Below are 72,089 nucleotides of genomic sequence, written 5' to 3'. Positions count from 1 at the left end.
ATCAGAATTTGCTCCTCCCCAATGAATTCCAGGCTTTCCTAGGAAGAACGATTTCCACACTCTCCATTATTCTGTGTTCTTAAGGATTCTCTTTAAAAGCTATTTTCAGGCCTGAATGCACAGTAGATAATTCCAAGATCTCAAAAAATTGGCAACTGTAAAAAATATTCTGGTTGTTTCTATTGTGTTGATATTTCAATTAATAAAAACACGCCAAACAGTTGAAGTAGGACGTTCTTTTTTTTCTGTTTCACATTGAGATGTACTCAAATAAATTTTTTAAAAGTTGAAGAAAAAAATGTTGTATACAAAGAAGATAATGGTTCTCTTTTGTTCCTTGACTTTTTAAGATACTGCATCAAATGATCTCTCATGATTAATCACTGAAAATATTTGTGACACTGGAGTTTCTTCTATGCATCTTATTATCAGTGAGTATTTAGATTTCTACTAAATCATCAAGGGAAAGATTTGGGGAAAAAAAAAGCAGGAGTCACGCCTAACATTAAGACTGTTAAAATGTTTTCGTTGTGAATTTTTGCCCTCAACAATAATCAATAATAATTATGAACAAACCCAGGAACCTGTGTTAGCCTACATGACAGCCTTTTCATGATATTTGGGGTGCTAAGCCACATTTACTTTATTCCTTTTGACTTCCAGATTGCAGTCAGCTCTTTCTGGTAAGGTATTACAATCAAATACCAATTTCTTCTGCTTCCACGTTCGGAGTCTAAAGCATCCTCTGGTATGGCGGTCAACAACCCATAGACAAGGTCTGTCAGATGAAATGGTAAGCTAGGGTCAATATTCACTTCCAGATCTCTCTTTCTACTACGTGTTTTGAAATCTTATATCCCGTCTCTCGCACAGGGGATTGTGCCTACTCCCCAATGGAGAAAAGTATTGGGCTAATTTATATGTTGAAATTCCATAAAGATAGATACTTGATTGATAGAAATGTCTAAAGTAAAATCTACATTTTATTTCATGTTGTAAGCACTCAACTGTGGCGGGGATGGCCAGTGGCCTCTTTGGTCAATAATTTGCAAAGATGGTTCCAGTGATTCCTTCCCAAAATTTCCCATTTTCTTAAATTTAGGTTTAACTTGTGATTTGCACTGCCCAGCAGAACGTGGCAAGAATGATATGTGACTTTGGAACCCAGACCTCAACAGACCTGGTGGTTTTCTCTCTTGCTTTCTTGGCATCCGGCAACCATGCAGTGAAGGAGCCCAATCAACTGCCCTGAGAAAGAGTTCTTGGCTTGGCCAAGAACTGGAGTCAATTGCCAAGCGCATGAGTGAGCCTGTCTCGGACTGTCCGTGCTCATGTGCCTTTTGTTCCTCTCCTTCTGGCCAGCAGTGTTTATTATAATTGACCTGTCACTGTCTCACTACGTATATGAGCTGCATGAATCGCAACCAGTTTGTCTTTTTAGTTCACAAGTCTTTGGATTAAGAGCAACCAAACCTGAAGAGCTATCCCCAGGAGCTTCATGTGAATCCAGATTTGGGGCAGTTAGCAAAATTGTGGACTTCATGCCTGATGCCATAATGATACGAGATTATGAGGAGTGGGGTCTTGAGAAAGGGTTTTGTATGTGGAAGACATATGACATATTGTGACTAGAGAAAAGAGTGTGGTAGATAGTCTAATGGCCAAAAAGCCTTCCCATCATCATCTACACACCCATTTCAGTGGAAATAGAGACATTTTCTCCACTCCTTGAAAGGCTGTATCCCTACCTGTTTCCCTCCCCCTCACCTCCTCTCTGTCCCTCTTTTTCTCTTCCGGGGTCATTCATGTTGAGGGAAGTGAACTGTCATGTTGTGAGAATCTTACAAGGCATGATGAGAATTGAGGCCCCAAGTCCATCTGAAGCCTGACAATGAACCACATTAGGGAGCTTGGAAGCAGATTCTTCAGCCTCATTTGAGTCTTCGATTGAATACAGCCTCAAAAGACAGCTTGACTGCAAGGTCATCAGGGACCTTGAACCAGAGGCACCTAATTAAGCACCAGTTTGGTTTCCTGGCCCACAGATACTGTGTGTTAATGTTTGTTGTTTTAGGCTGCTAAATTTGGGCATAATTTGTTATGCAGCAATAGATAACTAATACATAGATATTATAATTTGTATACCCATTCATTCGGCAGATACTAAATTGAGCATTTGTTATGAGCTACTATGAAGAAAAATATAGATTCTTCTCTTTTTCATAACCTGTCCTCCAATCGAAGAATGGACATTTTTGGCATGAAAAACATCTTCACTAGGATTACGTTGGAAGGCAAGAAAGTGGATTTCCTCTTGAGTGGAGGGGGCCAGCAATTATAAGAACTCTTACTAATTTCTCTGTTTAGTAACTCTATGATGGCTAGTTTAATAGAGTAGCTTGTGGTATTACCTATACATTTGTGCTGAATGAATTTTAATGAAACTCTCAGAGCTTGGCAGGAATAGATTGGCACAGAGAGCCAGACTGACTGTGGCTGGAGAAACACATACACACTTCAACAACTACAATCAACTGGAATAAATAAGACAGATGCATATATAACCATAAAATAAAATGCACTAGGGAGACTGTAGGAGAGAGAGAGATCCTTCTGCCAGGGGATATAAGTACCATTTTTTAAAAGAATTTTACTATTAATGGTATTGGGTTGCATGTTACTTACTCTCAGTGCTAAGCAGGGAGTAATAATGAAGCAGTGAACTTTGACTGCACATATGTGTGATCAGCTGTGTAGAGAGATGACTTTCCTCCTCTTGCACCTTAATGAGATTTTTGGCAATGGTGGCTCCGCATGCAATTTGATTTTCGCTAAAGATTAAAATTTGATTTTTCAAATAAAATCGCTTTTAAAAATCATTATAGGATATAGAATCAAAACGAAAAAGGCATTGTTCACACAGAAGGTTGTCTGCAATTAAAGACAGTAGGAATTGCCAAAACTCTTGGACAAAATCATAGAATGTTCAAAGCTAGGAGAAGTTAATATCATCTGTTCCTGAGTATTGAAAGCTTAAAGGAGGTAACATCTGTCAGTATCTTCTGGCTTGACTTTAAAAAAAAATTTTTTTTTACATTTATTTATTTTTGATAGAGAGAGAGCACAAGTGGGCGAGGGGCAGAGAGAGAAGGAGACGCCAAATCCAAAGCAGGCTCCAGGCTCCGAGCTGTCAGCACAGAGCCCGACATGGGGCTCAAACTCACGAACTGCAAGATCATGACCTGAGCCGAAGTTGGGCGCTTAGACTGAGCCACCCACGTGCCCCTTCTGGCTTGACTTTTAAGAGACCTTGCATGACTTCTAAAAACAAGTACTTTGGTTGAGAACAGAATATTTAAGACTATAATATAATTTACCAAATAGAAGTACAGACTATATACTTCACTATTTTTCATCTATCTTGAAATTATATTATTAATCTTAAAAAAGCTAAAAACATGAAAATAATGAGCATAGGTTGGGGGGAAAGTGTTATTTTGAAGCATGCATAATGATAAAAACCAAAATGATTCACTAAATATTAATACATTGAATATGAGCTCTGTTCAGACTCAAATTTTCTAATACAGAAGAACTAGGGTATGTTCTATTTTTAAAAAGGGTGTGTTCTATTAATAAAAAGAATAAATATTTACTTTTATGGTTCGTATATTAAAAAGTGAATATATAATACAATTTTTCCAGAAACATTGCTATTAAATTAATTATCTATTTTGCAACTGAAGATAAATATCCTTGAATATGCAATCTAGCACAAGTGAAGAAATTTTTTTTTAAAAGTGCAGAAAATTTTCTGACCAAATACAGGTGGCCAGAAATATTCCAAGGATATTGATGTTTTGTCACAGTTTTGCTTGGATGTTCCAGAACTGTTTCATATGAATATACTTTATTTTAAGTGAATTATCTTTCAGTATCTGCAATGTATGAGGTAGAGATACGTATTAGTAATCAAATCTATGTACTTTTGATTTCTTTTATGGAAGACTATTATAAAGGTGAATTATTAAAATGAATATAGTTAAGTACTCTTGATTCATCTTATGTAGGGACGAGTTTTATTAATCTTTATTTTCTAAGGGTATTAGGCAAATCCTTAAAACCCAAGTTAAAAAAATCCTGGCTTCCAGAGAATCTGAGAAAACCCATTATAAGAGTAGAGAGCATTTATAAGGCCAACCACTAATAGTCAGCTAATGACCTAGGACTTAAGATTGAATTCAGCATCACTGAATTCAATATAATTATAGTCTATCCTTCATCACCCACACAAATGAAGAAGAACCAAAATCTGGATAACCCAAAAACTTACACAGGTATATCATAGGATACTTAGGCTATTTTTTTTTCTCATTGTTTCTGCATTTCATCCCCTGTTATACTTGAAGCATTTGCAGTGATGTGTTTCTACTAAATACTAAGGTTTGATGGCGAGAAAAATTAGTTTTTCCCACACAAGCAGGAGGTTCTTCCATTTAGAGGGAACACAGAAACAAAAATAAGACAAAATGATTATAAAATTTGACTTACCAACTAACATTTGAAATCCACTTTACATAGTAAGGTATTTTTCTAACAAGCAACGTGAGAGTTGTATTTCTAAGAATAAAATCTTATTTGATTTTTTATTTTTTTTTAATTTTATTTATTTATTTTGGGAGAGGGAGAGAGATTGCAGGCAGGGGAGAGACAGAGAGAGAGAGAATCCCAAGCCGGTTCTGAACTATCAGCACAGAGCCCAATGGGGGACTCAACCTCATGAACTGCGAGATCATGACCTGAGCTGAAATCAAGAGTTGGATGCTTAACCAACTGAGCCACCCAGGCACCCCTAAAATCTTATTTTAGACGTCTTAAGTCCCATGTGTGTGAACTGTTTTGTCAAACAATACTTTTATTTAGATTCAGTTCAGGTTTGCTCATGTTTAAAATTTTGGCCGTTCTTAATGAAACGGAGAAATAAACTATGAACGTTGGAGTGTTTCTTCATATTTGAAAACTGTTTCAGTCCATAAACAATACGTAGTGTGGGACTCTAGGTTGCTATTCCAAATTAAATTTTTTTTTCCAAAACAGCCTATTTCCATTTCCGAAGTAATGATTCTTCATTTAAGACCTCTCTACCCTGTCACAGAACAATTAAAGGTAGCATTTAAAAAAAGCCTTAACGTGTCCTCATGTCTACGCTTCCCCCATACGTAAGAAATGTCTATTAAAAATGTCATTATGAGCATCTTCACAAGCCTGTCTGTGTTTCTGGTCGTATCCAAGGGAGCCATGGTCGGAGCTGGGGTCCGATATGAAGGACCCCGCTAAGGCAAGTTAAAATGACCATTATATAAGCTCCTCTAAAGTTACTATTTTTACATAAAAGACATGAAAGTCGCAGGCATCTGTAATGTTATATTATTCTTAGCACATGGAAGTGACTTTATGGTTTTGAAAGAATTACATTCCCTTCATTTCTTTAGCACCTCTTTCATCGTCCCTTAAGATGTTCTCTGCCTGACCTTCCCCACAAAGGAAAAGTCAACCCAGTGTCTCTGGAAAATTAGGGTAAGGTCATAAAGGACACTCTAAAGCCTTTCTTAGACAAAGCCCTTTTCATAGCTGCCGATAAGCCAGAGCCCATTGGAAACGGGCCGAGCACAGGACCACGCAAATCCGTATTGCTTGAAGGGAAGTATTTGAGATGCCCTTTGCCCTTTGCCTTATCAATGAACCCTCTGAAGGTTTGGAGAGTATTAGTGCAGACATGTCAACTATGAATATGCCTTTCCAGGTTCCGTCTTTGCCTCTTGTATTTTCTGGACTTACCTAAATTTTCAAGTCACGTGAAATCATTATTGAAAATTCTGTTGAATACCTCGGATTCTGTGACACTGTGTAATGATCAAACAGCTTCCTGGAACATCTCTGGCAGTTAGGTTGCAAAAAGGGCTGATAATTTTCCCCCTCCATTCCTAAATTATAAAGATCTTAGGACTTCAGACCCTGCTAAATCAGCTTCTTAACAACTAGAGCTATTACAATCATAATTTCTACCCATCTGAATATCCGTGGAAAATAACTGTTTATAACACATTTCTATACGATAGCAAGTTTTTCTTAAAGCCAAGTCTCAGAGATGAAATCATGTTTAACCTTATATGTTAGGAAACCACATTCTAGAGACCGTAGGATTCTAGAAAAATATGTATACTAAAGCTATTAGTAAATACTTGCCAGTCCAGGTATTACATTTTACTTCGGAGCTCATCTTCTGTATTTTCCTTACACATTAAGGTGAGACTGGGATCTGGAGACTTCCTACCTCTAGCAACTGTAGCACTTTGGATGTGGTACTGCTTGTCTATATGATTGAATGTTCTCATCTGTGCAATGGGGATAACAATAGCGTCCATTTTATGGGGGTTGAGACAAGATTACGCCCTTTTGTACATATGTCCTCAACGAAAGTCAGCCCGTTCTCCAAGTGTCTTCTCCAAGTGTTTCTAGTCAATTCAGATACACATCCAGTCTCCTATTAGATTCCACTCCTTTGAAGTTCATTTTGGTTCTCTCACTAAAAGCATATTTAGATCTTTCATTTATTAAGATTTAAATGATTTACAGCTTGCTTAAATTATTTCCCTTTCCAAAGATATTCACATTTAAATAAACTTACATTAAAGACCTTGAGTTTATGTTAAAAACCTACATTTTGGACTTAGACAGATTTCGCTCCTACGATGTACTAATTGTGTGGTCTCGGGTGAGTTATGTCACTTAGGTTTTCTCTGAAGCTTAGATTTTTAATCTGTTAAATGAAGATAATATTTGCCTTCTGACAAGATCAACAGGAAACTTCTAAATAGAGATGTATTCGTCAGTACACTTTCAGTTGCAAGAGACAAAACTGAACTCCAACTGGCTCAGGCAAAGAAAGGGATCTATCAACAGACTTTGCTGAAAAATCCAAGAAAGAACTGGCTTCTCAAATAATGTTTTCTGAGATTAGCTTTTCCCTGCTTTTAAACTCTGCTTTCTTCTAAGTTAGCTTCATTCTTGGGTGACCTCTCCTCTGAAGATGTCCCTCATCAGCAATAGGCATGTATCATCACAAATTCAAGATTAATGGGGGCAGGTTTCTTCTCTTCCCAAAGATTTGAAAAAGAACTTGGACTACATCTCGTGGCCCTGGTTTAGTCCACATGTCCATCCCTGACCAAATAACTTCAGACAGTGGAGACCAAATGACCTGCTTAACCAGGTCTGGCTTCTGTGCACATCCTAGCCTGGGCTCGCAGCAGAGGATATGAGGTCAACTGAATTGAGCCACAGGTGATTTTTCTCTGAAGAATGAGTAATGTGTACTGATTGGGCAAACACCATGGATGCCTCTACAAAATCTGTTTCCTTCCAAGAGGAGCATATTGGGACAAACTACCAAATTAACTTCCAAGGACGTAGGGCTTTTACAATCCCTTTAATATCTGACATGAAGTAAGTCAAATCAGAAATGAGAGAATCTCATTCGATTTCGTCAATAATTGAGCTAATTGTAATTATTTCATATACATAAACACGCAGCATGTATAGTGAAATATACTGTATATATGATATCTGTTAACATACATGGTATATAATGAATATATGTGTGCTGCACGTGCCATGTATTATATACTTTTTTTTAACTTTTTTTTTTTTTTAAAGAAAGATGTCACCTTCATACATTGGTATTTGAGACCAGGAATCATGGATGGTTGAAATGCAGAGAAAGGCTGACAGGCTAATTTTACATCTGGCACCACGGGTTTATTGAATCCAATGCAAAACTCATATGAATGTGGTTAATACTGGGTATTGCATTCGGTAATGCATTTTGTTCGTTTTATGCCCCCTTTAAATGCATATCTGTGCGTGTCACTTTCAAACTAGCACCGTGGGCTTTATAAACATTATAGCACCACTGTACAAAGCTGCCAAATGAGTATTTTGAAATTTAACTACAATACAGCTGGCCACAGATCTAGAAGTGGGAAAAAAAAAGAAAGACAGAAAGAAAGAAAAGAAAAGAAAAAGGAACAATAGGTCTGGGATCTTTATTAGTGGGGCCAGGTAGAAACATCTGTTCAGAGGGGCTGGCCTGATTATCATCAGTTGTTTGCTGAGTCTCTCCTTTTGTCTAGTACCACAGAACACATTAAAATCCACAACTTTTCTCTTGGGCATCCTGTGGAAACACATTTTGTGTCTAAAGAAGGCCAGAAGGTTCTTATTAGCAATCATCCTTCAACTACCTAAGGAGAAAACAAAACAAAACAAAAACCCTGCCTTTCCCAGGGAGGACCCTGGATGTGGCCCAAATGGTCAGCACCTAATGGGCGTTACTAAGAATTCTATAGCCCAGGGGGGCAGGAAGCCAGCATTTCCTAATGAAAAGGCAGTTGAGACACATGCATTTGCAAGGAATAGATCTGTAGGGGAGTGCTCTAAAGCCATTCTTCATAGTATTAATAGTATTTCTCTTCTAACTCTATTTTTTAAGTTTATTTTATTTATTTATTTTTTAGAGAGAGCAAGCAGGGCAGGGGCGAAGAGGGAAAGGGAGGGAAAGAATCCCAAGGAGGCCCCACACTGTCAGCATGGAGGCCCACACTGGGCTGGAAGCCAAGAACGGTGCGATCATAAGCTGAGTTGAAATCAAGAGTTGGACATTTAACCAACTGAACTACCCAAGCGCCCCTCTCACTCCTCTTTTAAAAAATACTCTTTGAGGGGCGCCTTGGTGGCTCAGTCATGTGAGTGTCTAACTCTTGGTTTTAGCTCAGGTCATGATCTTATCATCGTGGGATTGAGCCTTGCATCAGGCTCTGCACTGAGCGTGAAGCCTGCTTGAGATTCTCGCTCTCTCTGTCCTCTCTCTCTCTCTGTCTCCCTCTGCCCTTCTCTCCTGTTTGTGCTCTCTCTCTCTCTCTAAAAAAATAAAAAAGAAGAAGAAGAACTTAAAAAAATACTCTTTGACCTCTGAAATTTGACAGTGGTTTTGTTGTTGGAATGCAGAGACTTTTTTAAGGGATATCAGTCTATCTAGCTATATTTCCCAGAAAGGAGGAAACTGCTAGCTGCCCCATTGCAACCTAGATTCTGAGAAATGTCCATGGCTCCACAGATTGTCACCTGAGGTCCGTAATGAGCAGGCTGAGAATTATTTGCTTGGCTGTTCACCTTGTAACACCAGGCACCCCCAAAGTCCCTGGCAGAAACCCATCACACTGTCACTGACTTCTTTCTCCTTCGGTGGTAGTTTGGGCACACAGACGCCTTTGATAATGTGATGTGTCTTTTCAAAGGGAAAGGAAAAACAGAAGAAGGCACAGAGCTCATGGGGAAAGTGCCTTCTTTGTGGAAGTCAAGAGAATGGCTGAGACCAAACTTCAGTGAAACCAGCCTCCGGGCCTGGCCAGAGATCACCCTGATAGCTGGCAGGAAGTTCTCTGCAACCAAAATTTTCTCAGGATCTGGCTTTGAGGCAAAGTTGAGGCATTAACTTACCCCCCAAACAGATAAGCTTTTCATTATAGGGCTTCCTTGGAAAGCAAGTTTGACAAGTTTGATATTTATACCAGGACCGTGAAGTTTACTGGCAAGTTCAAAGGCATAATCCATTACCTCAAGCAGCTGCAAGTGGAAAGATGTTTAGCTATATTTTTTACGTGAGTGATGGAAGTGTTCAAGAAGGCATGATTTTTCCAAGGAAAAGGCCAAGGTTAGGTAGGCAGTATTTGGGTTATAACAACTACTATTATCTTGTGCAAAATTGCAAACTAAGGAAACATGTGCTTTGGTTCTCTGCCTATTTTGTGCTGTATTTCTCCCACTCAGCTGCATGTCTACTGACAAACTCATAAACCTGGACCCACAAACATATATGTAGAAGTCTACACACACACACACACACACACACACACACACACAAAAGAAAGCAATCATGTTCATTTCCAAAGCACCATTTTATTCTGCCTCTTCCTTTTGCTGTAAAAATATTGAAGAGAAGGATAAGATGTATCAGTCATCTCTACCCAAGATATCAATGTCTTATATCCTTACTGAGATTATTTGTATTGTAAGCCTTAAAAGAATATGAAGGATTGAACTTCATGTGGTTTATGTTATAATAAGGAAGAAAGAATAAATGATAGCAGAAGTGAGGGCCCTACATAGGAATCATAGCTAGCTTGGACACTGGTTAATTGTTGACTTTGAACAAACGATTTACTCTCTCGTCATGTGAGGAAATTGACATAGGGCTTGCCATTTTTTCTAAACATATACCGTGGAAGACAGAAGAGAATGAACGTATTGTCTAAGGCATTGAGGAGGCAGAGCTCTAAGACCCCAATGCAAACAAGATTTTTTCTTTCGAATCTTATTTTTATTACAGAATCCGGTCAAATACCATATCCCTACTCCTTAATGTTTGGGGGTTAACATAAAAATGTATATTCCTTCATCAATTTTCAGGCAAATCTGGTGATGCCTAAGGTCACACCGTACTTACGTCCTTTGTACTTACAGACCCCCATGGCGCACCACCAGTTAGTCTTGGAGATATGATCCAGTTTGAGAAGTGATGGGTTGTTCTTGGATTTAGTGTTCTCGGAAGTCTCACAAGGCTGCGGTTATCGGTGATGGGTAGTTAAAATAGCACATGAACAGTTTGCAGACACAATTGGCCTAATTTGGGGAGGGAGCAGGTTAGTATGCAGCTGGAGATCCTGAGGTCTTGGCCATCCCAAGGCTCCACTCTGAGTTCAAGAAGACTCTGTTGTGGCTACTCAGAGGGCCCTAGAATCTGAAGAGCCTGGACAAAGGGTGAATCCATAGTATGTTTGGATTTGTGGCTTATTTTGGAAATGCACAGATTCTACAGCAAAGAGATTCCCTTGGTGCCATGATATCCTGCCCTAGGGAATCCCACACCACCTTGTACCTACAGTAAGTGTGGAGCCACTCCAGAACTGAGCGCTACTTGGGTCTGAAGCAAATTTATCAGGGCACTGCGGTGGCTCAGTCGATTACACATCTGACTTTGGCTCAGGTCATGATCTCATGATCTGTGGATTTGAGCCCCACATCAGGCTCTCTGCTGACAGCTCAGAGCCTGGAGCCTGCTTTGGATTCTGTGTCTCCCTCTCCCCTCTGCCCCTCCCCTGCTCACACTCTGTCTCTGTCTCTGTCTCTGTCTCTGTCTCTGTCTCTCTCAAAAAATAAATAAAACATTTTTAAAAATAAAAAAAAATAAAGCAGATTTACCATGGGCCCTGTTGTGGGGGGTATCTGGATACCCAAATGGGCCTGAATTTCAGACACACAGAGCCATACCCAGCCTCTGTCTAAAACATGGGTCTGGAATTCATGCCAGTGTATGAAGACTGACCCAGAACCCTGCTTTAATTGAGGGCAGGCAATTTCACCAGAATAAGAGACCAACAACAAGCTGGAAAGCACTCCTTGGGGCAACATTTTATCAATTCATCACATTGACTATTGATGGGCCCTAAAAATGAATTAATTGTCCCATATGTCTCTGTTGCATGTTTAAGAGGCAGAAAGCCTCAACCTAAAAGTCTGCTTTCTATTCTTTTTTAGGAAATGAGATCTTGATGAATAGAAGCTTTGCTAATGTTCTATTTACATTGATACTCATTTTTGAAAAAAAAAAAGAAAGCCTGTGTGCCCTGTTGGGACTTTATCTCAAATTCACGTTAACTCTACGTGTTATGCAGCCTCCTGTATAATATCTTAGGAACTCCTGACGGGACTGTCCGACTCTATAAAGCACACAGAAATCAGCTTTTGGAGACAGCCAGAAATGGTTCACCCAGTAATCAATTCTGTAGGGACATAGAAAAGTAGTAAATAAAAACCTTACCTCAAGAGAAGCACATGATTAAGGAGATTAGGTTTCAAACATACAGTTTCTGGACTTTTGTCTGAGGAGGGAGAAATAAACTTCAGGTGATGTATTTTCAAGATGTTGTGGTTTTTATTTAACTCTGTAAGATAAATCACAAAGCAGTAGGTAGAACCGAAAATGCTTCTGGTCCTTGGAATCTCTATTACATGAGACCATTGAACCTAGGTTAATATCATAAATTGAGACAGGTCGGGGCATAGAGATAGTTTGGAGGCTGTTTAATATGTCATTAGTTTTCTAAAGTGATAGATATTTCAAATATTGTCTGGAAACCCATGCAAAAAAAATTCTGGTGTGTATTTATTAAAATGGAGATTTGGGGGCCTTATCTTTGACCAAGTGAATTTCCAGAAAGGCTGGAATTAAAACTTTTATCATATCTCCAGCCAACTTTTTCAACCCTAAATTTTGAGAACCGCTTCATTAGGGAATGAAAGTTTTCTAGATTCACGTAGAATGATGATACTTGACTGCTTTCTTCAGAAGGACATTAGTTAGACGTCTTCCCAGTTGAATGCTAAATCAAGAATGGACCAAAAGGATGGGCTTGGTTAGGATGACAACAGGATGGAGGCAGAATACATTAAACAGATTTTTAAAATCTGACTCAATCAACTATGTGGTTTCCAAAGCAGTCTTCCAAAGAAATTTTACCCTATAAATGAATGCTTGTGGAAACCAAGGTAAAATAAAGACTCAAAAGTGCAAGAAACAGGATTGTGCTTTGGGAATCTGTATCCTGGCTACATGCCAAATTAACCAGGTAATTGCTGTATCCTGAGTTTCTAAATGGAAAATTGTTCTTTGTGCTTCGGATGGTTTAGTGCTATGTTTAATTGACCTTCTTTAATTAGGTTGGCTTGGTGATTCTTTCATTAAAAATCCCAATATTGTGATTACTTCTTTTTACTCTTTTACAGGAAACCGAACCTGAAGCTGGCTACAGCAGTTTGTTTAGAGTCGGCAAATAAAGAAATGGGGGAACTGGTTTATAGAATAAGTGTTAGTTTTTCAAACACGGCGGAGCAAAAGATCATTTTGGAAATGGAAAAGAAAATAGGTTTGCATGATAGAGAGTATTAGAAGCCCTAGGGTATTCCCAGCCCCGGGGTTAATTTCTCTGTGACAAATCACATATCATTTCTGTGTGTCAATTTCTTTCATATGTCATGAAAACGACTGTATCTATGACAAGGTTGACCTATCAGCATTCGGCGGGCAAGACCCCTTAGGAGACTACAGGAGACCAGTCAACTGAGGAGCTACTGCCGAGACAAATTATTCTAGGTAGGCATGTTGATTTAGAAGCAGCATACTGATGGCTGATTAGGAATTGGTTTCAGGATTCAAGAGCAAAACGAGATGCCTGGGTGGTTCATTCGGTTAAACTTCCGACTTCGGCTCAGGTCACGATCTCACACTTTGTGAGTCCCAGCCCCACGTCAGGCTCTGTGCTGACAGCTCAGAGCCTGAAGCCTGCTTCGGATTCTGTGTCTCCCTCTCTCTCTGCCCCTCCCCTGCTCACACTCTGTCTCTCCCTCTCAAAAATAAATAGTAAAAACAAATTAAAAAAAAAAAAGATGCAAAGAGCAATGCTGACATGGAATTGAAATAGGGCTGCAGTTTAGAGACCCAGGGCTGAGTTGGTAAGATTTTCTTGCCATGGTCCTAGGCTACCTATGCTTAAACACGGAGACCAACATTCTCAGTGTAGCTTAGCCCTTGAGCCAATCGGCGGCTAACTTGAGATGTATTAAGAAGCAGTTTCCCATAACCTGACGCCATTGACCTACAGCTTCTCCTGTGAACACTCTGTCTTTGGGCATGATTTCCGTCAGCTTCAGTTGTGCTTCTGCACTGTTCTGAATGCCAAATAACCTTTGGTTGTTGTTAGCCCTTACCAGTAATCCCCCTCCTAGGATCTGTGTCTGGTATGATGGATCGCAGACCCCCTATCAAGGCCCTATTTCAGCCCAAATGGACCTCTTTGTAATGACAAAAGGACTCTTTCCTGTCCAAAGATTCCTGCTGCTGAGTCCCTGCCCATGTGGTCAGATCAAGCCTGTCTGGTCAGACTGGGTTGGGTAAAGCCTCAGATTTTGGACACAGTGATTGAGATCCTTGTTTCTTCTGCTCAGGGGCAATTTCTACTATATGGCTAGTTCTCTTGGCCCTGGCCCTGCCGTATTTACCTGCTCCGTTCCAGTTTGCCACCATGCTGGAGCTGTTCTCATGGCTGGAGCTTTTATGAACCATAACATTCAGACCCTGGGGCAGGGGAAGAGGCAGGATTTCATCAAGGTTGTGAGTCATTGGTTGTTTTGTTTCCACAATGCTGCCATGCCACACCTGATCAATCCAGTTGCATTTACCCCTTTAAAGGTCATGCACTGAGCCCCGAAGTCTGAATTTATTCTGGTCAGACGAGAAGAAAATTAAAGGTTTGCAAACACTTTATTGCCAAAATACGAAAAAGTCCTAAAAATAAATTTAACATTTATTGAATACCTACCACATGGAAAGCACTGGTGTATAAATAGTGTACGTGCATTTAATTTAAAAACATGTTTTTTTGATGTTTATTTTTTGAGAGGGAGAGAGACAGCATGTGAGTGGGGGAGGGGCAGAGAGAGGAAGACACAGAATCCGAAGCAGGGTCCAAGTTCTGAGCTGTCAGCGTAGAGCCCGACGCGGGGCTCAACCCCACGGACCGCGGGATCATGACCTGAGCCCAAGTCAGACGCTTAACCCACTGAGCCATCGAGGCACCCCATGCATTTCATTTCTATTGAGAGAAGATACCATATCTGCCCTAGTGAGATTCATATTCTAGCTGGGGGGGGGGGGGGGGGGGGGAGGGTCACAGACATTTATTTTGACAATATTTTTGGATTGTTGTGAACATCTAGAACAAAAAAGTTTCCTTGTTTATGAAAATACAGTGTATTGCATTTCATTTAAAAGCTGATTGACTCAACAAAGTTCATATTTACAAAAGCAGGCTATTCTACCTGTAACTCTGCTACCTGAAGTTATTAATAATGATCACCCTTCAAGACTCTTGAAATAGAAACAATGCCGGGCAGGTCCACAAATTTCAATCCATTTATTTAACCCACATGGGCATCGATACTCGTTTTCCCCTATGACAGATGTCATGGAAAAACAGACATGTAAAATCATCAAGAAATTTATAATCCAACTGGGAAGATGAGGCATACACATAACGTTAGTATACGAAAAAAAAGACATGAGTATCATAATAAGTTAAGAGTTAATAGTAAGTATGAGTTAATTACAGTGAGATTTCAAAAGCAGAGATAATTATGGGGTATTGTTGAAGAACTTCTGCAGGCGTCACTGCAAACTGCTTTCACTCAATGATCAGGGCAACGGCCGTCTCAGGTCTTAGCAATTTCCCTTTGGAAATCTTGGACATTTCCTAGAATCTCAAAACATGCCCTACGCTGGATGGTGAAGAGCCATCGTGGAAAAAGCTACTCTATGCTACGCATCTGCTTCTAGAGCAAAGCATTCAGGATTTTAGCCCAGGTAGGTGTGGGGGGTCCACAAGTAAAAGAATCCCGTTCTTCACCGAAAAGGACATTCATTTTTCTTCTGTCTTGCTCATAGGAAAGTTCAGGTTCTTGAACGGATTTTTGCCTTTATGAGCATGTCCATGGGGTTACGGTCAATACAAGAAGGAAAAGTCAGGCCGTAGTTTAGATCTCTAGATCCAAAGTACCTCAGTTAATTTATTGGCATATTTACAGGTATCTCCTTTCAGTCTGATGAAAAGCGCGGAGAACAGCTGGTGCCTAGGCGATCGGGGAGTGTTCGGTGTCCCTCCCAGAAGCTGATCAGAAGCTCAGGGGGTATATGTAAAGAGCAAATGTGAGACTGTTCCTTGTTCAGTGCTACAGAAGATGCATTGCTATGTCCTTCTGGAGTGGGAGAAGGAATTAGGCGGAGGAGAGCTCTGATAAACCAGTTCTGTAAGAGGTGTCAGAAGGGCATTTATTGAAGAATTGCCAGAGGACAGGAAACGTCTTTGACTTTGACGAAGTTGGGAAATGATCAGAAATAAGGTATCAGGGTCCTACTTCAATTCATGCCTTTACTCTGGCCTCTCTCGATGACTTACAATAAACTACCCCATCTTGGTCAAGGAGCATGAGTCCAGTCAACCAGGTAGCTCTATTTACTAGAACCAACTGCTTGCTAGAGTTAATTCATAGCATGGCTTGCTAGCTAGAGGTCCTTACCAGGCAGTGAGCTCTGAGCCTTAGTTGGAAGGCAAGTTTTTTTAATGTCTCTTCTAGGGTCCTTTCAATAAAATAAAGTGTGGGATGAAACATGTGAGGGGCGCCTGAGTGGCTCAGTGAGTTAAGCATCCAACTCTTGACTTCAGCTCAGGTCATAATCTCATGGTTTGTGAATTCAAGCCCCATGTAGGGCGCTGTGCTGACAATGTGGAGCCTGCTTGGGATTTCTTCTCCCTCCTTCTCTTTCTGCCCTCCCTCCCCCCATCTTCAAAATAAATAAACATTTAAAAAATGTGATGGTGGGGTGCCTGGGTGGCTCAGTGGCTTAAGCGTCTGACTTCAGCTCAGGTCATGATCTCACGGTTGGTGGGTTCAAGCCCCACGTGGGGCTCTGTGCCGACAGCTCGGAGCCTGGAGCCTGCTTGGGATTCTGTGTCTCCCTCTCTCTCTGCCCCTCCCCTGCTCACGCTCTGTTTCTCTCTGTCTCTCAAAAATAAATAAATGTAAATTTAAAAAAAAAAATGTGATGCTCATCTGGCTATACTGTGTATCTTCATAAGTGGTAAAATAACAGAATTATTAACAAGCCTGTAAGAATTATTAACATGTATGTAAGATTTCTGTTGGAGGTAGCAGAGTACTCAAACTTACAGAAGGTTTATATTCAATGGATTTTTTTTTAATTTTTTTTTCAACGTTTTTATTTATTTTTGGGACAGAGAGAGACAGAGCATGAACGGGGGAGGGGCAGAGAGAGAGGGAGACACAGAATCGGAAACAGGCTCCAGGCTCCGAGCCATCAGCCCAGGGCCTGACGCGGGGCTCGAACTCACGGACTGCGAGATCGTGACCTGGCTGAAGTCGGTCGCTTAACCGACTGCGCCACCCAGGCGCCCCTATTCAATGGATTTTAAAGCCAGATTTATCAAAATATAGCCTACTCCTTTTATCCTACTATCTTTTGTAGTTTATACTAAAAGGAGAAAGAACAAAATTATAGCTCATATACGAGGTATGTAGCGACTATGTCAGATGCATTCATTACCAAAGAAATCCTGACCATATATATGTGGAGAGAAAATGCAAAATGCATTGTTTCTCCATAAACACAGACCATAAATTGACGAATTTATGTCTAAATTACCAATGAACAGTGTTTGCTACATTCTGCTGGCGTTTCCAACAAAGTGAGTAACATCCTTGGGAATATTTTGTGTTGGAGAACATCACCCGTTATTTCTTTTCTCTTCTTAAAAAAATATGTTTTATTTATTTTTGATAAAGAGAGAGACAGAGTCTGAGCAGTGGAGGGGCAGAGAGAGAGGGAGACACAGAATCCCAAGCAGGCTCCGGGCCAGGGCTCAAACTTGTGAACCACGAGATCGTGACCTGAGCCGAAGTGGGACCCTTAACCGACTGAGCCCTCCACGTGCCCCACTTCCCCCGTTATTTCTAAAAGAACTCTGAGGGCAAAGAGCAATTTCTGCATGCGCACAGCATGGGCAAGACCTTTTGGTCTCCCACTGGTATTTTCCAACTGAATCAGTCACCACCAGCAAATTCACCTTCCAGTCTGACAGACAACCCTGAGACTCTCGCTGCAAGTTCCTGGGTGTTACTGTTCTCCAAGCACTGGAATAAAATGCATGCATCCCCGAGGGGAAGGCACACGGCGTAAGCTGCACTGGAGCTGCTGTGCTTCAGAGCAGCTGGGAAAATTGTGAGGATCACAGGAGTCCTGTTTTAGGTTAAAAAGTGTGTGTGCGCGCGTGCGTGTGTGTTCAGTGGGGAGTGGTCCTCAACCTCAAGTCTTTTGCACTTGCTGTTTCTGCTCCATGCTTCTCAACAAGGATGCCATGGTGGGGGGGGGGGGGGGGGGGTTGGACCTGTCTTCATTGTTCCTGGCTGTCCTATGCATTAAGGGACATTGGGCTTCTTGGCTCTGTCACCTAATTACCAGCAGCAGTGTCTCCTCCTCTAGTTGCTCCCCACCTAGTCACTGTGATCATTAAACACACCCCCTGCGATTGCAAATGGCCCCCCGCGTGCAGGAGTGCCATCCCAGGTGGAGAACCCTGTGTCCTTTGGTGCTCACAGTCCAGCTTTCTACATCAGCCGCCTCACCTCCTCCAGGCCTTTGTTCAATGACGCCCCCCCTAGGAAGTCACTGGGGGCAGTGTGCTAGCCACGGGGTCTCCTCCCCACCTCTCTCTGTCTGCTTCCCCTTCACTCCACCTTTGTTTTTCCCCACAGCCCTCATCACCATCTGGTATGTAATTTTTGCTTGTTTATTTTGACCCCATTTCCCACCCACCATAATAGGTGCTTAATTAATATTCGTCAAATCTAAAAAGCTAAACGGAGCAGGATGAATTGTTCTCGCACCTTTTGAATTTCGGCCTAAATCAGACCAAGATAACAGAAGGCGACGTACACTGTTCCCGAATATCCCATAGGCTCGTCATTCTGTGCACTGCCACACGTTCACCCTGAACAAGTCCACACCCTGAGGCAGACCACCGTGAAAACCTTCCTTCCCTTTTCCTCTGCTTCACCCAGGGGTCTCAGCCAATAGGGTACCAGGATGAGAATGAATGGCTGGCAATGGGGGCAACACTGGCCCAACTGGAGGAAAAGGATACAAGGATAGTTGCGTAAAGGGATTGTTGCCGGGCAGGGTAGGGCGTGGTGGCTGGGACTCCGAAGGTGAGACTCCTACAGAGAAGGCTGGTGTGAGAAAGCCTTGAACTTTGGTTGAGGACAAATCAGCCAGAGGCGACTCTTTAAGGAGGGAGCTGCCAGGATAAATATTCTAGGCTCATTATCTTCCTGCCCTCCATCTCCTGCTTGGGCTTCCCATTGACTGTGGCAAAGGCAGAGCTAAAGGGCTAGTGTGCACACAGCTACTGTGCAGGCAGAGAGCAGGGTGGAAGAGGGTGGGGACACAAGTTCCTTCTCTAGTGATAGAAGCTGGAGGAGGAGAAGCCATGAAATGCACAGAGAAGCTTCTCCCACACCTCCAACCACCCTCACAAATTCTGTAGAGGACTTGATTATCCAAGTGGAACCCGAAATGAAAGACTATGTATAGGTTTTTGCAGACTGATATGTGTTTCTCAACCCCTAGCAAGGTCATTTTCGGAATGGATTGAACCATGCCCTTTCTTTCAAGACAGGGGTGTTGTGCTGGGGTTCTCCAGTGTAGATGGAAGAACTGTGAGGTATTCCTCCTTTTATGTTCATTTGTTATGGAATATGTGGGTGAGCGTTAGATAAAGTGAATGAGATTGTTCAGGAAATAATCTTACTCTCCATTGAGAATGGGCTGAAAAAGAATTTGCTTTATATGTAGTACAAATCAAGTGAATGTCACATATTCCAAAATCACAGGGAAAAAAATAATTTAGCCCACTATATAGCAAGAATCATGGTCTACCCTGTGGAGTAGTGACCTATGTTGTATTTACAGAAGTTGTAGAAGAGGGGGTCTCATGCAGCTCATATTAATATGTTATATAACTGTTACATAAATACTGTACTATACAAGTTATATAAATCTATTATAAAAATATTATATGTACATATGTATGTACTACATAATACATAATAATCTATTATATATTATATAATGATCTAATGATTATCTATTATATTTATAATAATCTATTATTATATATTCTATAAAAATACACATACATATACATACACGTATACATATACATATATCAGGGGAACATTTCCATATTTTACAGCTTTGGGTAGACACGAGAAACTACAGCTGTGTGCGTGTACATTCTTGGGAGCGGGGCTGCTAGATTAAAAGAAGACTAAAGTGGACTGCTTTTCTGGTTGTCAGAGAAATCAGAGTAGAACATATATGGTTACCGGCACACTAGCTAAAATTAGATTACCCAACAGTTTAAAACACCAGGATTTCTTGGGTCCTCTACTGTGGTGCATGGCAACCGGTCTCCTGGCTGGGCTTCAGCTGAGGGCATCCTAGCTCCTCTCCCAAGTAGCTCCTGTAGGTCTGGTGAGCCAGATGGGTCCCAGCAGAAGACCGGGTGAAGCCATCATCCTCCAGAGCAAGGCAGACGAGCTTGCACTGGCAACAAGATCTTAAGGACCGAGCGGGAAGACCTCTTCAACAGCCAGTTCTCTATTCCTATAAACATCTATGATTTGGTGTTGTGTCGTGTCTTTGGTTTTTACAAAAGAAGAGAAAAGCTATTTATTGGTGATTTCTTGAGGGCTTTTAAGAACAATGAGAGGTCAACTGGGAATACTTCTGAAGAGAAAAGAGAGCAGACGGAGAGATTTTTCCCAGAGAGATCTAGAGTGTGCCTTTCCCTTTTTCCTCTGGATGAAGGGGGTGTCAGCAGTCACTGTGATCGCTGGAGGCCAGCATCCATGCCCTGTCTTCTGAGCATCACATACATCTTTCATTTTCTTGTCTGAACTGGCCAGGAGACCAGGTCAAGGGAATGGGCACAGGAGTACTATATCTAAGATTGACTACCCCACCTCCCTACTTACAATTTTTTTACTTGATTTAAAGAAGAGAAATGGAGAGTTATTGCCTGCCTTTTTCAAATGAACTTGAGATTCACACTGGCTAAATGTAGATGTCTCTAAAATAACTGCTGTATTTGCAAATGAAACAAAATAAATTGTGTTACTATCTTCCATTAGATTTCACTTTCCCTCATCTCTAACTTGAGGGTCTGATGATAATACACAGAAACCTAGGCAACCTATTGCCTAGAGACAATACCAAGGTATTCATCATTCATCCAACAATATGGAAGGAGAAAAATTTGGGGAAGAACCTAACAGGACAGCAGGAAATGGAGCATGAAAATGGATATACCAGATACATGTTAACAGCATAAAGACACTTACAGGGTTCCTTAGAGAGACTCTCAATGTCCATTGACTGATGAATGGATAAAGAAGATATAGATATAGATATAGATATAGATATAGATATAGATATAGATAGATGATATAGATATAGATGATATAGATATATAGATATAATTATATACACACACACCATGGGATACTACTTGGTGATGAGAAAGAATGAAATCTTGCCATTTGCAACAACATGGATGTAACTAGAGTACATTATGCTAAGTGAAATAAATCAATCAGAAATAACAATTTCACTCATGTGAAATTTAAGAAACACAACAGATGAACACAGGGGAAGGGAAGGAAAAATAGGATTAAAAACAGAGAGGGAAGCAAACCATAAGAGACTCTTCAATACAAAGAAAAAACTGAGGGTTGCTGGAGGGGAGGGGAGGTGAGTGGAGGGATGGGTTAAATGAGTGATGAACATTGAGGGGAGCACTTTCAGGGATGAGCACTGGGTGTCATATGTAAGAGACGAATCACTGAGTTCTACTCCTGAAACCAAGACCACACTGTATGTTAACTAACTTGAATTTAAATTTAAAGAGAGAGAGAGAGAGAGAGAAGAGAGAGATTCTGGAAAACAACCAAACTCAAGAGAGGAGAAGTGACACGTATACAATATTTCTGTGAGGTTGCTTCCTAATTTTCTTTTGACTGCCCTGGTTTCAGGAAGACATTCAGTGGACCTTAGAAGTAAGTACACTCTGAATGTACTTTGGTAGAAAGTCTCCTACCCTGTCCCATTCCTCTGTGCTGTTTGGGTTACTGCTTCACATGAAGGACGTACCCCCACCTGGATCTAGGCCACCCTGTGGCTCCCTCTGGCTCCTGAAGTCCCTATGCCAAGATTCTGCACTTTTTTACTTCACTCCACCTCCTTGAGCTTGTCTCTCTGATCCTCCACACTCCTGCAGAGCTGACAAGTCCCACGTGTGCCTATATACTCCCTGTACCCCCCCCCCCCACCTCAGCCATTGATCCCTGACATTTAAAAAGTGTGTGGATCATTCTGGTGAGAAGGCTGACCTTTACAGGTATGTCCCAGATGAAGTAATCGAAAAATAAAGAAAGGGACAGAAGAAAATGCTAAATGAAACCTAGATTAAACAGTATCTTGAGGGGATCCCCAATTAGGAAACACTGAAATATGTATATTGCCTCCAAAATATGTTCTCTTCTACTTAATACTACTGAAGACTTTAAACCAATGTGTTCGTTTTTGTATGTTGCTTTTTTTATTTTCTCCATGTCATCTTTCCTTCCCAGCAATACTTTCGTCCACCTCCTTCCCAATGTGAACTCTCAATTCCACCCTGGCTTTATTTAAACACTTTGATGCAGATTGAGTAAATCTGGCTGTAAATAATCCGAGTGGCTTCCCCTATTGGTGTCTCTGTTTCTGGTGGTTGTACTGCCCGTGTAGTTAGCGTCCTGACGCAAGCTTACAGAGGAGCCCATTTCATTAATTGCAGAGATTAAGAAGAGTTTCATTTCTTTTCTGTCAGAGGCCAAGGCTAGTCATTAATTTATCAAGAGAATTAAAGATACTCCTGGGGGAACAGTCCAAACATTATTTTTAATGCTGGCAGCAAGAATTGATAAAATGTCTATCATCCGTGATAGCAACATCCTTTTTGATTTATGTACTTTATGGGGTAAAAATAAAAATGGCAAAAAGAAACACATATTCTGAAATAGTCCACGAGAGAATGTATAACATTAAGAACTCCTCTCGAAAGGTGCAGGAAATGCCATCAGTCAATCATAAGCCTCTAGAGACGGTTCAAAGGGCTTAATAACCCAATCATTTCTAGATGAGCTAGCTTGTTTGAAAATGGTCTTTGATGAAGGTTTGATAAAATGATGCAAATAGGTTAGACACTTTTCCTTTCACATTTTTATTTTGGACAGGCCAGAAAGTCTTTCGCCGGCTATCACTGTGCCTATCGAATCTACACGCATTTGTCCATGAATATACCCAATAAAGATTTATTGAGGGCCTACTGAGTTCCAGGCACAGTGCTGACTCTAGCATTACAACAGTGGCAACAAAGACCTAATCACTACTCTCATGGAGCGTCATGTCCAAGGAAGTAGACCACAAACCACGGAGAGTGACGAGCACTACAGAAAAGAGAATAGAAAAGAAAGTAACTAGGAATGGTCATATCCTATAAGGCAGTTGGGGAAGACATTTCTGAGAAGGTAGGACCTGATTTATGAGAGGGAGCCAGCCTTGGAAGAATTTTGGAGAAACATTCTGGCAGAGTGAATAGCATGTATAATGGCCCTAAAATAGAAACAACTCTGGAGTATCTGAAGAAAAGGAAGCAGGTCAAGAAGGACACATCAGAGTGAAAAGGGAGGAGAGTGGTGTGAGACCAGAGCAGAGAAGTGGACCCAGGTAGTGGCATGGGTTTTATTCCAGTGTATACGAATGTCACCGGAAGCCTGACCGGTGGACTGGTAGAGCGTGGTTTGCATTTTTAAAATATCCTTCTAGGGGCGCCTGGGTGGCTCAGTCGGCTAAGCACCCGACTCTTGGTTTTGGTTCAGGTTATGATCTTATGGTTCATGAAATGGAGCCCCACACTGCGCTCTGTACTAACAGCGTGGATCCTGCTTGGGATTCTCTCTCCCTGTCTCTCTGCACCTCCTCTGCTCTCCCTCTCTCAAAATAAATAAATAAACTTAAAAAATGTTTAAATAAAATAAAATATACTTCTGGCTGCTATGTGGAGAATAGACTTTAATGGGGCAAGACACATAGATGAGAACCCAGTTCGGAAGCAACTGCAGACTTCAAGTAAGAGAAGATGATGATTTGGACTGAGATTCTGGTAAAGATAGGGAGAAGTGGATGAATTTGAGATAAAGTTTGGTAATTGAACTGGCAGAACAGGGTGATGGATTGGATTAAGGAGAGTCAAGGAAAGAAAAAGAGGAAGGACCTAACTCTTGGCTTTTGATTTGAACCTAGTAGATTATGCTTCTGTTTATTTCCATGGTTACCTAAACAAAGACTATCAAAATGGAACCAGATGTATCTTTTTAAATAGCTGAATGATAAGAAGTGGAATATTTTGACCCAAATTGTTCCACAGGTTGATTGGTTATTTGTTGAATCACCAACTTTGTAGTTAGTACTAAATTGTAACGATTTACTCTAAAGAATTTTCCCAATATAGTGATGACCTATTTTGAGTTGTAGCTGTGTCTGTGTTCAAAATGATGATGAATTCATTGCCTGTAGGTGTTAGGGATTAGGCATGATTCCTCCAAGGAAAAATTCTTGGGTGAGTAGGATAGAATACTTGACTTTTTGCCAAGATGTGTTTGGATTTCTCTAAAATCTTTTCATCTTTTTAAGGGTCAAGAGAACGCCATTTGGATGACATGGAACTTATGCCAAAAGCAGATTCTTATCCAAGGTTAACGTATCTTGAGATCCATTCGGCAAAGTGATTTCTCCTTGATATTTCACTGAAAAAGAAAAGTTTTATTGCATAATGAGGTATATTAATGCCCTGCAAATGTAATGTGCCTCTGTGATATACAGAGTATTTTAGTTTTTATACACTTAGCAAAGCATTTATTCTATTATCACATAATCACTTCCAGCCTAAATAAAGAATCTAGAGCTTAATGCACAATGAATCCTATCTTCTAACAGCTTTATTACTGTATCAGTTATTAATTTAAATTTGTGTCATTTTTAGTTAAAAAGAAAGATGGCCTAAAGATTTGTTTGCATTAGAGTATATTGAATATCCTGTACGTGGGGGTATTTAACATTGCAAGAATACGCTATGATATTATTATTGCAATCTAGACATTCCTAGAGTGCATTTAATCCTCCCACATCCAAAAGTGCTTAAAAAACCATAAATATAAGGGACTCCTTTAACTTTCAAGTGGTAAAACAGTCTGGGAGATAGGTGTCTGAGTCACAGAAGTGGTGACGCTCCCAGTAGTTAATAACCCAACAGTTTACACTATACTTTAGTACATGTCACTTCTATAAGTATGGGGAAGATGAATTAGATCACACTTAGCAAGAACTTAAAGCTTCATGATCAAGACCTTGAAGACATACCAAGTAGGTCTGATCTTTCTTGTTTTTGTAAGTCTACCTCCTGAAATGAAATGCAGGATCCCTTTACCCTTGACTTCATGTTTCCCTGAGCTTATGTCTTCATGGTAACAGTAATGGTTACCATTCCCAATCACCTATGGCATGCCAGATGTTCTGTGGACGTGGCCTTACGGATTCTTCATATTCCTAATTAACCCCCTTAGGTACAACTGTTTGATTACATTTTATAGCTGAGGTGAGGGAGGAACTCAGATTTTCAGTAATCTTCCCCGATTATAATTTCAAAATGATTTCATGTGTATGGAGGAGGGTAGAGGGATGTGTGAAATTCTCAGAGAATCATGACTTGGACACCGATTATGTGGCAAATTAGCCTATTATCTTCCTTTTCAGAGTTGACATCATTTCTTTTCCACTCTATCCCCAACCAGGAAAGAAACTTCCAGGCAGAAAATGGAGGGCTAGATTTGTGCCAGTTGGGGTATAGACTATGGATTAGGGCCCATGCATATGAACAGTCTTCATGTGTATTGAGATATTAAGAGGAAGCATTTAGAAATATTTATAACAATTTGATAGTAACTTTTTGTCTGCTGACTTTCATACAATAAATAGGCTTGTCTTTTTTAGATTTCACTTTATTTCATTTTTGTTTATAAAAGTATTGATCCGTGATGAAGGGGGGGGGATGGGGAAACTGATGCTTCAACACAGCTAGTTGAGAGGCTCTGGACTAAATAGATAGTAGGCATGAAAAGAAAGCATGAATATTTAGTCAGACCCAGCTACTGGGCTCTGTGTCCTTTTTTGCGACAGAACATCATGGGGCCAAACAGACCCCAGGAAACTGGTGGCCGCACAGTAAATTGAGGTGGTTGGAATCCTAGATCAACTGGCACAGATTTCTATGCACCAACAAGTCATGGAAGGCACAGAATGTAAGTCCCCAAGAAGAGGTGCGGCCATAGTTGAACGAGACATTGGCTGCACAAAGGTTGGTTGGGAAAAACCGAGGGTCATTTCAGCAACCATCTTTATGGAACCCCAGAAAATGACTGATATCTCAGATACTCCCTGTAAAGAACACATAAAGCCAGATTATGGCTGCCCTTCCCTCAAGCTTTTTTTTTTTTTTTTTTTTTTTTTTTTTTTTTTTTTTTTTTTGTCATTCCTTCAATCCTCAGACTCTGAATTTAGGTACAGTCCTAGGGAAAGAATTGTGGCTCAAACCCTGAGTTTAATACTTTGCTACCCTGACTTAAACAAGCTAAAGATAAAAATTAGGTTGGAATAGAGTTATACATTTCTTAGTTTGCCAACGAGTAATACATACCCAAAACAAACATGTACTCAAAACCAGCCGCCCGATGATCTAACGTATTAATAATCTGGAGGCTAAATTCCTTTATTTGTCTCAAGGGAAGATATCATCCTAAGTGCCAAGGGCATTAGCTTTCCCCAGAAGGCAGTGAGCTCTCAGGTTGCCAGTATTTTCATAGTGATTCAGATTCCAGAAGGTCTGATGATATCACTGATTCTGATTTCTTTATCTACTCCTATTCTTAATCAGTTACAGGATTCTGCCAACTTTTTCTTTGACATGTTTCTCATATTTGTTCTTACTTATGTATTTCTACTGCAATCAAACCAATTTATCTTACCATTTCCTCAAACTTTAATTAGGAAAATACCTGATCTCCCAGACTCTGGTCTGTCCTATCTCCTATTCCCTCTCCATTTTTTTTTTTATACCCTAAAACCAAAACATTCTTTAGGTCATGACAGAGCCTTGCTCAAAATTCATTGGTTCTTACTGTTAACTGAATAAAATCTAGACTCCTGGACATGACCACAACCAGCCTTTCCAGTTTTATCTCTTACTACCCCCTCCCCACTCAGTTGCCTTCCTTACCCCCCATCCCCCACCCTTGCTCCTGGCCATCAGCCAGTACTGCCTACTGTCCTCTGGACAGTTAGGTTTAATCTTGCCTGTTTCTCGGTCCTTGCTGAGCTTTCTGCTTGAAACATCTCCTTCCTTCTACTTAGGCTTCCCATTCTTAAATTCCTGGAGTTCTCCATTCTCCAGGAGGTCTTTTCTGATCTGGATGTTTCCTCTTTATTCTCCAGTATTTTTGGTATTAATTCCTGCCTGAGGTTTATATTCAGCCTTGTTTGCCTGGGGTTCCTCGGGTTTTAGCACTAAAGGACCCTCATACTGAGAAATCCTTCAATTCTGGGGTACTATCATTATGTTTTGGGGGTCTCTTGTCCTCTGTTCTCAACTAAATTGGAGTCTTGGTAACAGTAGGAAATGCACCAGATTCTTGTTTTCTAGTGTTGCCTAAGTACTCATCCATGTGAAATGTCTTACTGTCTGGCTAGTCTGTACATTGAGGACATCATCTTAGTCTCACATTTACCTTACACGCATTCACCTGATATGTCACTTACGAAGAAATACTCAGTGGGAGCCAAGCCATTAGTGAACTCTCTAATGAGCATTCATTACACTTGGCTATTCCTAAAGACTTCCACCCCATATTTTAGACTGTGGTAGAGTTTTGGGGGTTAGAGAGTAAAACAGAAATGGCCAACCCTGTCAGGACTCCTAAAAAGAAATGTGCAACTGATCTGCTGAAACCAGTCCCAGTTGGGAGAGTCCAGAGTATTTTGGAAGGTTTAAAATAAACTTGGATCGCCCCTTCAGGTGGAAATGTTCTCTGCCTTCTCTGCACCAGAAAGCCCTCTCTTTTCTGCCTGTTTTATTCCTCCTATGAGTGGTAGTTAAATGGTGGTGGAAGACAGCATGGGGACAAGTACAGAAAGAGAGGACTTGTGATCGCCTGGATATCCTGGAAAACTCATGCAAGCAGCATGAGCAAAGATGCGCCCAGCGAGGTGTTTTCTCAGAAGTGAGAGGAAAGCTCACAGGAGATCCTCTTGCATGCCCCATGCTGTTCCCCCAATCCCACAGAAGCCTCTGTAGCCAACTTAAAAATGCTATCTAATATGCAACTTTGGGGTAAACAAGGTTCTATCCACTTTGTAAAAATGTCTGAGACAGTTTACAGCCAATGATCCCATTATAATAAATGTCTCCCCCGAGCCATAGCGAAATTGCTTTTTGCATTTAGCATCTGGGCTATCTTTTGTTTTCTGTGATGCCTACTGTCCTGAAATGTACCAAGAACTTGTAATGTACAAAAAATAAAGTTAGCTATCCCTCGGGGGTCAGAATAAAAACTAAAGTATATTGGCTTTGGATTCATAAAGTATTTTAGAAGAAAGTTCCTTGAGAAATAGGATCTTAGGGGGGAAATTAGAAACAAAGAGATAAAAGGGGCAGAGAAACAGAACTGATAGCACGTATACATATATACAGACAGAGATTCATTTTGAGAAATTGGCCCCCACCAGGGGTGGGGGACTTACAAGTCTAAAATCTGCAGGGCAGTCTGGAAATTCAGGAAGAGTTGAAGTTGTGTTCTTGTGTTCTTGAGTACAAAGGCTGGAAACTCAGGTGAAGTTTCTATGTTGAAATCTGGAGGCAGGATTTTTGTAAGAGACCCAGTCTTCTGAGGCCTTCAGCTGATTAGATAAAGCCCACCCACCTTACGGTGAGTAATCTGCTTTACTCAAAACCTACTGCTTTAAATATTAATTACACTGGGGCGCCTGCTTGGCTCAGTCATTTAAGTTTTTGAATCTTGATGGCAGTTCAGGTCATGATTTCATGGTTGTGAGATCAATCCCCATGTTGGGCTCTGTGCTCAGCATGGAGCCTGCTTGGGATTCTCTCTCCCCCACTCTCTCTCCCTCTCTCTCTTTCTGCCCTTTCGCCTCCCCTCCCCCCAAAATAAGTAAGCATTAAAAAAATAAATATTAATCACATCTAAAAAATACCTTCACAGGGAACAGGACACCACCCTCTGGCAAATTAATAAATAAAATTAATCATCACTGTGAGACATGATACTATTCCATGTTAAAGGAGAAGTTTTTATTAAGCTTTAAGCAGGCTGTCAATTTAAGCTAACAGTTATGTTTTAAACCTAAAGTATTCCCTGGATGACAAAATCTCTGGAATGCCCTCACTGCATATCTTTAAAGTTGAGTCATGTCTAAACGTAAAGTAAGATTAATTTTAACATTTTTACCTCTCTCCCCAACTGAAAAAAAAAAAAAAAAAAAGATGCGACTGTAAAGTTCCCCACTCTTCTTGGTTTCACACAATAAGCCGAGAGAAAGCATGATTTGCAGCATTTGTAAAGCTAACAGAAAAACACTGCAGGGAAAGGTCTCGAAACCACAGAGTAAGGTAAATACTAGGTTGTAATCTAATTAGCAAATGATAATAGAAGCCAATGGAAAACAGGCCCCATGCCCAAGAACTACAATTCCCCTGGGAAATAAATGATTGATCGCTTGGAAACAGATAGGGGAAAGCGTGTTCTTGCCTGTGACCTGAAACATAGATCACGGCTTCCAACCCAAGTAAAAGCATTTGTGAAAAACCAAATGCTTTACATAGCAATGCTCTGTCATTTACAGGCAAGACTGGTGAAGTCCTCCTCCTGCAGAACACCGGTGACCCTTGCAATTAAAGTCCTAACTCACTTAAGAAAGGTTGCTAGATGCAGAATGACGTCAGTAAAGTGATAATTTCCTCAACTTGAAGATAAAAGGCATAGTTCCTTAGGCGCCACCCGTCTTATTGCCATCCGCCACTCACACGGAGATGCACAAAACTCCAAAATTAAAGAGCAGCCACGGTTACCCATCTTCCTGTTGGCTGTTTGACAGGCTGTTCTTAACGGAAGTCCCCCTACGGAAGGTGAGTGTTGTTCTTGAGTTTCGGTGGCTGTGCCTCCAGGAAGGATCACCAGGCGAGGGTGTCAGCTAGAGAACTAAGTTCTGCTTGCTGAGAAGAGAAAAGATAGGAAACTATGTCAGACTGGGAACAACACGTTAACACAGTCTAAAGGAATTTTACTGTAAGATTGTGGAAGGATGACATTGGACGACCTTCTGAGCATATAATCCTCAAGCCGCAGTTTGGATAAGGCTATTAACCTGAACCAACAAGTATCAGCCTGAAATGTGTGTGTGAATCAGCTGGGAGAATTGATAAAGGCAGCCAAAAATGGAATCTGAAGGACAGGGTAGGAGTGAAGGCACAAGAATATTTAGAAATCAGAGGGACAACTTGTCTTGTGTTACAGATCAAAGTGAACCAAATAGGAGGGAAGGAAGAAAGAAGAATGTTTCTCTTTGTTCAGACCACATAGATGTTTGCATCAGAACAAGGGAAGAGCCCCCTCTAAACTCATTTACAAAGGGAAAGAGAAAGTAGGCAAGCAGGATGCTGAAGATTGTTTTTGTAGCAAAACTAAAAAGGCTGGCCTGTTGCCTATGGTCAGAAAAGTCGAATTAAAACTCACGTATGATTTAATCAAGGATAAAAGTCACTCCTCAAAGTAGTCACTTCTAGAAAATTACTTCCCTCCTTTTAAATTCCTATTCAATTACCTTGCATTACCTTTAGTTAACAATTCTCATAAATAAATATTGATTACACATAGTCACAATAATCCGGAGCTAGGTAGAATAAAAAAATCCGTTTTGAAAATGGGTGAGAGTCTTAGGTATCCGGAGTCATAAAAAATGCTTTTACTCTCCGATCTACTGATAATACGTTAGTGATTCCATTCTACAAAAATGAATTAGTTAAAAAACATATACACATGTATTTTTCTATGTTCATCTTTCAAATATATGCAATTCGCATCCTTGAAAATAGTATAAATGTCTCCCAATTAGGAAAATGTTTGAATAAATTATGCTATTGTCATTTAGTAGAGTAGCAGCCATTAAAGTGATATTTATCAAGAGTTTTTAATTAAATGCAAAATACCTATAATAAAATGCTGAGGAAAAGAAAGCAACATAGAAAAAATATACATTATAATTTCAATTCTCAAAAGGCAGAGAAGGCAAAGGACTGGCAAGAAGTATTAAAATGTCAACAGCCTCTGGGCGACGCTATTATGAGTAGTGTGATATTATGAGTTATTATTTTCATTAGACTTTTCCATATTTTTCCAAATATATTTAGGAAGTGCAACATTAACAAACTAGCAAAAGAATACAGGGAAGGAGAGGTAAAGATGGTAATGAGGATACAGCTTTTCCCAAGTGTAAGAGGGAGGTCAAGATAGGTAACGACACCCAAATTTCGGGGATCACTAGAGTGCAAACAACTCGTATGTATTTCAGACTGAATCGCATACTAGAAATGTCAAGGTTATAGCATAGCCAGCTGTCTAATACGTCTGTGACTCTGTAATCCTATTTTCTGATATCTCATGCCAGATAGCAAAGAGGAGGCTCTCAAAGAATACTGGCTTGGAAAGAAAAAAAACAAAACAAAACAAAACAGAGCAAATTAAAGAATAGAGAGTCCCAAATATGACCCGGTGAGTATCATTACTATTAAAAACTTTGGGTGTTCCTTTTTCTAACTTAAGGGCCAGATAAGAAGCTGTGGGGTCTTGACCAAGGTGTCCTGAAGGCATTAGCTTTACCCATTTTTGAGGGCGGTATTTCCTCTCCTCATACAGAGGAGATATGCCATAGCAAAACCACTCAGGAGAACTGTCAGTACCGAATGCCCCAGAGGAATGTGACTGGGTGGCGGGGCAGGACCAGAACCTGTGAATGTGCAGACCTTTTGTTTCTCAAGAGTCTCACAGAGTAAAGTTGCAGGTACGTCAACAAAACAGATATTAATGAGAGCATCATTGGTTGCTAATCGGTTTTTCTTTCTTTTTCTCTTTCTTCTTACTCCACATGTGTAACTATGTAGAAATGTCACTAAATTGGGGGATAGCAACAAACGAGTCCCAATTATATGCTTGTGCTTTGCAAATAAACCATGTCCTGTATCCACTATTTGGAGCGATCCCTTCACCCTAAATTTTTAGGAGCAACTGTAGGCTTGGGGCTGACACGCGTAATATCCTCACCAAAATATTTCCATTTGAAAAATCAGATGACTTTTATGATACTGATTTGGGTCTGAAATGGAAAAATGTAGTCGTAAATATACAGAGTAAAGATCAAGATGAAAGAAAAGCAAAATTGTGTAGAAGTTTGAGTGAAATCAAAGTACTGAAATCTTGGTTAATCGTGCAACTCGGGTCTGGACCGCGTTGCGCTTACCTTGAGGAAACTCTTCTGGAAATCCATACTCAGAAAGCACTACTTGCTAGAGCTGTCTCCTACAGAATGAGGCATCAGCGTATGGTGAAGGTAAGACGTGGGTCGATAATAATCTTCTGAAGGTAGCTGAACTCACGCAGGACTGTTGTTACACTGGGAGGGAGAGGGCTGAGATCATTTTGTGGGTCGCGATGAATGACTCAGGCGCTGCAGCCATTGAATGGATAAGTTTTCCTCCCTCATTTTTTTGTCCTTAAATGTATCCGCCTCCACATGTCTGTCGTATTAGGCAGTTCTGTGGTCCCCAAACCCAGATGTAAATCAAAATCATCTGAGGACTTTTTGTATTTTAATAGATATTCTGGAGGGCCCAGCATTGTAATTCCGCTTCAGTAGAACCAAGGGACCAAAGTTGAGGCTGAAATCAATATTATTTTAGAATTCGGACATGGGTTGTGCAGGGGCCACAATTTGGCAAACAGAGAATGACGGGAGAAGAGGGGCAACTATTGGGGTCACTTAGAAAAGTATTCTCCAACTACAAACTTCTACTGAAACCTTTCCATTCTTCTCTCTTTTGGGATAGGAAAAAAAGAAGCCATAGGAATCATGACTTGTCATCTAGAAGTCGAGGGTGATTTTTGAGAAATCTGGCATGGGGAAAATAAAAATAGCCAATAAATTGTGAGGGAGTTGAGGCAGCTCATCTACATGCATTTGTTATCTATTTATTCACTTAATGTTTTCATTTATTTGTTGGGCAAATATTTAGTGAGCATGTCCTGTGTCTGGGCATTGTTTTAGACACAGGAAATACTAATGAACCACGGACACTGTTCCCACCCTCATGGATCTTATAAGAGCACTTATTTGAAAAAAAAAATGTTTTATTCTGATTCTGGCAGATTTACTAGGAGGTATAGTTCATTTTAAAATTCATTTTTCCCCCAAGTTTTTTTGGCGGTATAATTGACATATAAAATTGTGTAACTTTGGGGTATATAATGTAAGGGTTTGATACATACATATGCATAACAATTACAAGTTTGGTGAACTTTAATCACCTCATCTAGCTACAAATTTGTTTTTTGTGTGTGTGTGATGAGAAGTTTTCTTATGGACTCTCTTAGCAACTTTCATATATACAGCACAGTATTATTAACTACAGTCATCATGCCGTATACTACATCCCCAGAACTTACGTTTCTTATAACTGGAACTTTGTGCCTTTGACCACCTTCACCTTCACATGGGAGAGATTTGGGCATGATAAAAAGCAAGGGGAAAAGGCTTAGAAATAAAACCTAAACATTAAAAAAGAAAAAGAAAAAAAAAACACAGTCATGGAAGACAGAAGTCCCTTTGGAAGTAGAATGAGGTAGAACGGAGGAAGTAGAATGGAAGAACTAGGGGAAGGGAGTTTAGCCTTCCAAGGAGAGATGGTGCTTCTCTTCCTCTGGGCAGAAAGGAAGGAAATAAAACATGCTAGAAACAGAGTAGAGGTGGGCGCCTGGGTGGCACAGTCGGTTGAGCGTCTGACTTCAGCCAGGTCACGATCTCGCGGTCCGTGGGTTCGAGCCCCGCGTCGGGCTCTGGGCTGATGGCTCAGAGCCTGGAGCCTGTTTCCGATTCTGTGTCTCCCTCTCTCTCTGCCCCTCCCCTGTTCATGCTCTGTCTCTCTCTGTCCCAAAAATAAATAAAAAACGTTGAAAAAAAATTAAAAAAAAATAAAAAAAAAGAAACAGAGTAGAGGTAAATAAAAGGCAAGACACTGTAGTTATTTCAAATATACACTTCTTATTTATTTATTTATTTAGTTTTTATTATATATATATTTATATATTTAAGATATATATATATTAAGATATATATATATATATATCTTTTCAAAGTTTATGTTTCATTTTTGAAAGAGAGAGAGAGAGAGAGAGAGAGCAAGCAAGTGGGGGAGGGGCAGAGATAGAGATAGAGAGAGAGAATCCTAAGCATGCTCCACATTGGCAGTGCAGAGCCCATATTCGGGGCTCCATCTCAGGACTCATTAGATCAGAACCTGAGCCAATATCAAGAATCAGATGCTTAACCAACTGAGCCAACAAAGTGCCGCTATATATTTTCATTATTTAAATTTTAGCTAGTTAACGTACAGTTCGGCATTGGCTTCAGGAGTAGAGTTTAATGATTCATCACTTACATATAACACCCAGTGCCCATCACAAGTGCCCTCCTTGATCCCATCACCTATCTAGCCTGCCCTCCACTCACCCACCTGCCTCCATCAACCCTCAGTTTGTTCATTATCAGTAAGAGTCTCTTATGGTTTGTCTCCCTCTCTTTTTATCCCCCGTCCCTATGTTCATCTGTTTCATCTCTTAAATCCCACATGAGTAAAATCATCTGGTGTTTGTCTTTCTCTGACCGACTTGTTTTGCTTAGCATAATACACTCTAGCTCCAGCCACATCATTGCAAATGGCAAGATTTCATTCTTTTTGATGGCTGAGTAATATTCCATCGTGGATATCAACTCTATACCTCTTAAAAAACAAGCTTAGAGATACTACTGAAAGTGTAAACCATTACAAAAGATAAAACTCAGATACATCAATGTAACAATGAAAGCCCATTGTCTCACTTACCCAATACGCGATTATTACATAAATAAGAAACAGGTAAGGATTTGCCTGAATTTTTAAATTATTGTTGGTTACTAAATAGGTTTACTTAACTAATTACTGCCATTCTTTCTGGTGGCTTTTATGTCAGGATGGGATTTGAGGAACCTCCCAGAGTGACAAATCTTTGATTCCCCAGGTTAATATAAACTGAAAGAAACACTCTTGCAGTAAGCTTCAGGCTTACCTCAGAGGATGCTTTGTTAGGAACCTCTATGGATTACACCAGTCATCCAGGACCAAGAACTGCTGAGCTGTTCAAGCTTATACTTCAGGATGACATCTTGTACCTCTTCAGAAGGGAGGTTCATTATCCCGGGAGGCATCTGACTTAGATGGGCTCTCAGACCCAGTCGAACTCTAGAAAGCTACAGTTCAATGGCTCTCTACCTGTTTTGTTACCATCCAACAAATCATGCTTGCTCAATCCAATCTGGTTGTCCAGGTCTCTGAAATAATTGATGCGTCCAAGAGACAATAAGTTCAACGCTACCCTGGTTCATTTGATAGCTTGGCAAGCAACATTACAACCCTCTTAAAATCCATTTTATGCCCTCAGAAAAATAGCATCCATTTCAGTAGCTACAGCTGGCCTCTGTCTTTGTAACTCTCTTTGGCATTCAGCGAGGCGGCCATATTGTAGCTGCAAGCTATTACAACAACACACTGACTTCCAGATTTACAACTGTGTGCTTGTCATTTCCAGATGTAGTTTTACTAAGACAGTTGTGCAGGAAACATTGTGAGAAGCAGCAGATTTCCAGTAAAACATGCCTATAAACACTATGGTTTCTGGCAAATGGCGGGGGCGGGGGGGGGAAGGTTTACACCCAGATGGCTTAGAAAAATAGAGTCTATTCTTTGTTCATATTTACCCTGAGGGTTTAAGTGTGATCTACAAGTTTTGTTTTTGTTTTGTTTGTCGCTCTTTGACACTGGAACAACCAACCCACGTAGACCCTTGTGCCCAATAAATGTTTCAAGCACTGTGATATGTATTTTCTGCCTATTGTTCTGCTACCAATTTAGGAATTTTCTAATAGGAACTCAGGATCTTAATTACAAAGGCAGTTACTGCAGGTATTTTGGATTGATCTCCATAATCTGTAAACCTCTGAGCAGTGCCTGGACAGGTTAATTTGAAAGCAGAAACCAAAACTTCCTGTGGGAAGTCACAGACCCATGAGTTCATGAATATTCCTCTGCATCCCATCGAACATGCTGCCTGATTTCTCCCCTAGCACAGCCTACACGATTTAGAAGACATGTTTTGGCAGGAAACAAATTAGCACATATGGGTGTGGGTGGCAGTTTCTTAATGCCCCAAATGGGTCCACCCTTATTTTCAGAAATGACTGTATCTATACAATACTGAGTCAAGGAAGAAATGGGTTGTGCCAGACCCAGCCCTCCCCCAGCAAAGTTGGTAAGTAGATGAGATGTATTCCTGACTCCGTGTCTGTTACTTCTACAATTTTCTTAAACTAACTTCTGCTCTTTGGGGATCTGTTATAATGCTGTTGGCATTTCAGTGCTCCCCTGAAGTTTAGCATTACCATCAACTCTACTCAGAACTCCAGAATGATCTATACCCATTCTTTCCTTCATCAATACTTAACTGCCTTCAGCAATCCATCCTTTCTACCACCCATCCACCCATTTCTATATGTTTTTATTAATGAAATGAATAGTCACTATAGGTGTATATTACGTGGAATGGTTGAGCCTGAAGAGAGCCAATAATGCAATGTCTTCATCTTGGAATTTTAAGCCTTTATTCTGAAGAGGCTTATGTTTTCATAGAATGATCTTGAGACTCATGTAGAGCAGAAGAGGCTGGAAAATGAGGAGATCTAGCGGAAAAGACAGAGAGAGAACGAGGGGAGAGGAGACTTCTAGGTTGCTCCAACGGAGCAACTTCGCTTCTTTACAAAATGTATTTTTGGATTCATGTGAAATTGGTCACTATAAAGGGGTTATAAAAGAAACAGAAAAAAGAAAGAAATCAGTTTAGGACGATGCTGCGTCAGTGACAGCGACAGGTTGGAATGTCTTATGAAAGGTTTTTCATACCATATGTATGTGACATATCATTCCCAACTGTTGGTAAGCACATCATCCTCATGGTTTAAACCTGGGGCATCTGGGTGACCCAGTCGTTTCATTGTATCACTCTCGATTTCAGCTCAGGTCATGATTTCATGGTTCTTGGGATCAAGCCCCACACCGTGAACGTGCAACCTGCTTACAATTCTCTCTCGCCTTCTTCCTCTGCCCTTCTCCCACTCATGCCCTCGCTCTGTCTCTCAAAAATAAATAAATAAATAAACATTTGGGACCAAAAACACCTATGTTCCTGTAGCATGCTCCAACTTCCATGCCTCCTTGGTAATCTTGACCAGAGGTCGTGCTCCACGGGGCCAAAGCTTTTTGAAAGAATGTAGACATCCAGTGCATAAGGGGAGGGCAGGGCAGGGCAGATTCTAGGCTCCATAAGCAAGGAGCTGTACAGCCTCTCTCCCTAACTGTGCTCAGGGTAATGGAGTATTTTGATTGGCCAGACCTGTGTCACATAACCACCACACGCGTAAGCAGAATTACTATGGAGTGAGGAAGAGCAGTATTCTCCCAAAATGAAGGATGCTGGATAGACATGCACAGACATCAAGTACAGTAACAGGGAAGGACATTCACAGTGACTTCTGAAGGATGCACAGTATCCATTTCTCAAAGATTTTTTTTCCCTTAATTAATTAAAAACAGGATGTGGGTATGGTATTCTCTCTGGGCTTAAAATAATATGGCGGACCATGTTTTGACCCCTTTTTCAAAAAAGGGTCTCATTTCTCATGTCACGACTCCTGTCTCCTTGGTCAGCAACTTCAAAGCAACGAATGGGCCAGCAGCCCAAACAAAGAATGGGCAAGTGGCCATATCAGGCTTGGAATTGGAATTCTTATTTTTAAAGCTTTGCTAAAGAAAGAGAATATCCATCAGGCAGAACTAATTAAATAAGAAGCATTATTATTAGAATTTTCATTTGCATTTCATAAGCCTCTAAAGTAAAATGATGCAAATATATTGACTAGAGTTGGCAGTTATTATGGAGAATTATTGCCCTGTGGATTGCAAAGTGATTGACAGTGACATATAATATTCAACATAATGGGCTCAGAGCAGTATCATTTGTTAATGGTGAGATCCCTTTCCCTAAAACTAAGAGAAAGAGACATTTATTTAGCAGCCTACGTGTAAACAGCTTTTTTCTCTGTTTCTTTTTTCCTAGAACCAGATTTTCATTCTGTGCTTATAGTTTCATGAATTGAGATTATTTACTCATAATGATTAGTTATAAAACAATACATTCTTCCAAAAGAAAAGGTCTTTAGATCAACATAACCAGTTGAGGAGAACAATACGTAACTCACGACGTCGAAGCAACAGCAAGAAAATAAACCTAACCCACTTGTGTAATCTCCCGGGAGCTTTAACCAACAAAATTGCCTCCAGAATGTAAAAGTGAATGGCTCGCTAGGGGAGTCATTGGTGGAGAGAGCAAGGAAGAGGTAGAGAAGGAGAAAGGAGAGGAAGGGCAAGAGGAGGAAACCAAAAGGGAGGCTGGAGAGAGGGAAAAATAAAGGGTGCTGTGTTTTAAATATGTGGAGAGAGGAGACAATACAATCTGCATACCTTATTTTCACGTGTTCACGCTATGACATCACACAGGAGAGGTATCATCAAGCATACCAGTGAATGGTTAGGTCACCCTAATGAATACAAATAAAATATCTCTTTCCTCTAAAGAGGTGGACGTCTTATTAACTAGCATTTGGAGAGTGCTATTGTTTGTTACACCTAAGATTTTATAGATCCTACTTTCCTGGGAGGCTGTGGGAGCAGCGACAAATGTTGCAGAGGCTAGCCTCCTATTTCGTGTTTCTAGAACAAAGCAAGGAATCCACAGAAGAGCAAAACAAATCAGTTAACCTGTGACCTTGTCTATGAAGTTTAGATATCAGCATACTTTGTAAAATCTGCCGCCCCCATCGTGAAAATAGCACTAAGGATACAAGGACTGTGTTCTATTAAATGACAGCACGTGAGCATCATGGATCTTTAAAATCATATGGCATTCACGAGCTTCCTGAATGTTGTGAGGACAAATGGAGTAATATGCATAAAAAATGAACCCTTCGAATGGGGTGATATATAGATGGATGTGGAATTACAGAAGAAGTTAGAATGAGAGCTCAAAATCTCTAAAGGATCGGCTTTTTAGAAAAAGACGGAAATTGATATTCTAAGAACAATATTAAAAACATTTGACTTTATAATGGTGGGAAATCATTTTATGCCTTAATTAATCAAAATACACAAAATTTCAATAAAATTGCATAAAGTTTATGTATGATAATCTAACAAATATATATGTAATTCTTATGTAATATTTACATCCACATATATAAATATATATGTAAACATATATAAATACTATACATACATCTAGGTAAATATGGTTTTTTTTCTTTTTCCTAACTTCCTAATTTGTGTAAAAACACTACAGAGTCATAGAGATTAGAGTTTATGATATCATCAGTTTTAGTAAGAAAGGCATTCATATATTTAGTACAAATCTCAAAAATCTATAGAACATCAAACCTCTAAATGTGTTCCAGCAGGAGAAATTTGTATTACTAGATGGAGAATCACGACATTCTAGATTTTCAATACAATTGTCAAACATTTAGGCAAAGTGGTATCAAGTCCATTTTCTCCTTTTTTTTTTTTTTTTAATTTCCTATTAGAAAAAAATGGAGAAGGTCTTGTTGGCCTTCAGAATACAGTCAGACGATGGTGAGTGCTTACACTGAATCGAACTGCCTAATGTTACACCTTGTAAATATAACATTACGTTTCATTGGTGATGGAATTATTTCAATTCGCCATGGCACTATTTTTCTGAAACTATCCGAGGACCCATGTAGGTCAAGGGGAAGGAAAATTAAAGGTCATCCTAAGTTTATACCATATAGTGTTTTCATTTTCTATCCAGCTAAGTACATCCAGGCTCCCTGTTGGGCAACCCCGTTTTTCCTTGTCTGTTATTTTCAGAAAAAAAGACTGCGTATGACAGTCTCCGAATCTTACCAGCCTGCACACAGATGGTAAAGATTACACACGCTGAGTATTGACCTTTAGAAGCTGCCTTTCTTCTCAAGGTTCCTCTCTTTTGACAGTGAGACTGGCTTTTTCTCAATTAATTTCATTACCAAAACTTGTTTTGCCTTTTATTTTTCCTCTGGTGAGTGTTACCTAGAATTGTCAACAAAGTTCAGGTATATTCTAAGCAGTTCTCAGGTCAAACTATTACAAGGAGTGATATTCCACTCTGATGCTCTGGCCTCAAGAGCCTGGAGGTGATGTAGACATTGCTTAAATGCTGTTTTCCTTTATCAACAGGTACCTGAGCTAATTAATTTCGACTGGTTGCCTGAGATGAGCAATGAATGGGGACCCAGGAGAAAGAGGTCAGGGACAGCAAGCAGGGCGTTCACCATAAATCACAAGACAAGAGGCATTTATGAGCTGGTTGTAAATTGTCAGCATAACGCTACAAAGTGAGACTATACTTTGATCATAAACAAAGACAAAAGCTGAAACAATATGAACTGGGGCGCCCCAGCTAAATAGAGGATATGATTATACCCATTCATGGATCCAAAAATGCCATTCAGGTCTTAGAGGTAACAGATAGGGTTGGAAAATTGGAAGAGAGATTAGAGTACAAATATTTTCTTTATCACTGAGCTGAAGTAATAACCCTATTAACCTGGCAATCTCACACATGCACCGGATTTTTACAATCATCAAAATGTAACAGCAGGTACTATTTTACATCATAAAACTTGGAAGAGATATGAGACTGTCTCCCTTTTTCATTATGGGGAAGCTATTTGGCAGATTCCTTTCTGATGGAAAGTTTAAACCTATTAAGTTTTCAAGTTAAGAATCTGCTTCCTACCAAACTTCAAATACTGATAAAATCACCAAAATAATATCCTAGTACTATAAGACATGTTGAAATGCAGCACTAACCCATTATCTGCATTGTTTTATTTTGCTCAAATAAATTAAAGTCCAACCATTGATTTGAGATAAAAATTACCATTTTAATATGCACTTAAAATTTGGTATAATTTGAGAAGGCAGTACAGTGAGACTTTTGATCTCAAACGAGCAGGTGATAAAAGTGTCATGTAAGATTTGCTTATATTTTACAATTTCATTAAAAGGGGATTAACTTTTCAGGGAAAATATGAGAAAAAAACTAATTAAAATGGAAAGCCTCAATAAATTTACCTTAGCAGTGTTACATACCATTTTGCGAGTGCAACAGAATTGTGGTAGCAAAGTGAATCATTCTAGGAAGTCTTAAAACAAATATAGGAAAATCCATTCTTACACAAGTCAGAGCAATTGCTCTAATGTATCAGTTGCCCAGGGAGGCAGTCAGTAGAAGAGAAACATCAGCAGATGCTAGAAGGACCAGACGTACCCATGTTACCAAAGAAAAGTGGAAACGTTCTTTAATTCCCTTTGACAATTTTGCCCAAGACCATAAATCAGATCGATTTCTCTAAATGCCTCTCAAAAAATAGGACTGAAAACAGCAGCTAAGACGCAAGTTATTTGGGAGATATAAATGTAAGGGATTCTAGGTTTGAACGGGATCTTAGCGATAAGATTACCTGCTTACCTTGTCCGACACTTCATTTTAACAATGGAAGTGACTTGTGCAGCCAAGGGCACCAAAGTAGTTGGCAGAATTTAAGTCGGAACCCAGCTGCACTGCTTTCTCCACGGGCCCTCTGTTAGAAGCTTACGTTGTACGTGTCTGTGATTTTCCTGCCTCATTCCTCCCTCTCTCTCGTTCTCTCTTGTTTCTTCCATTTTTGTTCCCCACTTCTGGGGACTCCTATGATTCCAGAAAGTCTACCCTACTACCAGACTCATGAATGAGCCCTGACTTGCTCAAGCCATTCTTACCAGCCACGGTGATGGGTTCAGGGATCAACAAATTGGTTGAATGGAGGACAATAAAATTCTAGGGTCTGGGTGCTGGGGGAGGGGGTGAAAGTATAAAAGAGACTCTCCCGACTCTTGTAAGAGCACAGCCAGAAGGGAAGATGTCTTCTTGCCGCGGATGAAAAGGACCATCAGAGGGGACCCTGTATCTGCTGTTGCCCTTGGGCACCCTAAGGGAAGCTAGCCTGGGGACAAGGCCAGAACAGAAAAGAGGCCAGAATTTAGAGGACTACAGGGAAATTGAGGTGGGATCCGGTGCCCAAAGTGCAGCTAACATCTCCCTGACTTCTAGATTTTCCCATTTTATCTAAGCTTATATATCTTTATACTATTTAGCCTGTTTGAGTTGAATTTTGTTTCCAGGCACCCAAGCATATTAACATGTGCAGAGTCACTTCCTGTCATCATGCTTCCTTAGTGCAAAGCTATTGCTTGATCATGAAGGCCAGCTGCTATTGGATATGCTAGCAAAAAGTTAAAAATTTTCTTTCGGAGGAATCCTGGCCGCCTACAGTGATTAAGATACTCTTTCAAGGGATAGATTTTTGTTTTTGTTTTTGTTTTTCCCTCTTTTCCATTTATGTTAACCGAGACTCAACTTTGTTGAAGAAAATGATGATAGGAAATTAATTTGGGTTTGTGTCTTTGGGTGAAAACAAAAAGGCCAATAAGCAAAGGTTCCTACATCTAGAGAAATCTCTTTGTGGCGCGATCATCGATTCCCCAATTCAAAGCAGAGTAAAAGAAAAAATAAAATAGATTAGGCAACTGGAATTGGTAGGGAGTGGACCTCTGTGGTAAAAATGAAAGAAATCAAAAAAGGCTCTTTCACATGGTTTTCTGCCATTTACTGCATCATTTTTTCTTGCCTGTCTCCTACCTTTCAGGGTAGCGTGTGCTCTTACGGGGCACTCATTGTTTGCAGCTTTTGGATTACCCCGGGCCTAAATCAGTTGTTCTCGCCCTTGGCTATCTACTAGGATCACCTGGGGAGCTTTTAACTAACACTCAAGCCAGAAACCCAGGCCAATTAAATCAGAATCTCTGGAGGTTGGGTCCAGGCAGCTGTAGTTTTTAAATCTGCCCAGATGATTTCAATGCAAGCCGAACAGGAGAATCAGTGGCCTAGATCATTTGGCCTCTCCAAGCCTAGAAAGGTCACGTGGGAAGCATGGCAAGGTCTATGGGAAAAGATCAGTGGAGAGGGCCACATCTGCTTTGAGTCTGAGTTAAAGGGCTCCCCGCAGCCATCTGCCTGTCGCCTCAGAGTTTATAGGGACCCAAAGGGACAGTGTCCAGGTGTTGGCCTGGGTAAAAGGAACAATGACAAAGACCACTGAAATCTGCCTGTGGACCACGATTTGCAGTAAAGAGGCCAGGAGAGCCTTGTGGCTAAGTAGGCTCATTTCAGCTTCTCAGGGGTAGGAGGCCCTAATGTGATTTGAGAACAAAATGCTATCTGGTGATAGCTAATGTATGTCCTTTTCCCTTAGAGACTCCCCTGTGCACTGATCCTCCAGGGATCTAGCACAGGGATCAGGAGTAGCACGTGAATATCTGGTCCAGATCATCTCTACCACAACTGACCATGAGACCGTCCCCAAGTCCACTGTCCATGGCACGCTTCCCCTGTGAGCAACCCAGCCACGTTCTCCCTGAAGACACAAGGTTGCTGTGGTTTTAGCAGTTGTTTTCAGCTTTGCACTTCCCTCCTCATGCACACCTCGCCGTCACCCCCCAGGTTCGCCTTACAAGCATCTTTGTACGCATGGACAGATTTATTTTCACAGGTACAAATATTATCATTCTTATTTATATGCCTTCCTATCAGCTATTTTGTTTTCTTTTTGATAAATGATTTAAAGACTCCATGTTTCCTTTTTGCCTTGTTGGTTTTGTGTTGTTTGGTTCTTTGTCTTTGCATTTTCTCACTTATAGTTTTTACCCATGACCTAGGTTACTTAGACCTTTGCTGATCTGCCTCATGGTTATTTTCCATAATCACTAATAACTCCTGCATATTAAAAATTGTAGACCATTCAACATTGCCATCATGTTGAAATACATCTCTGTATGTCAATATAGCCAGCTGAGTAAACATTAAAGCATAATTGAATTTTTCAGCAATGACATTTTAATTAAGAAATGTTCTTGGGCTTTTAAGAGTTCAATGTATTTCTCTGTAAGAATTTGCCTCCTCAGAATTTGCCTGAAAAGTACAATTGGGCTCGCCATGGAAATAACTTTGCCATTGTTTTACCCTAGTTGTGTGGGTAAAACTTATCATTTGGTGTCAGTACAATTTTGTTGGATGATACTTAATAGTACAAAATGACAAGCATACAAATGGAAGCCATGAAATAAGCCAGTACGAGATATTCTACAAGATTATTTTAGTCTAGATTTACAAGTTAAATTTGTACATATCTAAAAGCAGGTGACTCTGGTTCTGGCCTGGGATAAAATAGCATATTTTTCCTTTACTTGTGCTTTTGGAAAGAGGAAAAAAACTTCATGTTATTAGGATAGTTAAATATAGTATTATAATTAGTAGATATCATAATTCCATTGAGTATGCTTTTAAAGAAATGAAACATGTCGATTCAATTCTTAATCTTAAGTGGTTATGATTTCTAATGATGTTTTCCTTGGATTTCAAAGAAAGAAATCCATGAGTCTTTTTTAATACCTACTGGATTCAATGCCACCCTCTTTGAACTTGCCCATGGCTTGAGAGCCATAATTTCCTCCCCACCTGTGGGTTACTTCTGACATCCCAGCCTTTCTTCTTGCTCTTGAATCAATTAGTGCTCAAGGAGATATTGACAGAAAGGATTGATAAATCAATAGTTACTTATCAGGGACATATTCTGTACAACATCTTCTGTTTAAAGTTGTAGAGGATGCTAGACTTAGAAGATATTTTCTCTTTCCTATGGACCTTACACGACGGTTAGGACTAGATGTCATAGTAAACATATAAAAGAGACAAGAGGCATGAAAGATTTAAGCCAGATAAAGGAAGGGCTCCTCTCTCAAAGCCTGAGAGATCTTTGTTCTTTGTATGTATGTATGTGTGTATGTATGTATGTATGTATGTATGTATACGTGTATGTATGTATATATCTATATACCAATTGATTTCCTACCAACTAATCTAGCAGGAAATCATGTTATAGTTTCCATAGTAGAAATTTGTCATCTTTTTTTTTTTTTCTGCCAGGATCTAAAACTTGCCTGGCATTTGTGAGATATTCTATTGTGTCTCCAACTGTCCCAGATCCCTGGCATCTAGAACACAAATGAAAAGTCTATGCTTGACCACCCCAGTGCTCCCATCCTAAACTTTGAGTTTAGATGTTGTGATACAGAGATGCAGGGTCAGAAAACCCCTTGTTCTATACCCAGCAGTTTTGTGGCCGTGGCAGTGGCATTAGCAGTGGTGGCCAGCATCAGGTCATGACGGTGGCAGTGACGATATTAGTCGGTGTGTGTGAGCATTATTCTGGAGCAATAGCCAGGGCCTCTTTAACCCATTTAACCCTCTTTAATGGTCTCTGCAGCGTTTCTGGTGACCTTTTGTTTCCACCAGTTTTTAGAACTGTGTTGTCCTGATACCTGCTGATGCTATGACTAGCCAATATATTCTTCCCTGGATTAAGTTAGTCAGAGTCAGATGTTTCCAGTCACGGTCGCTGATTGTTAGAGAGATTGGAAACGGGAATGGATGGTAGGTGACAAAATAAAAGTCAAGGAGATGGAAGACTGGTTCTCGGATCTGGTGGGAGGTGAAGGCACTGATCACCCACTGATTCGAGGGTTGGGATGGACATGGCATGTGACAGTGAAACAACCATGTAAGTTATTGGCTGGATCGTTTGGAATGAAATTCATACCAAAGGCAAACTTCCGGAAAGATGAGTTCCGGTTCCCACGCGAAACTGGGAAGGAAAGGGGCAACTGGTGGCTCAGTCGGCTGAGCGCCTGACTTGAGCTCAGGTCACGATCTTAGGGTTCGTGTGTTCGAGCCCCACGTCGGGCTCTGGGCTGACGGCTCAGAGCCCCGAGCCTGCTTCGGATTCTGTGTCTCCCTCTCTCTCCGCCCCTCCCCTGCTCATGCTCTCTTTCACTTTCCCTCTCTCTCGCTCAAAAATAAAGAAACATTTTTAAAAATTTTAAAAGGAAAATGAGAAGAAAAGAATTTAAGGGCTGTGTATAGTAAATCGGCATTTGTTTCTAATAGCAGTGACAATCTAAGGACTTCTTATCAAAGTCAACCTTGTTTTATTCTGATTCTGTGAGGTATTATAAATAATGATTATCACATACACAGCCTTATGCCTAACAGGTATAAACCGCTACTCTTAAGTGACACAACTGGACATACTCCTTCATGATATGCAACCAGGAAATTAGATATACAGAAAAGGCCACAGATTGAAGCCATTGGAAAGGGCCATTTTTGTGTACTTTTGCAATTTCTCCGACTCCAGAGAATGCTTTCCATGAACCCATACTTCCCAGAATAAATGTGCCACAGATCTTACCACGCAGATATCCATTCTCACTGGAAATCTAGCTCTGAGGCTAGATCTGTGTTAAATGTGTTCATATTCCTCAAAATAGTTTCAGTCTAAAAGTTGAGAGTTGTACCAAATACCCCCAGATCAAGAGTATGTTACCAGGTGTCGATAACTTCCTTCTAAGACCTTCAAATTCAAACCTTTGATGAAGACAACCGTCTTATATTTTCTTATTTTCTTTCTCACATGTCATTTCTTTGATTGCCTACTGTACTCTTTCCCTGGGTTGGTTCAATAAATTAAACAATTAAAATGACCATGTAGTCTTTTTTGCCCTTTTCTCAATTATCTTACTTCTTCTGAACCTTGAGCCCCCAATTTTTCTTTCCCGAACATTCACAGCACTTTCCAATCTTTCCAGCTGTGAGATTTGTCATCTGGCACCAGGACCCTCTAATAAGAGTTTCATAGCCAGATGTAGAAGCTCCAATGTAGCCCTGCACTAATAATCACATCTCCTGTTGTATTTAGTAGCAGAATAAATATCTTTAATTCCAGCAGAACTACATGTCTTAACTGGACTTATAGTTACACTTATTTTTTATATAAGCATGTTTAATAGAAATGATCACATGAGTTAGCTTTACCCAAAAGATCGGTTCCTCTGTGACAAGACCAGTTAAGTCCAGACAATGATTTGCAGCGACCAGTTACCAGAAGCAAAGTGTTTGTGTCCCCTCATTTTGTACCCATGGGGCTATTCTTATGAAATCAGATGCCCTCTTGTGTTCATCACGTCGAAATCAGACTTGTGCCTTGCATCTGGCTATCTGGCTCATTTGCAATGCAAACTTCCAAGCGGCTTGCATTTTATCAAGATAAAACTATGCCCATTTCTTAGAAGGGTTCTGAGACCCTGGGTTTCACTGCTTTGTACAAACTTCTCCCTTGGCTAGGAGTTCCCAAAATGAGCTATGTATTCTGCAATTTATCCCTGACTACGGCCCAGATAGTAAATAAACCAGCACAAGTGTGAGAGGGCGAATGGCAGGATACATTAACCCATTAAAATAGTTTAGGCAATAAATTTGTCTTCAACCATTTACTGGCCATCAAAGGTAGAGTCTATACAATTGCTAAAATATCTGGTTTTATCTTGGAGAGACAGTCAGGAAAAGTAAAACAAAGAATTAATCAATTAAGATAATACATCACCTAGCTATCTAAGGTCGGTCATACTGATCCTTGAGAACATTTTGTTGGTTAGGCCTAGGCCAGTAAGAAAGCCGGAAACAAAGTAAGTTATACCATTTTTTTAGGACACTTGTGATGTTCATCGTATGTCTTGCCTCTCTCTACTATCCGATTTGCAGGTGATTCGAGATGCCACACAGATGTTATGCTGAGCTGACATCTGGCTGATGACATCAGTTCAAAAAGAGAGGAAAGGCTTTATGGTCAAGTTAGTTCCTCTGGAAACTGAGATTGACCAGGAGATAGATTTGAGGATTAATGGGAAAGATGCTATATTTAGATCTAGCAAGCTTTTTCTTTGTTTGAATTTTCTATGCTACATACAAAAAGTTTTTATTTCTAGGTTTATTATTTGTAATTTATTTTCTTCCACTTACTTTAATTTGCTACTTAATTTGCTTAATTTTTGTGGTAACATCTTGAAATGGAAACTTAATCATTTATTTTAGTTTTCTTATCTAATATGTACTTCAAGTATACGTTTTCCCCCTAAGAATTGCTTTAGTTAGCTATATTCTAGACATTCTGTACCACTCATTTAACAATATTTTCTTATTGTCATTTTCTTTTCTCCTTTAACTTATGTATTAATGTGAAATTTATTGTTTAATGTTCTGTTTAATGCTCAGGCTGTTGATGGAATTTCTAATTACTTGGTTCTAGCTTACTTTCAAACTTCTGGGAAAATATACCCTAAATTAGTTCAAGTTTTGAAAAAAAAAATTTGAGGCTTTATTTATGATCAACACTATGGTTAATTTTTATAAACACCCCATGCACTCATGAAAAGAAAACTTTAATCACATATATAAGAATTAGGTCAACTTTTATAATTTTCTGATCCTTGTTAATTACTCAGGTCTTCGATATCCTTACTCATTTTATATCTCCCAGTTATGGTGTGTTGAAGATTTTCACCATTTTTGTATATTCCTCTACTTACCTTTTTCGTTCTATCAGTTCCATTTACGTATTTAGAAGCTCTGGCATCTGGTATATTCATATTAGGCCTGTAATATATTCCAAACGTCCCAGTTTACCTCTAGCAATTATGAAATATCCCTTCTTATTTCCAGTATTTCTTCTTGCCTCACAGTCTACTTTTAGATAGATTTGTATATGCACTTTAGCCCTATAAGAGCAGGGATGTCTGATTTTGCTCAGTGTCATATCCCCAGACACTACCGCAGTATCTGGTTCAGGGAAAGGTTTACCAAATATTTGTGGAAGGGAGGAGTGTGTGAAAGAATGGAGAATATACATGCCCTGCATTCTAGATCTGCAATCTTGTATGAGTGAGGGTTCTCCAGAAATACAAAACAAATAGGATATACGCGTGATACATAATTACCACCACACATGTATATAATTACTCTTCCATATGTATACAATTACTATCACATATGTGAATAGAGAATACTATCTCCTGTATATTTATAGATAAATAGATGGGTAGATACAGATATGATATATATGATCTCCCTCTCTATCAAGAGAGAAAGATCTGTTTTTAAAAATTGACTCCCATGGTTGTGGAGATGGGGGCAAGTCCAAATCTGCCGGGTAGAAAAGGCCAGGGAAGAGTTGCACTTTGAGTGAGTCTGGAACAGTCTGCTGCTAGAATTTCCTCTTTCTGTTGGGAAGGTCTTTCTGTATTGAGGCCTTCAACTGATTAGGTGAGGCCCATCCACATTATAGAGAATAATCTTTTTTACTCAAAGTATACTGATTCCAATTTTAATCTCAACTTAAAAATACACAGAAGCATCTAGACTAATGTTTAACAGGCTACCCAGGTGCCATAACCAACTAAGTTGACATGTAAGATTAACTATCATACGTCTATTCATAGCTATAATATTAATTATGTTCTCTTTAGGTTGCTAGTCACCAACGAGGCCAAAAATTAGCACGGCCTTGACAGAGGAGGACATAATATTCCACCATTCTTAACTTACCCTAATAATCATTCAGTTATGAAATTATTTGCGTTCCTCAAGGTCTCCCAAAAGTTGAAATATCATGTCTCCCAAAGTTAATGTGTAAAGCATATTTAGAGAAGAAAAAAAAATCTGCTCTTAACTATATTATTTTATCAGTGGTGCATCTCCTAGTTTTCACAAACTTCTCTGATACCGTTTCCTATGTCTCTTTGCTTGTGCAGAAAGTGCTCTGCTGGATATTCAAGGAAGAGAAAGGATCTAGCAGAGCTGTCTCTTCTCTTATCCAGAAACATTTGTGGAAAGCAGAGACGGTTGTATTTAAAACCCCATGGTTATAGGGACCACCTATAAAACTTGTCAATTATTTTCAGTGAAGAATACCAACATAGATCTGAATCAACTTTTTTCCCCCTCATGACTAGTGTGTTCAATTTGTGACATATGACAAGTTATTTTTTCTTTAATTAGCAGATTTACCTCAATAAAGTCATCAACCATATTCTAGGTACCCAGAACATTATGAGCATTATCATAAAAACCCACTTAAAATTCATCAAAAGATGAATTAATTTTAAATAGTTTTCACTCAGTAGATACTAATCACTTTCTTCAACTCCTGTTTGTTGGAAACCCTCCGGAAATTGAATTAGCAATTAACCACTTTCTGTTTCACATTAACAAGGGCTACTGAATTGTTAGAATATTCTCTCAACTAACCCACAGTTTTCTTTTTCTTTAAACCCAGGTCAAAACTCACGTCTGGCCATTCCTAACTAATGAACCCCCTCCCTTCCACACACATACACACACCCCTAACTCAGATCACTTTGTGTCCTCTGAACTTTTAAGCTTGTTTATGTGTTTCTTTTTGAGCGCATTTATGTCTTTTTCACATGTGTTGGTTCTCTTAATGCTCAGTTGTAAATTAGGTACTTTTGAAAGTTCCATTAACGTTTTAAATACCCCAGGGCTGTATTTAATACACCAAAGTACTAACATACTGAATAGCTCCCTAGTGGCTTTAAACAGTTAATGCAGCGTCAGAAGAAGTCTAATTTATTATTAGGAAGTAGTTTAGGCACAGAAGAAATGCATTATTTCAGAATTTTTCATGACCATGAATCAAAATTTCAAAGTGTCTTTAGCTGTTTGTGTGCTCTCTCTCAAATTGCATGATAATTTATCTTTGTACTTGTACCCCAGGGTTTCCCAACAGTGGCACTAACATACTTTGGACATACCTTGTGGTGTGAGATTGAACTGTTATGTGCATTATGTCTGATAGCATCTCTAGCCTCTACCCGTCCGATGCCCGAAGCACCCTTCCCTTCCGTTGTGACCAACCTCAAATGTCTCCAGACATTGTTAGGTGATCCCTGGGGTCAGGGGGCAAAATTGACCCCGGGCAAGAACCGCTTGGAGTACATATTATAGCTCTACCTTTAAAAAAACATAATAACAATTAACTTTCTTACAGGAAAGTTCTCATTAAAGATCAATGCCATTAGCATTAATTAAGTCAAATTTCTTGGCACTTAGAAGTTACCTGTTAAAAGATCTTTAGCTCATTCAAGGACACCGATTTGAATAATCCATGTACTTATAGGTTTAATATGATTAATACAGTCAAAGCAGCAATGTTAGGCTAATCCAAAATCTCTCAGGCACCGCTCTGATGCAGCTTAAGTAAAAGTAGACACCAAAGGCTTGGCAGTGTGCATAAGAGACTTGAGATAAAAGAGTGATCTATTCTTCCTGTCTTCTGGAGAACCGCTCTCTGACCTCCATGGGTGAAGACCCTATTGCCAAGTGATGTTTCACAGGAGGATTTAGATTTTAATTCTACTGGAAATATTTTAAAATGCTAATTTCATCAAGAATTCCTGGAATGACCACTGTCCTTAATGACTTACTCCTTGTCTGTACCTGGGTCTCCTTGTCGTACCCCTGGCAGGAGGGCACTTCCCCCTTTAGAGCTACCTTAAACTATTTCATTTATGTGACAGCAGTTTGTGCGATTTAAAGACTTGCTGCAACCCAGTTTATTTTTTATTTAACTTGACAAATACTTATGGAATGCTTCCCGTGTAATATCGTAGCTCCCACTGTCACCTTACATTGTCATATAAGTACTTAGTTGATATTCTTTATGGCGTTGGTTTCTATGTGTGTCTTTGGCACTAAGGGAAGCTTAGAGGGTAAGTTTGAAAAGCATTTTCTACATTTGAAAGAATTGTTACACACAGTGTGGCAACTCTACCAGGCAAAAGTCGATTGAAGCGATAATTCCAGGGACGCCTGGGTGGCTCAGTCGGTTAAGCGTCTGTCTGACCTTTCAGCTCAGGGCATGATCTCAAGGTTCATGAGTTGGAGCTCAGCTCGGATTCTGCGTCTCCCTCTCTCTCTGCCCCTCCCCAACTCCCACTCTGACTCTCTCTCTCTCCCTCAAAAATAAATTAAAAAAACATTAAAAAAACTATAATTCAGGGGCGCCTGGGTGGCGCAGTCGGTTAGGCGTCCGACTTCAGCCAGGTCACGATCTCGCGGTCGGGGAGTTCGAGCCCCGCATCAGGCTCTGGGCTGATGGCTCAGAGCCTGGAGCCTGTTTCCAATTCTGTGTCTCCCTCTCTCTCTGCCCTTCCCCCATTCATGCTCTGTCTCTCTCTGTCCCAAAAATAAAGAAACGTTGAAAAAAAACAAAAATTTAAAAAAACTATAATTCAAAAGATGATTTTTGTCATGATCATTTGATTATAACATGTTATGGGGCTATTTGGCTACTACTACATAAAAATACCCGTATTCTATCAAATCGCCTTTCCCGGTGTTTATCAATTTATATTTCCATCTTTTTCTGAAAAGTAATTTAGGCAGAGTTGTCATAATACACAATATATACTTGGCAAAGGTAGTAGTGTATCTCTCTTCATTATGAAAGATTCTGGGGGTGTGACTAAGGAATAGAGTGAGCAGCATTTCAGGAATGTCGTTTCCGTAGACCTGTAAAAACATAATGAGAATTCATTCTTCCACTTCCTTTGAGACTATTGTTCGGTTCGGTCACTCCTGTTCTCCTGGCCCTGTTTAGGCAAGTTGGTACATGTCACCAATTGAAAGGGCTTCAAAACACGCCTTGCTGTGGTATGGTATTCTGATCTAGTCCTCAGCTTCCGCCATCATTGCTTCCTGTGTCAGCTCTGCTGAGAGAGCTCACCGCTCACGTGCGCTGCAGTTCTGCTATCAATCTGTCCGTCCTCCTCTGTCTCCCGCAGCCCCCAGCACCACCACTCCTAGTACCTCCCTCCCCAGCCATTTTTTTCTTATTGTCCTAACTCTGTTCCTCACCCTTAGGTTTCTCATATAGCAGGCTTCTGCAGACATGGGTTGTTGAACGACTGACTTTCTCCAATTCAACTCTGTTCCTCTCGGCTTGTAGACAACTCTACCTGCCCGAAATCGAAGGGCAGCATGAAGCATAAAAAGAGCTGGCCTTGTTTACTACCCACAAAATGACTCCTAACTAGATTTTGAATCACAGTCTAGCTTCAGGGCTCAGCCGACAGAGACTTGAAGAGAGTGGATGCTTATGGCCGGCGACACTTCACCGCCACCCCCCCACCCCCCCGGGCCCCATCCAGAGATGGGAAGATTCGAGGATGATAAGGAGAGGGAAGGAAGTTTAGCTCATAACAAACCTATCATTGCAATCTGTTAAAACTGTGTTTCTTGTATTGTTATACTGTTGGTACTCAGCCTACTAAGTATCATCATATTTTACATATTTCTACCTCTGAACTAAGAGGGGTAAGTTGAGCAAATAACTTATCGTTCAGCCCAGGATGTCCCCTTAAGACTCCTGTTTTCAGAAAAAGGCTGAGGAATCCTCTTTTACACATTCCTGGGGAGTATTATATGGCTTCCCCTTCCTGTTAGATCCATTTCTTCACCCATTAGAGTAGGTAACCAGATGTGCCTGTCACATATGGATGGGGACAATTTGTAACCAGAAGAGAAGAAGGAGAATAAAGCACAGAAAACAGTTCCCCTATTAATTTGCACACATGCAGGTCTTGTCCAGATACCTTAAAAGTAATAGTTTCCCTTCCTGAAATCTCCAAGGCTATTGTGGTTGACCATGAGGTCAAGGGAAGGGCTAATTGCAAGAGCAGCTGTCATCGACCCAAAGAGTTAGCTGAAGAATCAAGTACAAAGGCCTACTGATTCTCAAAACATTCCTCGGGGCACTCCTGAGAGTCTCGCCACTCAGTGTTAAGGAGATTAGTGATGGGTGAACCACAAACATATTTAGGTACGTTTTCCTTCTTACATGTAACAATATGAATGATCATGTATGGTGGGTTTTCACATCCATTTAGACCTATCTAACATTCTTACTATCTGCTAGAAAGGTATCCCTAAATTTCAGATCGAGCATGGCAAAAAACAAAACCAATTTTAAACTACCTGGGCTGTTGGGACGCCTGGGTGGCTCAGTCAGTCGGGTGTCCAACTTCGGCTCAGGTCATGATCTCACAGTCTGTGAGTTCGAGCCCTGCATCGGGCTCTGTGCTGACAGCTCAGATCCTGGAGCCTGCTTCAGATCCTCTCTCTCTCTCTCTCTCTCTCTCTCTCTCTCTGACCCTTCCCTGCTCACACTTTGGGTCTCTCTCTCTCTCTCAAAAATAAATAAACATTAAAAAAGAAAATCAAACTGCTTGGGCTGTCAAATCAAGAATGTAGCCTTCTTTAAAGTGATATAGCCCAAAATCTGTTGTTTCAATGTGCTCTTAGCAATGGACGTCCATAGCTAGATTACAGTTGTATTTATTCTCTCTCTGTAAATAAACACCATATAGTCTTTGTCTTCAATCAGGTAGGCAGATATTGTAAGTTTTAAACTATTAATTAGTAGTTGTTAAAATCATCAGTCTGAAAACTAAGGTTTTCAGTTAGAAAACTAAGGTTTTTAGTTAGAAAACTAAACTAATCATCTCTGAAAACAGAGAAGATTAGGAGGTAATGTGGGGAAGAAGTAAACTATATGATGGCTGTTACTATGAAAATGTGTATTTATTTGGAAAATGATGAAGGACTATCTTGAAAAAAAGAAACACTTGGTATTCGAGGGTTGAGGCTGGGATTCTTATGCCAGAACTTTCTTTCCTATGATTGGCACGTCATGATTTCTTTGAGAAAAATTAAAAGGTGGCGTCTAGAAATGTGGGAGTTTGGGTTTTACGCCCTCGTTTAGAGAGGATCTGGAAAAATTGACAGGGATAACAGATTGTAAAATACTCTTTCCGTATTCAGCTCAGTTCCAAGGATGAACAATGTAATTGTCTATTGTGAAACAGCATTCGTAAAGGTTACATCTGGTTCTAAGTACAACTGTACTTACCCTTCTCACACTGGTATGTGTGTGTAGGATAAATGGACGGTAATGTGTATGTTTGGCTGTTTTCACGTGTGTTCCACTGTGAGCGAGGCAGTGTATCTCTTAAGGCCAGTAAACTCCCTCCAGCAGTGAGAAATAAGGCCCTTGAGAAGAGTGAGAGTCACATGGCAGATACTTCTCCAGTTAGTACGTCTGGTCTGAAAGCACAGTAATCGAAAAGAACCTACACTTTCACACTGACTGCTTAGATCTCTATGGCAGTGTTTCCAGAGGGTAGCGAGAACGATTTGTTCCACAACTTGCCATTTCTAGCTCTCCGAGCCCATAGATAGAAATTTGCCCAATGGTATTAACATGAGTTAACCCTCGGTTAATCAGGGAATTAAAACCAGGGATCCATCCCTGCAATATCTGGCTTAAAAAGAATGTTATCATTGAGGCAAGCTGGGAGAAAAAAAAAAATCACAGGTAGTCAACCAGCCTAGTTTTATTCAAAATGATATTAATACTAGCATCTGCAATTAGCTCTCAGCGAATGCGTCTATTTGCTCTGGAATCCCGAATTTTTACTCTGATCCCTTGAGACTTGTGAACTTCGAGTTCTGCTGGCGTTCAATGCTCTTTCATACCTCCATTCTCGGCTGACTCAACTGGTCTTCATACTTTCTCTCCTTGAGTAAGCCTTCTTCACTCTAGACCTCAGCCACGTGATGATGACCTGATCTCTATCCAAAAATGGGGTCCTTCAACAGCTGGAGCACCATGGGGATGATATTAGGAAAGCAGCTAGTTTGTGAACGGAGATGAAACCACTCCAGTTCACGGAGTCCCATCTTCCTCTTGCTTCACTTCCTCTCCACTTCCCTGCCCTCAAATATTTCCACACTCTGCCTGCCAAAGTAAGCTATAGACAGAGGTCACCAGAAAGATAGGTCACAGGTGACCAGGCTGAGCAGACCTTTGTCCCCAGTGGACTAGTTTCCCGGGACCTGAATAAGATCTTGGAATCTAGAGAGGGGTCCTTCAAGCCATTAAAAACATGCATTTCATTTGCAATAAAACAACATGAAGCATTCAGTCAATAGATTGCCCATGAATATTTAAAAATCTGCAAGGAACTAGTTTCTCAAGAAACACTGAGATTGCCCGTTGTCATCCGAGAGATGATAGGGACCTGAATTTTCTCCCGGGAACCATTTTGTGCTCTGGGTACCACCTTTCCTCTCCTCCTCATCAGGTTCTCTACTTGTCACCCAGAATCTTGTCTACCCTTTTCTCCAAGGGGCACTTTCATTATTCTCCTCCTCTTTTTTTTTTAAAGCAATTAGTTATTTGTATTTATTATAAAAGAAATCATCCACGTGGCACGTTCTCTGTCTTTGCCCCAGAATTAAACTGTCGCCTTTACAATCAAGAGCTAGGCAGCAATTAGGATCCTGGCCCACACCATGAAAGCATAGGAGATTCTCAGAGGTCCCACATCTGTGGTGGTCTCTTAGCCACAGTTGTTTTCTGGAATTAAGTCTCATAAAATGGGAGCGGGGGTGGGGCTGTGACGGGGTCCCCCTGGAGCTTCTAACTCTCAGAGTTTTCCCCACTGAACTTCCATCAGTTTATCATTTATAGCTCGGGTTTTCCATCCCGGAGCTGGTTGGTTCCCGAGGCTGATTCCGCTCCTCCTGGGTCTTGCCTCCAGGAAGCCGTGTCTCCTGTATTCCTCCTCTGGCTTTCTAAATCTTGAAGACAGCAGTTCGGCCTGTGTCCTCCCTTCTCTTATGGATCCAAGAACAATTGTTGATTTTGTGTCTGTTCCACTCTTTATTTATTGTTAGGACGGAGCGGTGATGTCTAAGCTCCTTACATGCACAACTGGAAACTAGAAGTGCACGGTGACTTTCTGTGTAATGAGATCAACAGTCTTTCAGGTAAAGTGGGTGGCGGTCTCATCATTTTTACCCTTTTCTGCCATCTCTTCTCCCACTAAATTTGCACTTCCGGGACGAGCATTTCTTTTCACTGAAATTATATTTGAGGTATACTTGAACTTGTAATATGCCTTTATCAAGCACTGCATTTCTTTATGTTTCTCTTTTTTTGTGTGGGAAAATACTAGAATTTTTAGTATTTTTTAACTGCCAAAGTCAGCAGACCTTAAAGCATTTCATGAAGAATTCTACCAATGGGCAAGTATGTTATAATAATTCCTCTATGTATAACAGATGAACATTGCTCTTAAACATACAGACATCATAAGCTATTATACTTCAGGTTGTTTAGTGTAACTTGAGGCAAGTTATGAACATAGTGGGGTATTTTGTTAGCATTAAACATTTGTTTTACATATAATGACCTCAAAATACCTCGAATGGAACCAACTCTTCACAGCTTCTTTATATGATGTTGTATTTACAGAAGGATATCATTCATATTTAAATATTTATAGAAGACTTTAAATTAGTGTTTATAACTTCAGACCATTGGAATAGAGCAATTTTCAATAAACATACTCATGTATGCCATTGGAAAAATCCTTGAAGTCCCAAACAGAGCATATATATCTTCATCTTTAAAACATGCCAAGGGCTGTTGTTAGCTGTACTCTCGTCAGGGCTGTGGCTTTCGCTAAGAGTTTGGTTTTCTTTTCCAGAATGCCTCTTTCCTATGACCTGGGAGGTAAGGAACCTAGTTTTGGCCTCAGTCATGCCAAAACTCACTATAGACAAGTCACAGTGCATTAGGGCCTCAGTTGCCTTTCTTACTAGGTTGTGGAAGATGTGCCAGAAGTTCCACAAACTTCTGGAGATTCAGGTGACTCTTTGCTGGACTTTATCTGCCCCAGGAATTATAGTAGTGTGACACTTTTCTCTTGTCTTGCAGCGTATTTCGAAGAATTCCTTCACAGAAAACTAAGACGGCTTGCTGTAGCTGTTACAACAGGTTGCTCTTAAATCAGACGCTTTTTAAAAAAAAAATTTTTTAACGTTTATTTATTTTTGAGACAGGGAGAGACAGAGCATGAACAGGGGAGGGGCAGAGAGAGAGGGAGACACAGAATCCGAAACAGGCTCCAGGCTCTGAGCGGTCAGCACAGAGCCCGACGCGGGGCTCGAACTCACGGACCATGAGACCATGACCTGAGCCGAAGTCGGACGCTTAACCGACCGAGCCACCCAGGCGCCCCAATCAGACACTTTTTTAAAAAAATAATAATATAAGGAAATTTACACCGTGACCCAGTAATTCCACTCCTGGGTGTTTACCCTAGAGAAATGAAAACTTAAGTTCCCATAATAACATGTTCAAGAACGTTTATAGCAGTTCTGGTCCCAATCGTGAAAACCTGAGAAAACATCCAAATGTCCATCCACTGGTAAGCAGATCAACTAACTGGATTCCACATAACGGAAAACCACTTGACAAACTAGTGACATATGTAACACACTGGCTGAATCTCAAAGATGTTATGTTGAGTGAAAGAAGCCAGTCTCAAAAGATTACATACCTTATGATTCCATTTTGATTAGAGACTCTCAAAAAAAAAAAAAAAAAAAGAAAGCCACAATTATGGAGACCAGATCAGTGGTTGCCAGGGGTTAGAGTGTTGACCTACAAAGAGAGGGCGCCATGGAGCTTTTGGGGTGATCGGACTGGTACGTATCTTGATCATGGTGTTACACGAGCTTACACGTGTGTTAAAATTCACAGATCTGTACACTAACAGAGTCGATTTTACTGCATACTTATTTAAAAATGAAATTGAATCAAGCAAGGTATAAATGAATAAATAATGATATTAAGATAAATTAGTAGACCATGATTTACCACTGATTTCAGAAATAACCCTAAGGCAGGAAAAACATAATGATTAAGATCTGAGTTTTAGAGTCAGTCATTAGAATTTTTCCCCGCTACTTAATAATTCTGTGATGTGGGGAGAGATGCTAAACTACGCCGAGACTCACATCCTCATCTATCAAACGTAGGTGGCAATAATTCCCACCTCAAAAAGTTGTTGTGAGGGTAAATGCTAAGGCACTGTACTTAGTTGTTAATGCTTTTAGTAATACTGTGACGACTGCGGCAAACATGGTATACATTTCTATACACGTTTAATGGTTTTCTGATAAATAAATCTGGCTATTACATCCCACGCCCCGAAATACATGCACGCACCACCATCAGCCCCATCACCACTGCCATACACAACCACACTGGGGCGACACTAGAAGCTCCAGTCTCTAGAATAAAATGCTAACTACTGCTAAGCAACTACTGAGAACTCCTGCCCTTAGGATGCTACAAACCCTAATATCTTTGGGGAAAAACAAAAACAAAAAGACAAAAAACTGCAGTTGGTGAAGCAGTGACTGTTTAGAAATCCAACATCTTCACTCCGAAAAGAAAGACATTAGGGTCTTTGTCCTTGACTTGCCTTTTTCCCTGAGCAATCACTCCTGTAAACTCTCATCTAATCTGTCAGTTTCAGCGATTGCATCTAGGCAGCGGATGACTCTCGAATCTATATTTACCATCTTGGTCTCTCTCCTGGGTTTCAAGATTGGATTTCGAACTCCTGTTGGAGCTAGATTATCCGAATTGTGATCTCTAAGGCATTATCTGAGGCTGAGCTCATTCATTTTCCCTGCAAAGCTTCTCTTTCTGATTTCTCAATTCTGTTAATGGTGCCACCAGTTTCTCTGGGAAGTCGCCCCAAATGCTTGGTGTCCTTGTCTCTTCCTTTTGCCTAGGACCATGAAGCCTGTTATGACCCTAGTACCTCTAACTTAAACTATAGCAACGGTCTCCTCACCAATGGGACATATACTCATCTGCTGTATTAATCCTAAACACAGTCCCTGTGTAACTTCCTTGTTTGGCAAGTAGATATATAAAACCTTCGCTAATAATTACCTGAAGAAGGAATTCTAAACAATTTTCCTGACATAAATTTTATCTTGATTCCTCTCTGTATCTCTTTAGCCAAGCAGATAGCGTCATATGCCCGTTTTATACTTTCGCAGTTTTACACACTTGTTAATTTTGTTTTATAATATAATAAATTCGTTCATATAATGTCCCCTTTGTCTGGAATGCCCTGGGCCTTGACATGTCCTACATTTCTTTAATTCTGGCTTAAAAACTTTACCAGGCTTCCCATATTGGGAGCGATTCTAGCCTCCTTTGAGCTGACGTAGCACATTTGTTATTACACTTTTATGAAATGTATTACTTTCTGCCATTCATTAGGAGTATTTATGGGTATATATTATATCCAGTGAGAGTAAAATATATGTCCAAGTCGACGTGCTGAAGTGACTGGACTTACACCTTGTATTAGTGGGTGCTCCGTATGTATATTCTGCCGAAGAAAAATGAATGAGCATTATTTTACCCGGATTAATCAGATCATTTTTCCCCAGCACCCTTGGCCCTGGGGCTTCCACTGCGACTTCCTTCTTGGCTACCAGTGGCCAGAGTGACCCAGGCTGGTACGATTGGCAGATAAATGACACCCCTAACATCTATTCTTTGAAAAGAGATTCAAAGCTGTCCTGATATAAGGCTTCAGTTTAAGTCCCAGTCATGGACTAACTGTGAGTATTCTGTGGTGCTCCACTCGCTTACTCAGAGCCCAGATATGTGAGGCTTGTGATTGCAGTGTTTTCATGGCGGAGTTATTTCACCTGCAGAAGTGTTTGCCCTTGAAAGAGTTTTGTTGCTATAACAACAAAGGGAAGCCAAAGGAGGGCCAATGGCTAAAGTGTCTCTAGACTCACCTCGGCTCTTCAGGCTGATGTCATTTCTTGGGGTCCTGGAATACGGGTCCCAGTTCCTGGAATTTGGGTCTGTATTCCTGTGGCAGTGAGATGTTAAATTCCTGTTCCCAGCGGAGGTTTGCCATGAGGAAATGTAATAATTAACGTATGTGTTCTTCACTCTGCAAGTTTCCAGAGTTGCGTAAATCAATGAGTGACTTCTGCTGCATTGATTTGGATATCCAAAACAGATTTGATACGTTTTCAAAAAACGCTGGACCTCATTTTCAATGTTTCTTATTTGCAGACACCGGCTGAGTCCCTAGATTTCAGGGTTCCTACCTCATCTCCTAAATGGAGGCCCAACATAATCTGGAAAAGAAAGAAATCAGGTGTATGTATATTTGGAGGCAGAGTCTGGGATTATTCCTTTGCTGAGCCGCAAACAATCTGGGTATTAATGCACGCACTATAAAGCTCTTGCATGGCTGAGTTCCATGCTAAACCCAGCCAGTCTGGCCCACATAGGGCTTGGAAGTCAAGCTTCATTTGCATTGTAAGAATTGTGCAAGACGAATCCCTTGTTAACCAAAATTTATCTGACCTTCAAGGGTACTCATCCCCCGCCCCCCCCAAAAAGCTTACGAATGTGAGCAACACAATGAGCCAATGCATCCAAGGGAACTCTCGGGGAAGGAGGCGTAATTGTCTCTGGCACGGGTGAGTCACCAAGCTGATGGAGTGAGGCGGGAGCTTCAGTAAACAGCCACCCCACCCACCGAGACCCCTGTCTCCTGCCGCCTCCTCCCTTCCCACCCGTTTCCATCATCTGCACCCTAAGGCTCTGCTGTCTGTGGGAGTCATTTCACCCTTCCTGGGGGAAGCAGATACATCTCTGAGCTATTTTAGGTTTCATTCTCTCTTAATGAACACCACACACACGGCTCTCCACTGTGCACGGTGCTCGCAGCGCGTGGTTAAGACTTGTGGGAGGGAGACAACTCAGATAGAGGTAAATAGATCTGGCACAGAGACCGCACTCAGGGGTTGCCTAGTTTTCCTCTGAGGGGCAGTGTGGTGCGGTCACCTGGAGCCTAAGGTTGTCCCGTGCAAGAACTGGCTAATCTCGCAGATGGCACTCGTACTGTTCCAAGTCTCAAATGTGTCACCCGTAGGAGGGAGTTAGTATTTTCAGGAAAATAGAACAGGGACAGCTGTGGTAGGAAGGTAAGGCGTCGCCATAATCGAGGTTGCTTCGCAAACGCGTCCCCCCCCCTTCTTCTTTTTCGTGTTTCAGGTTAAAGTCCCTTTACTCAACACCTGGCCTAAATATGCCACACAGGGAGCACCTAGATTTGGACTTGCATCATCCTCACAGATGTTTTTCTTGGAATCGAGCCATCAATAAAACTTAACTCCTTTCAACAAGTCTTTATTGAGCAACTACAATGTGCTGAGTACCTATTCAATCATTTAAAATGTGGGCTGTCTAAAGGCAGCATTTCATTTTTCTCAGTGGGGAATACCATAAAATCTGCAAAACGTTTCCTGCATTAAGAGGGAGCATAAAGGAAGCATTGCTAAGAGGCTTCCTTTCACAGCATGAAAAGAGCCACTGGACCCGTGTGCCACTTTACACGGAGCTCAGTCACTTTGGGAGGCCAGGGTCACTTCACTGAGACCATAAGGGAGCAAACGCCAAGGCAGCTTTTCAGGATAACCAGTATTTTCCTTTCCCGGAGTAAATGCTTAAATGTTCGAAACTTAAATGCGTACGTTGGTAGGGGTGCACCCAAACTTCCTAAATGGAGCTGGTCAGGGCGGGAGAGGGGACAAGTAACAGAAGGAATAATCTATCTTCTCAAGCTCAAAGCTTTTGTCCAACATTAGACCGTAGCAACTGTTTGTAGGTAATACGCTGATACGGAGTTTATCATGAGAGTGCTTGAAAAGATGTTAGAAGTGATTGGGGAAAAAAAGATCGCATTTATTTCTTGCTCCCGGCCTCCCTTGAATCGCCTCTGCAGGACAGAAATACAACTTCGGTCTTCCAAAACTAAAAGAAACTTAGTGATGACTGTTTCTGAATGGCAGGTGTTCTTTCATATGCACAAAGACAGCGCTTAAAGCATCCATAAAATGGAAATGATGATAATAACCACCCCATAGGGTCCTTAAGTGATTCACTTGAAGGAAGAACATGAAGAACTTAAAACCATGCTTGGCATATCACACGTGCTTAATAAATGTTAGCTACTGTTACTTTAGGCAAATGTTTGAAGAAAGTGGTTTCAACATCAGACACCTAGACGTTTGGAAATCAAGTACCGTTCACCAGATCTGATGTTACTTAGTCCAAATACTCTGTAATGTATGGATCAAACCATAGAACGATATTCAGTAAAATATTTCGCTCCGAGAAACGAAGTGTTTGCAAAAGTCCTGTCACCACTCCTGAATTTCTTAATGTCATTTCTTTTCTTTCTTTTTCCCACTCCCCTTTCCCTCCCTTCCTTTCTCTCTCTTCTCCTCTCCTCCTTTCCCCCCAACCCTTCTCCTCCTACTCCTTCCTATCTATCTTCCCTTCCTTCCTTTTTAAGCTGATCCTTTTGGTTTTGGTTATCCAGACATTTGCCACAAAACCCTCAAATTTGCTTCAAGATAATTCTGATCTGTTAATTTTGATACCCTTGACGTCATTTAACGAAATGGTAAATGTTAGAATGACTACATACAATTGCCAAGTTATCCTGATTTTCCTTTATCAAATCTTAGTTTCAAGATTGTTTGCTAAACAAGTAAAAAAGCAACATCCACTCCGTCAGATCTGAGAACTTTGATGATCTTGTTCCAAAGTTAAAACTCTTTACCCCAGAAATACTTTTACGCATATGTGTTCATTATTGCAGTGATATAATTGTTCCCTTTCTCTGGAGATTATAGATTCATAGTTATTTCTCTGTTTTTAATTAAAAATAAGCCCTTTCATTTATATTATATATGTAAGAATAGTAACTATAAAAAATTCACAGAGCCAATTAGTACAATCACATAGATCAAAAAAGTCCAGATTTTAATAATTTTATCTGCTCCTTTAAAAAAATAAGCACTTGACTTTGAAAAAGAAAGGCTATCATTATTTCTCAAAGCATTTGTTCCTTTTCCTCTTATAAAGTTACAAGGTTATGAATTATTATTGAATATAGAATTACATATTTGAAAGCTTCAGAAGCAGAATAAGGATTTGAATATACAGCAATTTTTAAATTCCTGTGCAAGACTTTTTTTTAAATTAATTTTTGGAGACATTTTACATATGTAAATGTGCACATACAGAAAAAAATAACATACTTCTAACGTTTCGCATGGAAAAGGTGAGTGTAACGTGCAACAAGATACTAAGGGAAATCTGGAACAACATCTTGACCCGATGGAGTGCAGACATGATTTACAGTCTGCGAAACACAACTTGCTACTAACCCTCCTTCCTCTTCAGGCTCTGCTGAGTTAGAACAAGGATTCTAAGCTCTCTGCTTGGCCCCTGCCCCCGCTAGCCCCTCACTCTCTAACTTTCCTAACATCACTCCCTCCTACACCCTCATTTCCTTTTCTCACCCTCCTTAAAAAGATTTAAAGTTTAAGGCAAGACCATAGCCATCCAGGTTTCAAAAGTCAGGGATAACATCATCTAGGACTGGGGATATGGTGGTGTCACCTTTCCTGGAGAGCTCTAGGTGGTTTACATATTTCCACAGAGGCTTAATGAGCATATACCCAAGGGAATGTTTGTTGGAGTACCTCGGAACTTCCAGGTCTGAGAAGAGATAGTTCCATGGAGACACCTGACCTTAGGCATAGCTTCAGTCAATATGCTCTCATAGGTGTGGCACAAGTGGACTTCAAAGAGGCAGGGTTAGGGCTCCCTGAGAAAAGGAAGCCCAGTTCTTTCTTTGAAGTTCAGAGAGAATTGGATTGCAAATAGGTGAAACTAGTTTTCTGAAGAAAGTATCTTTGCCTCTATGCTTTGTTTCTAGAGGTAGACACTGCAGAAAGAGTCGTATCTACTGGCCTGGTTTGATCAATGAACATTTGGTAGCCATCTATGGAAGGCAAAGAATGAGCCAGAGTGTAAGAAGACAGGTGAAAAAAACTCAGAAGCGTCTTCCAGGAATTTAAACAGTGTAAGAACACAGGTTGCTCCCCTTTGTGTCACCAGAGTAATTCACAGTGCCCAACAGAGTGAACCCACTATGAAAGGATTGGTTGAATGAATGAATGCATGAATGTATAAAGAAGGTATAATGTAAAAATAGCAGAGAAGTAAAAGTCAATGGCCATTGACGTGAAAATGAGCAGACAGTGAATTATTTATGGAATGAGAGTTCATCAGAACATGTCTAATGGTGGAAAAAGCTTTCGAGATGAACTTTAAAGTAGGGTTTCAATAGATAAAGGAAGAAGGAAAGAGGTATTTAGACAAAGGAATATACATGAGTAAAGGTGTAGAAGATTTAAAAGAAGAAGTATGTTGTTTAACATGATTAGAGCATAGAGTTGGTGGTGAGGAATCAGGCTGGAAGGAGAAATTGGGTCTCGATGGTCCAAGTCCTCGAGTACAGTGTTGATGGATGTGGACATTTTTCTGATGGCAATAGGAGCTAACAAATGCTATTGAGACATTGAGGAAGGAAACTAATGGAGGACATTGTCATAAACCAAGGCAGAAAAAAATGAGGTCCAGGGTGCCTGGGTGACTCAGTTGCTTAAGTATCCGATTCTTGGTTTTGGCTCAGATCAGGATATGGTACTGGGATTGAGCCCCACCTTGGGTTCCATACTGGGCATGGAGCCTGGTGAAGATTCTCACTCTCTTTCCCTCTGCTCCCCCACCTGCTCACATGTGTGTATGTGTGTGTGTGTGTGTGTGTGTGTGCGCGTGTGTGTCTCAAAAAAAAAAAGAAGAAGAAAAGAAAGAAAAAAGAAAAAGAAAGAAAAAAAAAAGAAAACATGAGGTCCTTGTAGGAAGAGGGTAAAGTAAGTAGACAACTTAGCAAAATAATCGATGGCCCTTTAATCGCATGTTGTGGGAAGGGTAATCATGAGAAGAGAAAGAAAGAAATTCTTGCACAAGTTTCCAGTCTCAGTGTCTGGGAAGATTATAAGAAAAACATTTTCACACCCTGCTGAGTTATATAAAGATATGGATAATGTATATAATATGTAAATACAATAGATATGATATAATATATAATGTATATTATATAAACTTACATATTCTGTAATATGTCATACATATTATATAAACATCACACATCAACCACTGAAGGAAATTATCATTATTAATATTTCTCTTTTGGATGTTAAATCTAAGATTCTGAGAGTTTTAACAACTTCCCGGTGACATAGCTGATAAATTTGAGGAATTGCTTTCCAACTCCATTTGACTGAAGATTATGTGAGCTCACCCCCTGGGAGATGACATAAGTAAGATATGAAACCAAGGATGGGGACAACGTTGTGAGAAGGGAAATTATGTGATCAGTATTTTATATACAGAATATAAATTACCCCTTGTATATTGATATGGAAATCTCTGGAATACAATTGGAAATATAGTGCAGAAAATCATGAGAGAGACTGCGATGCTGTTTATGACTCTTCTGCTAAAAAGGGTGACAGTGAGATCCCTGAGTACTGTTGAACTTGCTTAGGAAGAGAGAATACCTTAAAAAAATTTCTATTGATGCTTTTAATTAAAGAACCAAAGGAAAAGGATAAAATTAAAGAGAAAGAAGCATAATCAGAGAAGTAGGAGATGAAGCAAGAGAGTGTAATGTCAAAAAAGGCAAGAGTTTCAAAGAGGGGCCATATGCTTAACTGTGTCAAATGCTACAGGAGGTCAAGTACAATCAAAACTTAAGTGGGATTGCTGAATTTAACAATTACTAGGTCACTGATCAAATTTATGAGTGTTGTTTCTCTGGAATGGTGGAACAGAAGTTGGGTTTCAGTAAGTTATCAAGTAAATGGAAGATGAAGAGTTGGAAAAGGTAAATGAGTACTACTCTTTCAGAATCAAAATAAAAAATAATACATGAAATATGCTTTCTGAAAAAATTAAAATACAGATGTACATAAAATAAATCTTAAACATCCCCATTCGCCAAGCACTCCATCCCACTTATTTCTCCATGGTTCCCAGTTAATGATAGATTGTGAAACCTTCAGGTAGTTTTATGTATTTTTATGCCTATACCTAAATGAACACCCACATATATGTATGTACATATTTAAGTATATGCATAAATACTCTGGATGATGTTTTAGAGGAAAGCAGCAGAAAAAAAAAATCAAGAACAAATGGAAAGCACGGGGCTAATATGGCACCATAAGCGTATGTTGGGTTCTCTGAGCGTATATGAATATTTTGAAACCCAAACTCCTAAATCCAAAAAATCTAAGGGAGTTTTAGTTTGGTGCTTTTTCCTTGGATTGTGGTTTCTGAGTTTAATTTCCCTTAAAACAGATTTTGATCCATGTTAACCAACCTTTTCTACAGGAGAAGTAGCATCAGGTTATTGGAATTAGACTATTGAGGAGGTGGATTCTCGTGTTCTGGACTTCAGCCAATGAACTTGGGTCATTCTTGAAAGATAACTGAGGTCGTTCTTGGCCTCAGGGTTACATAAGCCATTGGCATGTATGCAGACAGGTAGCTGGACTGGTTTTCTGAACCACTGAGTAGGGTAGTAACCACAGTCATTGTTACCATTTATTGAATTCTAACTAGGAAACATGTAATTCAGAATATTTATATTGTTTCATATTCAGTGTAACTTTTTAAGCTAGGAATTTTTGTCCACATTTTATAGTGAAGGCAACCGTAGCCTAGAGAATTCAAGCAATTCACCCAATGCCATTGTGACTAACTGCAGCAAAGCTAAGATTTGAATCATCGTTCGAGTCTGGCTCTGAGCCCCGATTCCTCGTCCTGCGCCATCAAACTGACCTTTCACGCTTGTCCTTCCAAACGGGAGAGGATGGAGCTCACGTGGCAGAATTCTGCTCAAAGGCAGAATTCTTTTTGTCCAGTATAGCTCCAGTATATCTCCAGAGATGCAAATGTCTATGGACCTGTGCATATAGACTTTCCCTTCTGGTGCCATCTCCTCACCTCTCCAGCATCTTGTACCCTCCATGAGAGTAGCTTAACAGGCCACCATGCAACCATTGAGAAATGAGACCTTGTAAAGAATCGTGGGAAGTACACAAGCTGTTCTGTTCTCTCTGCAGGGAAGAAGGCACTGAGCCCTGAGAGACTGGAAGGATAAATGGCAGATTGACAAAGCCATCAGGGGACCTGGGGAGAGGAGACTTGTAAAGAAGCAGGAACACGCATGTGGTCCCAGAATGCAATTAAACATGAACGGCTCTTTTGGAACTGATACATGGACCGAGATTCTACATAGTAGAGTGCCAAGTCCATTTTAGATTTCTGGATACAGATTATAGCACCTAATCAATATTGTGGGAGGAGAAGACTCCAAATGAGCATTTTGACTTCCTTAAACTATTTGAAGTACTGACTGTAGGTAGCCATTCATAGTTCACTGTACTGTTCTCTTTCCTTCATTCAAAATCAAATTCTTTTTTTTCTAAGTTTATTTATTTATTTTGAGAGAGAGAGAGAGAGAGAGAGAGAGAGAGAGAGAGCACAAGCAGAGGAGGGACAGAGAGAGCGGATCTCAAGCAGACTCAGTGCTGTCAGCACAGAAACTGACACAGGGTTTGAACCCACAAACCATGAGATCATGGTCCGAGCTCAAATCAAGAGTCGGATGCTCAACAGCTGAGTTACCCAGGCACCCCAAAACCAAATTGTTGAAGTGAAAAAAAAGACAATGCCTAAAAATTTACACTAAGGAGCTGCTATATTTACATAATACATTCTGGATCTAAGATTTTCAAGCTGTTTAATAAAATTGTACTAGGAAGTTTAACATATGTTGGTACACAACTGACTAACATAGTTCAGGATGCTAGGTAAGAAACATTTTTACTCTTAGTAAATCTTGTCAATGAACCAAAACTTCAGACCCAATTAGGTGCAGTTGACATTTGCATTTTAAGAATTTTTCAAAGATTAGAGACATTAAGCCTTACAAGTATATCAAAATGACAACCTTACCCTAACTTAAACCATCTTTCCCATTTGCAATAAAATCTCCATCATCCTGAGCCTAGAAAATGTGTTGAACTCCTAGACTAAACATTCAACAGTTGTATGCACTCAGGAGCTTTATAACTTTTTTTTGGTGCCTTTGTGGAATCATCCTGGAATCAATTTATCTTCATGCTTCAAAGAATACTAATTCAGAAGTACTCCAAATGTTTGGGACTATTTTAAGATTATTTTTCTTCTGGAAGTTTAAACGTAAACTAAAACGAACGCTTTCCCGATAATTTTATACTGTTTTAACTAACTGTTAACGTTCACCTTATGTTCAAACTACAGCTTTCGGGCTTAAATGCATTTTTACCTCTATGATTGTTCTATTTTTGGAAACCTACCTTCGTAATAATATTCATTTTCCAACTCTTTCTCCTCCATGTTACGGTAAGTATGGTCAAGCTGTTAGATGTAGAATGAATTGAACTTCCCATCGGTTCCCACTGTAAAAATAAAGACCTGCTTTTGTGTTGTTCTAAAGAGAAACAAAATAAAAAGTGGACCAGGCTTAAAACTTAGGTGTGGTAGAAATATGTTAGGTTTTGATGATGATTTTTTTTTTAACACTAGAACTGTTTCCTGGCTTATATTTTCAGACATGTCCAGCAAATTGTTCTTCCTTGTCTTCTGCAGCATTTGGTATCTCCAGGGTCTTTCTCGTGACTGGTAGTGATAGTCTCACAGCTCTCTCTGGACCATAAGAATGTCTCCCATGACATTTGCACACGTAACTATGAGTATTTTGCTCCCGTGTTCTCATGTTTTGGGAGGCATTTCCTACCCCAGTGTCTCACAGTGTTTGGCTAACCAGCAATCAGGAGGGTCATTTATCTAATGGATCCAGTTTGAAAATCTTATTTAAAATTTTAAATTATGTAGGATAAATTGGGCTCCCTCTACCATAGCAGTATTTTGAAACCCTTGAAGCTATAGTCCCTGAAACTGAGGGATAACTGCCTCTTCCTTCCCTTTTCTCCTCCCTCCCCCTCTCCTTCTTTCTCCTACTTCCCATGAAGTGTTTATTTTGGGAGAGTGAGTACCAACAATGAACCTTGCAGGGTGAACTAAAGATATTTTTCTTTTGATTGTAATATTTGTTAAAAGTCATAAAGTGGTAAAAATTATGTTGTGGATCGATAAAGAGGCCGGTGTTTGGGATGAAAGGTGAGGATTTTGAAGGAACTGCTTTTTCTTGGACACAGCCAACTGGAGCATTTGCAAGGGTGTCAAAGCAGGGAAAGTGCCAGCCAAAGAACAGTGAAGGTGCTAGAAGAGGGTGTGGGCTACTGGCTTCTTAGAGACTCAAGGGAAGTGACAGCCTGTCTTTGAACTGAAGCTGAGCCAAGTATTAACTTTATTTTCCTTCTCTGCCCCAATACCGCCGTAGCCTCCCGGTGGTATCTGGGGCATTCAATAGAGTCAGGGTATATACGTTTAGGTATGTGAGAATGATAGAGGAGAAAGAGAGAAAAAGATTTAGTTAATAAATTGTTTGTTGAACCTAGGAAGCAAACTATCTTTATGCATCACATACCTAGAACTAACTATCCTTGTCATGTACATGTGCACACACACACACACACACACATATTATATAAAGAATCTAAAAGGAATTGTATTAAGTAGTGTACATTTCAATTTTTACCAACCAATACTGTTTGTATAAGTTGTTTATGTGAAAAACCTTTTACCTTACATTTAATAATACATTAGCATTTATGAGGACATAATTTTTAATATATTGTAGCATATGGACACCCTGTAATGTCTCTAATCCTCTTTTGCTGGCCATGTAGTAGGTTTCTGTTACTTGCGATATTACACAAACCTGCCATGAACATGATTTGACAAAAGAAAGGGTGGTGAACTTGACCCATAACTTCCATAAGATAAATTTCTAGAAGCAAATTTACTAGATGATGTGAGTTTTCAAATTGCAAAATCACCTTCCCCAAAAAACTTTCCCCAAAGTTTGTAAAATAACTTAGTTCCCACAAGCATTTTAGAGTTTTTCTTAAACTTCATTTTTAACAATGTGTTAAAACGTTAACCTAGGCTCACTTGAGATTTGAAAAAGTCTACATATTTTTCAATTTGCAATGGTCAGATTTCTAAGCATTTCACTTTTTTGCCATTTGTGTTTATTTTTCTACGATCTGTATCAATATTTCTTATCATATATAAGCACCTTTTTTACAGTAAGACCATTAACACTTCCTGATCTTGTACTTTACAATTATTTTTCAACTTTTAAGTTGCATTTTAAATTTTATTTATGGCATACATCTCTCCAAAATGATTTATGTCTTTATTATTAAATATACCAATACATTTTCTAAGTCCATTTTTAATGTTTCAAAAGATTTCCTAGGTGATATATTTAGAATCTAATTTTCATTATATTTTAAGGAGTTATATATTAGAATGCGATAAATTATTTCCAGAGACTACTCCTTCATGTCCTAAGAAAAAGTGCATACTATCTTCTATGGTCTAAAATTTTAGTTTGCTAATAACAGTATCTGTGAAACCCAGAAAAAAAAAGCTATCGCTTTGCTTACTGAAAGGTAAGCTTCTGGTTCGGGAAGAAATGTCCTCATTCATTTACTAAATATGAGAGTAGATTTGTAAATATGAGATGATGTGACACTTCAGTAGAATATGTTAGGGGAATGTGTGTTTTCAGAAGCCCGGTCAGTTAAGAAAAAGTTTTGGGGGACATGCTGAATTGCTGCTGTAT

The 72,089-nt window shown here is 40.0% G+C and overlaps 1 long non-coding RNA gene across 1 annotated transcript; it reads right to left on the bottom strand.

The window, feature by feature from the left end:
• Nucleotides 1-29,240: 29,240 nt before the first annotated feature.
• LOC109503176 lies at nucleotides 29,241-61,480 on the bottom strand. Its single transcript, XR_002162078.3, has 3 exons — nucleotides 61,141-61,480; nucleotides 32,489-32,641; nucleotides 29,241-30,188 (listed from the first exon to the last, which is right to left on the bottom strand). It is a non-coding gene; the product is annotated as an uncharacterized LOC109503176 (long non-coding RNA).
• Nucleotides 61,481-72,089: the final 10,609 nt, after the last annotated feature.

Source organism: Felis catus, chromosome C1 (genome assembly GCF_018350175.1).
Source record: "Felis catus isolate Fca126 chromosome C1, F.catus_Fca126_mat1.0, whole genome shotgun sequence".
Lineage (NCBI taxonomy): Eukaryota > Metazoa > Chordata > Mammalia > Carnivora > Felidae > Felis > Felis catus.
Note: the sequence above shows the minus strand (reverse complement) of the source record. Positions and strands in the feature narration are given on the sequence as shown.